Below are 71,247 nucleotides of genomic sequence, written 5' to 3' on the forward strand. Positions count from 1 at the left end.
TGATAGAGTAGAACTGGAACTGATATTCCTCGAAATTGATATCTACTAACGAGGCAAATCGACCAATGAAAGCTCACCACCTAGTGCGGACTGACCATTCAAAGCTTGCTATATGACTAATCCAAAAAACATGCAGAAAGTAGTCTGCATTTTACACTCTCCCCCAGCTGGCAATAATTTGATCGTGATCAATAACTGTTTTCTAACAAACACAACACTCGAGCAAATCCCCACGACCGAGAAGAGCGGGCGTGATTTACGGGCAAGCATATATTATTTGTTATCATATCAATCAATGTATAGCCTTGAGCTACTTGGCGGCAGGCTCCAACCCTGAGCTACTTGGCGGCGGGCTCCAGCCCTCGCCTATATGTTGTGTTCTCCAAAGCCCTTTAGGTAAGTTTGCTTTTGACTCTCTTACGCTGCCTCTCTGTTTCTCTCAGATCTTTTTCTGCTCCTTGAGAGTCATGTCTAACTTACGTATTGGAGGATCCCCATTGGCCATGCTCTGATGCATAGACTTTTTTGTTTTTATTATTTTAGGTCGGAGCTAGCATCTACTAGCTAAAGTCGCTCCTCCACCATCCAACACTAGCTCATAAGTGCTTGACATTGGGATCATTGCCAATTCAGCACAGTGGCCACCGGACCAGCGATAAGGAGGCGTGCAACAATTCCATCCAATCTCTTTGATCCAGATGATAGACGAGCCGAGATCCCAGCAAGCCTATTAACTTAGCCCTTGGGTCAAATCTATTCCTAGCGACAATAAGAACTCAACATAACTGAAGTAAAGAAATGAAGCTATCAATAAATCTTCTTTCATATGTATGCTCTATTTGAAGATTACTGATAATTTGCAGTCTTATTTGGAAATGCAGGGTAGATGCAAATGTAATTGGAGAATTGTAAATGGAACTATTAGTTATTCTTCATTTCACATGTTCTATATAGATACTGTAAAACAAGCTGCAGTCTATATGGAAATATTAGTGGAACTATTAACTCAAGAAATAACATTTAGTAATTCTTCGTTCCATATGTTACATATAATTTAGTATGCGCAACAAAATCATACTTATCATTTTTAATCGTGTCTCTAAATGAACTTTGTAAATAGAAGTTTAGTCGAAATCCTCTAGCAAGTACAACCAGCAATTTTGACTTTTCATACTTCCATCATTTGCAATCCATATGTAAAACAAAGAATATAGATCTAAATGTAATTAAAATACCAGTGAGAAAGTTGTTACTAATTGGATTACCATTATCTAACACCCCTCGTTTTCTTTCCTAGCTCACCAATCCCCTGTGACGGTCAAAAATTGATGTGACGCATGGGATTACTTCGTACACGTCATGGTTCCATATACACACACACACACACACACACGCGTATTTATATGTATATGTATGTATATATGTATGTATATATATGTACGTATACACCCACACACACATACATACATACATACATACATACATACATATACATCCTCAGAGCACAAATCCCTCGTTGGAGTACAAAATTATTCAGGTTTACCGATCTTGACGACGCCCGTCTCTCGTCTCTTCCAAGCTTCCTCCCCGATCTCCATCGCGGCCTCTCTCCTATCTATCCCATCTTATCGCGAACCCAAGACCTAGGTTTCCATCTCCTCTCTCCTATCTATCCCATCAGATCTGGAAGCCAAGACCTAGAGTTCCATCTCCTCCAAGCTTACGGGTTCTCCGATCGCTCTAAGGTCTCTTCTCTCTCTCCCAGCCTCGTTTCGATTTCTTTCATCTTTTCCCTTTAATTTTTGCCAATGGTTGTTGGGAAATTATGTTATTTTGGCGTGCAGAAAGTCTTCCATCTACTTGCATTTGTTGTGGATTACATTTTTTTTTTGTTATTTTCGGCATTCAAATTTTTGCGATAATTGGATATATTTTGTGGCGCTGATTGTTTTAATTCATCTATGTGTTCTGCTGCTGTCATTGTTCTAATGATCGCTAGAAATTTGTGGTTTACAATTAATCCTTGTTCCAAATTTTGACGGTGATTTTTTAGCAAAAAGAGATTGGATGGTGTTTGTTCTTTGTAAGTGGTTGATGGAATCATTATCCTCTCCACCAATTTGCGGAGTGGTTGGATTGTTTGCCTAGATTTTGGCAATGGCCTTTCTTGCTGCGCGGAAGAAGATTGATGTCAATAATTCTCCTTGAAGATTGAGTTCCTTCGAAGAACATAAATGACAAATTAATGTAGGTTGCCAATAAGCATTGTACTGAATGACTTAATAATAATAGTAATGGTGGTGTGTATCAAGATTTGAGAAAATGGAAGCAACTTCTATTAAGCAACAAACATCAGCGTTCCATGTGGAAAACTTTGTTGATATGCTTTAAATGTCTGTCTCCATCTCTTGAAAGGCTTATCATAGACAATGCCTATAAAAGCTGCGGTATCAATCATCACATTGGGTGACTGGAACCGAGAAAAACTGAGATCTTGGTTTATCTCAGCTTGAGATGGCAGGCAGGGAAATTTGAGCAGGATGGAGACTTTCAGATGTATTGGCTGATATATTGAACTAGAAAAAGGAAAAAATGTTGGTCTATTATGTTTCTACTATTTGTGCATGATCCTCATCATAGGAGTCTACATCATACCTGGTATTATAGCTCTTCTTATAAAATCATGAACATTGTATTGAGAGATCTTGCCATGAGGAGAAGTGCAAAACTTGAAGCTGTCATTGCAAATGCCAAGAGTGTCCAATTCAAGAAATCATGTTATGATTAGGATCCAGCCCCTTCATCTTTGGTTCCACAAAATTCCCAAAAAGTCAAGTTGGAATATAAGTGTTAGGTTACAAGCGGAATGGAGATAATTCATGTGTTGTGTTTTCCCACATACATAGTGGATAAGATGAACTAAATATGGATTGGGAGGCATTTAGTCACGAAGCACCAGTTCCTAATTTCTTTCTTTACTGGGTTGTCAAGGATCAGGTGTTCTGTGATATCATTTCCATGATAACCACACACCTGTTGTCAAGAAACTCATGGTTGTTTGGTTGAAGGTTGGAACATAGTGTTTAAGCTAACACATATACCATATGATATGAAGGCTGAAAGTATACTTTTTTGATGAACAAGCTAACTGATCATGAACGTGAACATGAAAATTTTGCTTTGGCTTAGCAATCATCTATGTATCACCAGAGAAAGAGATACATGGACCTTATCCAGGGTGGTTAGAGGGGCCACATGTAAATATGGTAATCTCAGGCTGAACTACATGCAACAGAAGTGATGACACAGTCATCTACAGTGAGAACTTTTGGCTTCATGTGCTTTCATAAATATCAGAGAAGGTCCATGGTCCATCAAATTAGGGATCCATTATAATCTTGGTAGATTATAGAAGAAATTTAGTTAATCAATCAATTTTATTATCTAAAGGACATTAAGAAATACACTCTGATCTTCTCTTTCAAATTTCTTCATTTTTTCCTTTTTATTGAGATTTAGAAGCGATTTAGAGATGCCATGTATTATTTCTTTGCTTCATAGGAGTCCTTTCTAACAAGTGGTTTGCTTCTTTGTGTTATGACGAGGATAGAGTGGCTATTATGTAAATAGATTGGCAGTTGAAGAGGATAGAGTTTTTTGTAAGGTTTTCTATGAGGTTTAAGTGGCTACCATTCTTCTTCTTCTTCTTCTTTTCTAGCCTTTCCTGAGATTGCCAGCTGTTCTTCACAAACCTGTCAAAAAACCAGGTAATAGTCCATAAATAAACCCTTGCCAATGCTCATAAATTGACCTATAAATGCTAGTTCCGTCCCTTATCGATCATGGCCCCCTAAGGAAACAACAAAACCTTTCCATGATCCTCAAACAAAAGTTGTGCATCTGTCTATATCTGTTGGTAGATTTCTGGAAAACAGATGTATAAAACTTCCAATAAATCTGGTAATCCAGATTAGCCTTAACATCACCTGTAAAAAAATTTTAATAGGGATGAAAAAGGGTCAGATATTACCCAACCGAATTCATTGCCGTATCTAGTTCGGATTAGATTTGGATAAAATCTTTGTATTCAATTAGATTTGGATACAGATCCTTATATATGCTTTTTTTTTTTCAGATATTGGGTATGGATTCGTACATTGGGTTTCTACGAATTTGGATATTAAGTTTTTTTTTTTTTTTGATATTGGATACAGATTGGATATCCGGTTAAAAAAGTCTACAAGCATCTATAATAGGAAAAATTTCTGTGAAAACTTATACAATGGATCGGACCCAAGACCTTTTGAATTTTTGCCTACCACTCAACCACCATGGCAGCATTCACTTCTAGTACATAGTTATGGTTTATCGTACTTAATCAAAATTTGTTCACATTATAAAATATGGTCATCTCAAATATGTTTATGGTATTTCATATTTTATTAATTAATTATTTCATGAAAATTCAATTATCTTCTTCTTGAGAAAAAATTTAAAATGATAACTTCATTTTATTCTATATAATATTTTAAAAATATTTTTGTTTAAAATATTTAAAAATATTACTTAGTTCAACATAGTCCTATGTATATATATTTTAAAAGTTCTTTAAAATAGATAGTTCATGATTCTTTTTATTCATGCTACAATTTAAAAGTAAAAATGGTATTTAATATAGAAAACTTTTAATACTTATATCATACATTATTTAAATAGTTTTAATTTTTAATATATTTTTAACACAAATCAGGTTGGATTAGTGATCCAAACCTTTGGTCAAATTGGTTTCTATGCAAGTTTAAAATTATGTCTTAGACCATCACCTGGTTATAGTGCATTGCTTGTAATCTTGATAGTGGATTTCGTACTTGTCCTTTATAATTATGTCATTTATTTATTTTTTCATAGAATTTCATTTGACAAAATTCGATTTATATTCAAATAATATCCGGCTTATATCTCTATTCGGATAGAGAAAATATAGATACATCTAATATCTGACTTGTGTCTATTTTCATCTAAAACAAATATAGATAAGCTTAATATCTGATTCGTATCTATATCCATTTTGAACAAATATGGATACCAATCTTGGTATCCGTTTAATATCCGAATCCGTATCGATCTGAAAAATATGGTTACAAATGTGGATAAACTAATATCCTATTCGTTTTCACCCTAGATTCTAATCAGTAAGAGGTCACATCACACTGTTAGTGTAGTTGTTTTTGGTGGCTGAGCTGGGCTTTTGGTGCAGTGCTGATGCTGAAGGTTGGTTTCAGGCATAACTGTCTTATTTTTTTGTTATATACTTCGTCAATGGTGAGATAGATGGATTGATGCTTTTAAAAATGGTCAACTTTAAAGGGAAGGATCGTCATTTTAGTGAGCAGTGGAAGGTGATGGGAGTGTACTAGTGTTACAGCTAAAAATGTCTTGAATGGCCTGCATTACTTGTTAAGTGTTTTCCAAAGGTAAATTTTGGCGAGAATATATATTTTGCAGCAGGCCACCAGCAGAGAATGCAAAAGGAATTGGGAATGGTCCAAAGAACAAACATCTGGTTATTAATTTCATTCCCCCTTTTCTCTACCTATATGTTTCTATTTAGGTTTTTGTGTGTACACATGAAAACTTGTAATCTTTTCTATGGAAGCAATTATTTGATTAGTTTGTCAAATTTTTGTCAAATTATATGATATTTTGTACAAAAAGAGATCATTTTTATGTCTCTCATTTTTGTAAAGAAATGATATGTTGGTGATCTATTGGGTTTGCAAAGAATTGTTCTTTTGACTTCCCTTCCCATGTCTAAAATTAAAAGATTTAAAAATAATTAGTTGTACATATTGCTATAGTTGATTCTCATGTCATCTTGCAACACTGGAAATAGTATATCATATTATGGATGTTTCTCATATGTTCTCTATAATCTATGATGCAGATTTTACGTTACAGCTTGTCTAGCAGTAGCCTGACCAGGACAATCAGCTTATCTGCTTAGCTGTTTGTATCAGAAGTTAAAATATATTTAATTTTCCTTGCAGCTGTCTTTTGAAAATGGTATCTACTGATCTTCACATACTCCTACTTTACTTTTATTTGCTGGCATGTGTAAATCGTGATGAATAACTGATGCAGCATATCCTCAACCATGTTCCATATCAGTGTGTTCCATGTCTACATTTAACAATAGATTTTCTTTCTCAGCACTTCTTTTTTATATATTAAGCCACATGTTACTTTCTATTAAATGTTCCAAAACTCAACTTTTTAGTGCTTATTTCATTCTAAAATGCATATGGCTCATCTCTCTTCGTCTTCTTTCTTTTCCGCAAGGCATAATTTGGTAGAAAGGAGGAACCTACTTGAACTAGGTAGGACGTTTTTCTTTTAAGCTTAAAGAATATGCTGGCTGTTAGTAAACCAGTTCTTAAGTGCTAGAACCAACATGTGGAGCTAGTTGTCCAAGTACAAAGGATATACATATATATCCATACATACATACATACATACATATATATATATATATGTATGTATGTATGTATGTATGTATTAATTATATTATATTGTAAATGTATGAAGCTAAAATAATGGATGTGATATTGGAGGAAGGTTTGGTAATTCTGTGAAGGATTGAGTTATACTGCTCTAGGAGGGGTTAAAATAAGTTCTTTACTATGTTTTTGAGGAAAAAGAAAAATGTTATGTTGAGCTTGCTCCCATGAGCAGAACTAGTTATCTGACTTTTAACAGGTTTGTTTCGTTGGGCTACTTATTTTATAACTCTGTTAATGTAGTTTACTGGCAACATTGGTCTTCTCTATCCAGTGTCTTCTCTTTAGCAGTTTCATTATAATGCTGCCCTTTATATGATTCAGGCTATGTATATTCGTGTAAAGCGCAACAAGACAACCTACTTTGTGCAGTGTGATCCAACTGAGACAACTTTAGACATTAAGCAGAAATTGCAAACTTTGATTGATCAACCAAGCAATAATCAGCGTTTAACCTTGGCATCAACTAATGATGTCTTAGATGATTCAAAGACATTAGCTGAACAGAAGGTAATTGTATTCAAAAAAGACAGTCTGACCTCACTCCAAATTTGATTGTTTTACAAGCATCCTTCTTTCCCTGATTGATGCTTTTCATAAATTGATTATTGTTTCGTAGAAAAACAACAGGACAAGCAAAGTTCGTTAATTTCTTTTTATTAATCTATTTGTAGGTCGAGAATGATGCTGTTGTGGCATTGACTCTCAGAAAAGGTTTTGTTCTTCTTCTGCTCTGTTTATATTTATTAAAATCTTGATTCTATTGATGACCAACATTTACATGCAAAGTATTGCAATGACTAACTTGTATGACCTAACTGATCTGTTTATCATGTGAATTTATTTGGATTTGCTATGCGTAATTGCATGTCATTTTAAAATGTTAGATAAAGCTTATTAGCTATCTTGCGGCTATTCTCTAGCTTTTTACCCTTTATATTAACTGCATTTCCAAGGCCTTTCTGCTCCCATATTTAGTTTCTTCTAGGTCTGCGATCCTCATCGGAATTTTCTACAACTCCTTTTGCTTCAATCTATTAGATATTCTTTATCATTTGCTGTGTTTTCTATCACTTGACTTTCCCCTGCTGGGTTCAGATCTGTTAGGTAATCATCTCTGAAAGAAAAATGTTTGGCATCTTTCTTTGCTGCACATGCATATCAACAGTGCTCCCACCTGTCTTACACTCAAGCACCTGCTATTTGCCAAATTTGATGACAACATCCCTGCTTTCATCAGTCCATGCTGAGTTTTATGTCAAGGCAGTATACAAAAGTGATATTCCCCTCTTTTGATGCAATAAAATTGTTAAAAGCGGGATCTCAACTGTTTATCTGGACTTTTTAGGCTTTTTGCTTGTAATAAATTTGCTTGGCTAAGGGTATGAACAAGGGCCTAGTATGGCTATTGTTTAGTCACAAAGATACAAGTGCGCACTAGCAATTTTGATCGGTTGATCTCTGCTATATTTTCACATGAGACTGCTCAACATTAGGTGATTTAATCGTAATCAAATCTATCTTGCATTTCTTGACTTATGGTTTTATTAGGTTCTCTAGGATGTTTTCTGAATTGCTTCAGATTGCTGGACAAGTCAACTTAGTGCAGATTTATCAGAGTTCTGAAAGATAGGGCTCTAGTAGTAGTCTCAGCCAAAAAAGGGGAAAGGAAAGAAACAAAAAGAAAAAGGAGGAGGTGATGTTGCTGAAGGAATTAGTACTTTAGGAAGGTTTTGCAACTTTAGTTGAGTGTACAGAAAATCAAAGTTAGATCGAAGCTTTACACCTATATCAGCAAAGCAAGAATTTGAGATGGTCGTAAGTCGTAACAATCTTCTGGATGGTTTCAGATTGCTGGACAGGTCAGATTTTTTTAAGAGTTCTAAGCAGGGAACTTGACTGCAGATGAAAGATGGGGCTATATTAGTAGCTTCTTACAAGATAGAGAGGCTATATTTTTGAAGAATGAATTCATTTTTTAGGAGGCTATGATAGAAACTATTTGGGCTAGGGTTTGCAACTAACTTGTATGGTTACCTTCATGCATTTGCCTGCATATGTTAAGTGCTTTGTTGTGAGACTCAACCATCAAGGTATTAACTTCATTCTTTTATATAAGTAGAATTGCATACTTAAGAGTTTGCTTAAGATATTTTGTGTTAAAACCTAATATCTTGTTAGACGTTTTATCTTTTTTTATTTTTTAATCCCTCCTGCAAGCTGTTCTTTGACTCAACAAGTCATTGCAAAGTGCTAGTCCCTATCATTAAGTCTTGATTGGGTCCACACATGTAGCATATTGGATGAAAGGCAAACACTTCAGCAAGAATGCTCAACATAGTATGCATTCTCAATTTAGCAAAACCAATTCAGATATCCATATTTTAAGACTTTATTTGCTTTACTCGACTGTTTTCATTGATAATGAATTTGTTCTTCAGAAAAAGGGGTTTATCAAATGTTTCCTCTTTAAGCAAAGTTCCTGAATATGAAAGATGCCGAGGAAATGGATTTAGTGCTCCATGGGCTGGAATACAGTCTGGAATACTATCCAGAGAAGCTAATTGTATGCAATAATAAGTTATATGAAAGGAACTGCTTGCTATACTTCCCTTCGTAAGATAGTTACAAATTGAATGTCCCACACTGCATGTAGTTAATGTTCCTTTTGTGATACTGTAGAATTGGGAGCCCATGTAAGGCCCATGACAGATGCTAATATAATAATTTTCTTAATCCTTAGGAGAGACAAGTTACATCTATCAATAATTTAGTCAAAGCTACATTATAAAGCATAGTGCGGTTTCAACCAGTGTAGTGTGTTGTTAGGCATGAGTTATAACTGGATTAAGAAGATCAACATTGCGCATTCATACACAAGTTACAACTGATGCTCTTTATGGATGCATTTTGCCGAGTCTGTTACCTTTATTTTTGTTTTGGTGCCTAAGAAGCGGAGAGGACAATTCTCTTACAAGTGTCTTTTTGTCTTTCCTTTAGACATGTTAGGAATAAGGACAAAAATAACTCTTAAGATGTTCTTATTTGATTCTGTTATTTTTGTGAGAGCTTGAGATACTCTAGTTTGCATTGAGGGAAAAGATGACATTAGATTGACAAATGGCTACCATGTACTCCTATATTCTTTAGAGTTTAGAGTTCTAAGAGTAACTGAAGATGATACGAGGACAGCAGGCTGCATCTCAAAAATTTGGTCAAAGCACAACGGTATGAGAGTTACCCTTCAGTCATCAATTCACAGATTTTTTTTTTTTAAATATTAACTCTGGTTTCATTCTTTTATTATTTATCTTAAATGGCAGTTCCAAAAAACATATTTCTATGTCAAAAAAACATATTCGTAGGGAAATGGAGGGAAAAAGGTGCAGCATTGTATTTAGAGAACTTTGTTATGCATTATAGTTTATGGTTGCTGTAGGCAGAAAAAGAGAATGACAGGTATAAGAAGACGTGGATGTCAGTACTAGTTAAATGAAACTGTTTATTGAAATGTTTAATAAATGAAGCTTTAGCATATTTGAGATCATCTCTTTTAGAACAAAAGAGTGGCCTTTTGTGATTCTTTGATAGCTAGGATACATTATAATGCTTTCCCACCTCGTTTCTAATGTCATTTAAATTTGCAAGTTCTTGTTTTGTACTATACTTTTTCCACGATTTTTTTGTCAACTAGATATGTAATGATCTGTTTTCTTTTCTCAGATGACAATGAGTTTGAGGAAGTGTACATTGCACAACCAGAAGTCTTGAAGTCATTCTCTTGATGCAGAGAATGGCAGGGAACCATTTGCTTGAAACTTCTCATATCTGTAATCTCTTAATGTGACAAATCCTGTGCACCAGAAACGGAGATCCGTTTTCACCTACATGTAGTTTTCAATTGTGCTCTTCTGTGGATCTACTATTATATACTTGAGTCCTGATAGTGTTTGCTACAAAGTGAAGCATAGCAAAGTTCACCTCAGGAGCTGTGTTCTTCCATGTTTTGCTGCCATAGTATATCAATCTATTATTAAGAAATCATATTGCCCTTTTGTGATAATCTTCATATTTGACTAGTGGTATGGACTGTAAGGATACCTAGTTTTCCATTATTCAGTTGGTCACGGATTTTGGTGGGGTGCACGGTTAGGAGATGATGGAAGGCGCTGCGAGGGTTCTGCTTTGTCGTTCTTGTGATTTGTCGATGATCTGAGACTCGTTGATCTCTGCAAATTTCCTGACATGTTTAATTATCATACATTACATGATGATCATGTCATATTGGTGCACCAAAGGAGTTCGCATCCCCTGCTATTTGTGGTACTGTGGTATTTGTGGTTTTTTGAGGCATTTAATATCAGTGGAAATTAGAATATCTTATATTGAGATGCTTTTATTGTTACAATCTTCAGAAATATCCAAGTCAATAGACCAAAACCCAGATAGGGAGATGGACAAATAAAAATCCTCAAGCCTCAGTTTCAAGCCTAAATCACCTTACCCAGGATTACATGCATATATATTCAAATTAGTTGCACAAGTCGTGCATCTTGGCCGTCAAACTTTTTTTTCCTGCCAAATTTCCCGCAACTTGGATTTTAAAATTTGTTTATGAATAAATTTTTTTAGAGGATTTGTTGATCTATGATTCATGAATGATCTAAAAGTGAAAGAGACCTGCCAAATATTGGTAATATTGCTTAAGAATGTGTGAAAGACTTGGAATCAACAAAGTTGAGATTCTCACATGGCATCCACCATGTCGTGTGGCCTGATATTATTCTTCCCCGATGGCTTCGATCACGACTGTCACTACAACAAGTACATGGCAGCTAGCTCAATTTAAAACCGCAGGTATCTGAAGCAAAGTAAGTTAACTTTCTTTCCTTTTCTTTTTATTTTTTTCTATCACTGCCTAACTAATATTCCACAGATAGAACCATGTTCTTGTGACAAGAGGTTAGCTAACTTGAATGAGCAGAGTTATGTACATGTTCAACTCCTATCTTAGTCACCTTAGTGTTCAATGACAATTTGGGCGTGATTGATAATGGATTTGTGGTACATCACTTTTCTGATATATCTTAGTGTTGCTTTTGCCAACAAAAAGACACTTACTTTTTCTTAAAACAAAACTGGTGTTTGATAAAATGTATGAAAAGTTTGTCAGAGAGTTCACAAACAATGCGAATAATTAAAACTCAAAAGTGAATAGAGAGATGTAATAATATGTGAAATATTGGTATCTTTATGTATTTATCTATATTGCTCTTAATATTAAATTTTCTCCCCTCTTTTCATCATAAATTATTTAGATTATCAAATTACCTCCTAAATGCAAAATAATATTTTTTATAAATAAAGCATGATAAAGAAAAAAATATTTACAATGACAAATTAATCCGTAACCTATACTAGTCTGTCCATGCAAAACCTAGTAAAGGACCACCTTATAACAGTTAGGTAATCAATGGGTAGTCAATGAGAAAATTTAATTCACGATCAAATTAATTTATTATGCCAAGAATAATTCAAAATGTCATTAGATTAACCCAAAAAAAGGAAAATTAGATAACTTGAGATTTTTTTTTTTTTGGGGTAGTAGGGTTTTTTTTTTTTCGGTAGAATTTTTTGCATGAATACCTTCTTCTCAAAATTAATATTTGCATGTGTACCCCGTAAAACACTTATTTTGCTATTCTACTTTTTTTCATTCTTATTTTATGTATATATCTACGGCAACAAACGCCATTAAAAAATTAATAGTTTTAAATTAAGATGACTAAAATATTCGTAATGGATAGATGTGCAAAAAAAATATTTTAAGACGATCATAATAGAAAACAAAAAGATAATTTCAAAAATTTATTTTATTTTTAATTAAAATAAATATAATTTTTATTGACGGTTTTAGTAAATTCGTTATCTTAAGAGCATTTATATAAAAACAGTATTTTATAAGCATATAGTAATAAATATAAATTTCAAAAAAATATTTATGCAAATTTACATTTTTACAAGGTACTCATATAAAAAAATAAAACCCTCTGGTGTACGTTGATAGTTTCTTTGGTCAGAGTGCCCCTAACAGGGCTCTAACTGATCCCTATTTGAGTATTGACCAAGTATTGGTGGAAACTTTGAGAATCGTGTTCTATCTATGGACGAACGAATCTCCGTCCACGTATAAATATCTTTTAAATGGCCGGCCTCGGCCATGGTCTTCTCCGACGTTCTCCCGCCGCTCCGCTTCCTCCTCTCTCCAAGGGTTAGGGTCAGGGTCAGGGTCAGGGTTTCCTCCACCGCTTCCACTCCCCATCCGCCGGTAGCGGAGACGAAGGAGGCAACACCACCACCGGGGGCGGCGATGGAGTGGTCGGGGAACAAGGTGAGGGAGACCTTCATCTCGTTCTTCGAGAGAAAGGAGCACGTGAACTGGCGTTCGAGTCCGGTGGTGCCTTTGGACGATCCCACCCTCCTCTTCGCCAACGCCGGGATGAACCAGTTCAAGCCCATCTTCCTCGGGACCGTGAATCCGGCGAACCCCCTCGGCAAGCTCACCCGGGCCTGCAACACCCAGAAGTGCATCCGCGCCGGCGGGAAGCACAACGACCTCGATGACGTCGGCAAGGACACCTACCACCACACCTTCTTCGAGATGCTCGGCAACTGGTCCTTCGGCGACTACTTCAAGCGGGAGGCCATCTCCTGGGCCTGGGAGCTTCTCACCCAGGTCGATCTCCATCCCCATCTCATGATGATTTTCTGACCAAGATCTCTCCTTTTGCTTTTACTCCTTTCTTTTCTTTTTCTTTTTTTTTTTCCGATACTGTTTGTTCAAGATTTTGTGCGTAAGTAAATTGGGCTTCTGTTTAGGCTAATTCGATATACCTTTTAAGAAGTTTCCACATCCGGATCTCAGTCAATATGAATTCTTTGTTTCCATATTTTTTACTGTGAAATTTCTTATACTGTTGGAAAAGAAAAATTCTGTATTTCTGCTTATCGATCTTTTTAAAACCTTGAGTGGAACTAGTTCTGCGAAATTGCGAGCTTCATTTTTGCATAATTCGAATTTACAGTTCGTTTGCGTCAAAGGAAATGAACAAAGGATTCCTTTTACATCATGCAGATACCGTGATATTGGAAAGAGTCTTTTTTTTTTGTGTGTGTGTGTAGATGTTTAGAATGTTCTAGCTTTCACCTTCACTAAATTTGAGAAAATTTTGCAAGCGGAGTCTGGTCTGTCTGAGTTTGTTCATAAAATCAGCTGATAGTTACTGTTATTGTTTGATTTGTCCTCAGGTCTATAAGTTGCCTGCAGACAGGATCTATGCCACCTATTTTGGTGGCGATGAGAAGGCTGGTCTTGCAGCTGATACTGAAGCAAAGGAGATATGGCTAAAATTTTTACCTCCTGGACGAGTATTGCCCTTTGGTAGTAAGGTAAGGTAGACATTTATCTGGCAATGCACATTCCATACTATGTTAGGTATAAGGGATGAAACTGACATTTTGTAGATATTTATATTTGCATTTTACCTTCCAATTTACCATTTCTCATGAACTAGCCAATGGAGAGAGATCACTTAATTACTTTGTGTATGGGACCCAAGTTGTATGCTTATAGTATTAGTGTCAGTATCACATTAACAACTGACCAAATATTGATGTTAACGTATGTTCCTAGGCTTTGATTAGTACTGAGTGCAAAAATTGCTGTAGGTTTCAAGATATTTATTTAGGAAACAACTCCTGTTGAAAATGCATGTCTCTGAAACTGGTGGATAATAGATGTAAAGAAAGTCTTGAGAAGGACGTGAAAGTTTCAGGTATGGTAGAATTTTTGGAGGATTATTAGATGAAGACATGAAGTATGACAAATGGCCGCAGGCGTGATGCAGCTCCAAATTCAAAATTGAGCTGCTGAAGTCTTTCCATGCAGAAACTTGTCCATGTCTGCAACTTTTACCATTTTCTGCTATGGAATGTGGAAAGTTAGAGCTAAAAGGATTCATTCAAGAGGATTAGAGTGGAAGAAAACAGAAGAGAGAGAAATTAAAGAAGAGACAAAGCTGAGATAGTAGATGAGAAGAAATAATTGTGAGGAAAAACCTCCATAAATGAATTGTTTAAAATAATCTGTAATACATACAAAACTCCTACTCTTCATGGATCTCTGTCTATGTACAACATTTTAAAACAACCCATAATCGGGTCTGGCTGAATGTTGGAAGCTGATTTGAGTCTCATGTCAGTTATGGTGGAAAATTTTCACTTCTTGTGTTCTAGATGAAACTTCGAACCATGATAATTTCTATCTTGACAGCTACTCAATTTTTGGTTGCATTTCTCTTTTTCATGTTTCTCATTTATTTCTTCTCATTATGATCGGAAAATTTTTGTGGCACTCTTTGGTAATCATTGGTGCTCATCATCTTCTCTGGTTACTTTCTTCTTTAATGATGATATTACTCTTTACTTTGTTCTCTTAGTGACTTCCAATTAAATTACATCATGATGCTCTTTAAATTTGTTTTAGTAATCTATTTTTCTTATTGTTGAATTTGCATGATGAGATGATAGAATGTTAAATCTTGAATGCACACCTTATTTGTATTCATCTTTATTTTCTTGTACTGTTTTGAACCTCGAACAGGACAATTTCTGGGAGATGGGCGATACTGGCCCTTGTGGGCCTTGTACTGAGATTCATTTTGATCGCGTTGGTAACAGAGATGCTGCTTCGTTGGTCAATAATGATGATCCTACTTGCATTGAAATCTGGAACCTCGTGTTTATTCAGGTTTACCATCTGACTCTGTCTTTCAGTTCATGATTGTGTATTGCGTGATACTGTTCTTTTTTGTCCTTCTTATGGAAGAATTGTTTTCCATTAATGTATTTAAAACCTCCAGTGATATTTCTGCAGTTCAATAGGGAAGCTGATGGCAGCCTAAGGTCTTTACCTGCGAGACATGTCGATACTGGAATGGGTTTTGAACGTTTGACTTCAATTCTTCAGAACAAAATGAGCAATTATGACACTGATGTATTCTTTCCCATATTTGACGCTATCCAGCAAGTATGTTTATAATCCAATCAGCCTTTTTGATTCAAAACTTGTACTTATTTGTTGTGATGAGAACTCAGTTCAAAAATAAGCACGAGGTCTCATTCGTAACTATTTCTTTTATTTATTGTTTTTTTCTTATGATTACAGTTGACAGGGGCTCAGCCATACTCTGGAAGAGTCGGGCTAGATGATGTTGACAAAGTTGATATGGCTTACAGAGTGGTTGCTGATCACATAAGGACTCTTTCTTTTGCTATTGCGGATGGTTCTCGTCCTGGTAAATGTTTAGCATGTTATGTATTTTTATATTTCTCATCATAATATCCTTCATTCTAGACTTCTAGTTTCAACTTTTACTATACAGGCATACTAGTTAAATTGAAAAAAACTATGCTTAGTTTAGACAGTACACAAGACTACAACTTCAGAAAATGATAATAGAATTATTTCAAGTTTGCAAAAAATCTCTAGTTAAACCATCCAAAGTGTTTCTTTGTTTTTGTTGTTTACCCTGAATCCTTTCGAAGCTTGTAGGCTGTTCTTAATTTTCTCTCATGTTTGTATAATTTTTCACTGTGCCAGCAAATTCAAGATGATAAAGACTAACATTCTTATGTTAGAAACATTTGTGGAAAGGCCTGTTCTGTAGTTTCCATCAATCTTGTTCAGCCATCCAGAGTGGCCTAGTCTCAAAGGCATCGGCTATGATGTTTTTGACATTTACTTGATGCTTGTTGTGTCTAACACCCTTCTTGGGTATGCAATGAAAAAGGATAGGAAGCACAATGAGAGCAAGAAAAAGAGAAAAAAGAAGAGAAAAGAAGGTGAATCTCACTCCCATTATTTGGATCTATAGGGATAAAAAAAGAAGAAACTTAACTTTTAGGGCAAAATAGGAAATTAAAAATTACATATAAGGTGTCGCTTTTATTCTTCTCCATTTTATCATTTTTTTTATCCTCTCATTTTACTGTCTAAAGACTCTAAACCAAGGTTTACAATCTCAATATTGGATGGTGTAACCAGTAGCAAACCGAATCATACACACCAAATATATATCTTGCAAGTTTGTTTTAAATGTTTAAATGTAATATGATTTAACTTTTTTTTTTGTTACATGCCTAAAGAATGTTGTGACTATATGATTCATTGTTAAATTAACTAAGTATAATATTGAAAACATAAAAAAATTAGGAATACAATATTCATGCATTTGTTCAAATTCCAAGTTGAGTGTCTATGTCCCTTATACACATTTTGTTCACATTCGTAGTTGGGTCCTAGGACTTGATTCTAGCATTGGTATTGTTCCCACCCATCTATGGGATGTAAAAGAAAATGAAAAGGAAGAGAAAAATACCTGGATCCCACCCTTCCACTCTCTCCCTCTCTCTCCCTCTCTTTCTCCTCTCTCCCTCTCTCCCTCTCTTTCTCCTCTTTTTCTTGAAGTAGAGGGAGAAAAGGGAGTCAGACCATTTCTCCCCCAATTCCCTTTCTCCCCCAATTATTGAGGCCTTGAACTAGTGTGGGGTCCTTACTTGGTTACAGGAAATTTAGTCTGGTAAGGATTGGTTCACACTAGTTGGGACCAAATACCATATCGAGACTATGAAATGTCCTAGTTCGTGATTGATATGTTACAATATCGACCAAACGAGGCAATTCAGTACAAAGTTGTATACCATTGGTCTAAACAAAAGATTCTGACTTTCTATATTTCTGTTCTTATCATGGTACGCCGTACTGAACTCGACAGTGCAGGGCGTACCATACTATACCGGTTTGGTACCGGTACCTTAGTACGGATGGCGCAGCAACACTCGATACGCCAAAAAAAATTCTGTACCGTACCGATGCTGTGCTGTGTGTTACCGGTACGGGGTCCGGTATCGAGACGGCGAACCTTGGTTCTTATTCTCTTCAATTTTCTCAATTTGAACAGATTGCAAGTACTTTGGTTTAGGTGTTTCAAGAGCCACATTTCGAGGACTTATGTTGTAAGAGCAGTGAGCAGAGTTGTATGAAATATGTAGGTAAATGGCAGGATATGAAACTACTTCAATTGTAACTGTAGAATTAAATCACAAATTTCATGGCAAAATTTTCAGTACCTCCATTTCCCAATAGTCACATTCTTATGTGAATTCATGGTAAAAATTGAAAAAATAAAGAAATGGGAAGAATAATATAATGCTTCATCATTTGTGATTATCATCATCTCTGCATTTGCTTGAAACAATGCCAGAGGTCCATTTAAAAAAATGCTTCATAAATGACTTATGAAGCTAATCAGAAACAATCGGGAGAAGGTTCATTTTTTATGGTTATCGTCATGCTTAATTGCTGTTATATTCTAATAAGTAGTGTCCTGATTTATCAAATGTGATTACCTTGAGATCAGGAAGCTGATATCAAATGCTGCTTAGAAGAGATGCTGATGCTACATGTTGACCAATCTGTCAAAAATTCATTTCCGAGCTTTTACATACATAGAAATAACTATCCTTTAGGTAACTGAAAATATTAACAGTGGCACTTGAAAATCATTGTTCCCGATTAATGCTTGTATAATTAATTTGTACGTTAATGTTTTTTTTTTGGATCAACAGTATTCCATTATCTCTGTCATTCCATTATAAGTGAATTCGAATTATTCTTGTTTGTTTTGTGAATACAAATCTGTCTCAAGGCTGATAGACAAGTACTATTTTGTGTTCAGGCAATGAGGGACGGGAGTATGTTCTTAGACGTATTCTTCGACGTGCTGTTCGTTACGGCAGGGAAGTTCTAAAAGCACAAGAAGGATTTTTTAGCTGGTAGGAATGATAATTTTCTGTCATATCCTTCGGTGCCTCAAGCAGTATTATTTATCATACATGCCGTGCATATTTGACAACGTACAACGTTCTAAATACTGCTAAGCTTAATGAGTATTGGAATTGTTGTAGGTTGCTGGGATGTTCTCCCGGTAAGGACATGTTTATGTACTCAATAACTGGGGAGCAACTGTTTGTTCCCCTCTAACTTAGTGAAAATTTCGGAACTTAAGTCCCCAGACATGCCCTAAGTGCATTCTAAGGATGTTTAGAAGCCTTGTTATAACCTTGTGGAAATTCCATATATAGAACAGAACACTTAAATTTATGTTTGGACAAGCATTTTTCTATCTGGGACATTTTTTCTCTGTCTGTGATAGATTTCATGAACCATTGCTGGATGTTAATTGGGTGTCTTTCAGGAGTAATTGAGGAACTTTTGTTGATTTAATTGTATATATTCATCATAAGATCAGGGGCAATGATGTCAGGTCAATATGATGGTCTGGCTTGGCATGTGGTATGCAATTTTATGAAATGCCTAAATGAAATTGAAGAGTCTGATAATGGTGTTAACTGTCTAATATGGTAACTGGAGAAGGTTCACAAGGTTGCCAGGGGAAGTGGGTGCTGCCACATGTTAACATGTAACAGTGATTGATTTGTTGAAACATGAAATGTTGGAGTTGGACTGAAGAACTGGGACAAAGGTGTAATTAACAGAGCATGCTATCTTGGAGATCTGGTGCATGAAGTCTGTCCTATAGATCTTGCTACAGAATGGTTTATTGCATTTTTGTGGTATGTGGGCTTAAAGAATAGCAGAAATGGTTGCTATCAGCAACATCATATCTTATTTTAATTTGATTGCAGTTCCTCCAGTAAATTGAGGTTTCGTGATTTCTGCAGTAATTCATGATCATTGCAATGAAAATATTATGAGTGCCATGAATTTCCAAGTGATGCTTAAGCATGTTATTTGCTTTGAAGACTTTTCGAGAGCAACCTTTCAAATAAGTCCACTGGAAGGTGGTGGTCTCTGGGTGTCTGACTAGCAGAATATCCTTGGCATTTTGTATGATGGATAAATGCTTAAATATGATAAACGATATTATAAAGGATGTGTTAATGGTTGGGGGTTGACTAGCTTGCAAATTGCTAGGAGAATGCTTATTAACATGAAGTCCTGAAATATGTGATATAGGTTCTTGATTTTCCATTGTCCTTGTTTCTAGCTTGTCTCTACTCCTAAATTAAGCCTTTTTTTCTTAGGTAAGGGAAATTCAACTTTATGTGTGTATGCTTGTATTGTTGATGGAGATTTTTCTTGTCACTGATCTCATGATATGATTGTTGATATCCAGTCTTGTAGGCATTGTTGTGAAAGTGATGGGTGCTGTATTTCCGGAGCTTAAGCAATATGAGGCCAATATTGAAGAAATTATTGCAGAGGAAGAAATAAGTTTTGGGAAGACACTAGTAAAGGTAATGTTCCTTAGCAGGTCTAAATAATCTTGACACAGGTTTAATATTCCAGGTTGTTTGCTCTGTTTGTAAAATATTTGTCTTTGCTACTTTGTTCCTTAAAAGATTTGTCTGTATGAACTTTGTAAGGCTGCAAAAAGCAAACTGCATATCATTTTTTAAATTCTGTGTGCTGCATGATCAGTCTGATAAAATGTGAGACTTATTTGTAGCTACATAGATGTTCGCATGTATCACTGGTTCTTTTTGCAGCATAGGTCATGCGTCCTTAGTCTTCTTAGTTTTAATGAATTAATGCCTGCAGTTTAATATGAGAGAGTACACAGTTTGCTCCCCCAAAAGGGAAAATTAAACATGGTTTGAAGTGCCAGCTGTGGCAAACCATGCCAATACTGATACCAGACACTGTTGGCAAAGCACTTACCAAGTTCATTTTTAATATTTTTAAGTAAAAGAGGGATTTAAGTACTTTTTTCTTCAGCATGAAATGACACGTGTCATGCCAGCAGGTGAGCATCATGGATACTGGCACTGCTACCTAAATGATTCTCCAGATTTTTTGTCTCAAATCCTTCTAAATCACTTGCATATTTTTATCGCATTCTTTTAGGTTTGGTTTATATGTGCTGTAATGTCATGCATGTTATTAATTAACAAAATGGAATGCATGCACAAGATGGGAGGAGACTGCTGCCTGTTAAATGCCTTTATCGTTTTTCATTTGAATCACTTTTTATCCTTGTCAGACCACTTCATCGTCAGCAAGGCGAAAATCTTTGGTTAAGGAAATAAATTATCCAGAAAATGAAGGAGAAAGGCAGCAGCCATAACATTATTGAGCACATTCATATTCAAATGCATGCAAACTAGCAAACATGGAGTCAATTTGTTTTAATTGTCTATACTGATGCTGTTATTCTTATATTTGCTTTGCTCTATTTGTAATCAAGCTTGATTGATTATCCTACATTCAGGGAATTGAGAAGTTTAAAAGGGCTGCTCAGGATGTCCAGGGGAACATATTGAGTGGTCAGGCAAGTCCTCTCTGGTCTAATTGTCACAACCTTGTATTCTTTTCCAAATCATTTATGTGATATACTTTGCTGAAGCATTTGCTACCGGCTTCTACTTAAACATTCAGTGATTTGTTATCATCTGGTGTGGGTTGGATGATTTCCGCCTTTCTTATTTCTTTAGTTTGTGTCCCACATTTTTTTTGCTTTTTTCCTTTCCTTTTTTTTTTTTTGCGGGGTAGTGGGGGATGGTGTATTGGGCGGACATGGGATGCTACTTGGGTTTTGTTTATCCATAGTTCCCCATATCTTTCAAAAGGCCTGTCTTCTTGTCTTAAAATAGCCCAAGGAGGTTTTTGGGAAGCCTTTATCATGGAAAGCAACTCAAGGAATGCTGCCATGGAAGCTTGCTCAAGTGCTTAGGAGTGCCAATGAGTTTGTTTATCTCCTTCTTGGAGAAAATATAGCTTTATTTAGAAAAGACACTTCATTAGCCTTGGTATCTTAGTTGTCAACTTCTTATGGATGTCCAATGATTATAAGTTAATTTCTCACTTCAATTTTTGGTCAATGCGATAGATTTTGGCTGACTTGATTTTCTTATATATGTTGCTTTAGTTGATACAATGAATGTGTTGCCATTCGCTCCATATTTTATGTCCACTGGTTGCTTCTTTTATTTTTAATTCTTTCTTATGGAAGATTTTGTTTCAAAAGAATGCCTTTTTCTTGGTATTTGGGTGTTGTGCATTGATATGCATTGTGAGTTGCTGTCCTCGGAGAATGATAAGCCAGAGGGTGTTTATTTTGTTATTTCTTGTGTACCTGTTGACGACGCCCCATTCTTCTTTACCGTTTGATTTTTGTGATTAGCATGATTTTCAACATGAGACCATACTGACTTGTACAGGTAGGGAATCAATACTCAGTATGCTCTGTGCTGAGTGTTGGTACCAAGTATTGTTTGGTACTGACACCATTCAAGTTAGATATTGGTAAGGGTATTGGTATACCGGTGCTGAAAACCTTGGTGATCAGACTAACAAGAAAAGTTGCATTTTCCTCTTTTTATGTTTTTAACATTTTTACACTATTAATCTTTAATGTGCAATTGCATTTGGCTATGAGGTTTTATCAGCTTCTCTTTTCAGCATTTTCCGAGTTTTTCTAAAGCATTTTTTAGAATATATTTAGCTTTAGGTCATGTCTTGTTTCTGAGTTTTTCTAAAGCATTTTTTAAAATATATTTAGCTTTTGGTCATGTCTTGTTATGTGGTGTGATTGCTGTGGTTGCAGGATGCCTTTATTTTGTGGGACACCTATGGTTTTCCGATGGATTTAACTCAGGTAATTATTCATTCATTATATGGCTTTTATTCCTGTAGACTTTCTTTTTAACTTGCAATGATTAGTCTTTTTCTTCTCCCTTCTCCAACTGCCTTCTTTCTCAGCTAATGGCAGAAGAAAGAGGACTAACAGTCGATGTCGAAGGTTTTAATGTTGCGATGGAAGAAGCCAGACAAAAGGCTAGGTGTGCTCGGAACAAGGCATGTTCTTTTCTTACATTTCTCTTCAAAACTTGATGTTTATGATTCTTAATTTTATATTAAAGTCATTATTCTTTCTGGGCCTTTTTTGTTCCTTCTGAATCTGTATCTAAGTAACCATATACTCTGAAACTGTGGCATTTTATGTGATGCATCCGTGGCCATAGGCAGTCTTACTCTTTTCCCTTAACAACACTTACCTGTCTGCTATATTATAACGTGCCAATTCAGAAAAGGTATTTGGACTGCTCTATTACCAAATTATTATGGGATGGGAATAGGAAAAGATGATCTAGGTTTAAGGATTGACATATGGATATACTGTTGGCTGCTAGGCAAATTGGAATGTTTCTAAGGTGAACTTAGGGGCTGTTTGGTTGGCCGGTTAAATAATCCTCAGATAACTTCCCATTCAACTGGGAGTCATGGAGGAGATAAGAACAGACAGAAAATTAAGGGATCACAGAGGGTATCAATAATCCCAAAAATTTGATAAGGCACTGCACAAAAAAGATAATTTCTGGTATCCTTGAAAATTAGAATAATGGGATTCACTCCACCTCTAATTCTTTAAAATTCTTAGACCACTTGCTTCTGCTTTCAAATCTTACTCGTGAATGCACAGGTTATCTTAGACACCTTAATCAAACATCCAAAGAGGCCCTTGGTTTCTGGTTTGCTGGAATTCCTTGTCAGGGATAGGAATTCCAAATGGCTGAAATTGAGCTTATCTTGAACCATGAACCCTCAAATTTCTGTGGATTGTATGGGATAGGAGCTATTGTTAGGGATAGAATATCTTTATCTTTTGCTTAATGTGAGACTTTTTAGGGCTTGTTTGGTTGCCACATCAGGTTACTGTTCATAACCTCCTTGCATGGGAGGTAGTTAACGGGCAATAAATATGTGGGACAAGAATTTGAAGGGACCTAGGAGGCTTTAGACACTAGCAATTGTAGAAAAAGAAAAATAGGACAATGAGTTTATATAAAAAGGGTGATAGGGATAATGGGAACTCCGACAGCCTCCATCAATACCTCGACCTGTTTGTTTTTTTGCTTTCTTTTCTTTGCCTCTTCCATGCGAGCATAAGATACTACCATTTCCACATCCAAAGAGGCTTTGAATATGTTGCCCAGATAGACAACCCAAGAGGGGGGGTGAATTGGGTTTTAAAATAATTATTACAATTAAATGTTTTATGAAATACTAATTAACACCTTTTGCAAGTTGATTAATTAGATGCTATGTGCTGTGAATGAAATGAAGATAAGGAACAACAGAGCAATCACAAACACAAGGAATTTATAGTGGTTCGGAGCTAACCCTTGCTCCTACGTCCACTCCCCAAGCCTCACTTGGAAATTCACTATAACCCCTCGGATTACAGCCGGTTGTTTTACAAGCTCACAACCCAACTTGTTGTTTTACGAGGTCACAACGAACTCGGTCGGTTTTTCCTGGCTCACCGACTAGAACCGCCCGATTGTTTTTCCGGGATCACAATCAAACCCTTACACGTTGGTTTCAACCTAGGCTCACCAACAAACCTTTACACCCTTGATTCAATTCCCTGATTGAATCAAGTAAAGGACAAATGGATAGAAGGAACAAAGAGAAAAATACAGCTTCTAAGAAAGCAGATATTCAGCAATATAAACAATAGAGAAGTTAAGAGCCCTCAAACTAGTTTATGACGATGTAGAGGAGGGCTTCTCGAACTCTGGGTCTCCTCTTGAATGTCTTGAAGACTTGAAGGCTGAAGGAGACTTCTTTAATGCTGGGAAGAGTTGGTTGAATGGAGTTAATGGCCCTCTTCCTTCTTTTCCGTTGAAATCAGTTTGCAGATGAAGATTTCTTGTTTTCTTAGAGTGGAATGTCACTTCTCTGCCGTGCTACAGTTCTCTGTGGCTATTTAAGCCATTCTCCACGGAAACTAGCCGTTAGACACAATCTACTAGCCGTTCTGCACATTCTGCACATCCTGACAATGTGTCCGTTGGGATCGGAGTCGACTCACGCGATTTGGAGTCGACTCGGCTGTAGCAGGAGTCGACTCATGCTTTTCTGGAGTTGGCTCGGCAACTGTTCCGGATTTGAATTAAAGTGGTCTTCTCTACTGGGAGTCGACTCGACTTAACCCGGAGTCGACTCCCCAAAATCTGGAGCTGACCTGGCACTTTTGGAGTCGACTCATTCCAAGGAATCCATAGAGGTATTCTTCAACTTCGCTCACTCGAGTCGACTCGGAAATTCTGGGAGTCGACTCGGCGCTCAGAGCCCGAACTCCCGATCTTCTGTCTTTTGGCTCGTGCAGTCTTGGAGTCGACTCGGACTGTTTCGGAGTCGACTCGGCTCTCAGTATCCGAAAAACAGTCTTCTGTCTTTTTGGGGTAGCGCTGCCTTGGAGTCGACTCGAACTGTCTTGGAGTCGACTCGCGTCTCAGAGACAAAAATACTATCTTCTGTCTTTTTAGGGTCGCGCTGTCTCGGAGTCGACTCGGGTTTTGCGGGAGTCGACTCGGCTCTCAGTGTCCGAAAGTTGCTCTCTGACTTTTGCCTTGTATAACACTGAGAGTCGACTCACGCTTCCTTTGGAGTCGACCTGCCAACCATCGGAGTCGACTCGCGTTCCTCAGGAGTCGGCTCGGCTCTCAGGGTCCAAAATGACTTCTCTGTCTTTTTGTCTGTAACTCCCTGGAGTCGACTCATACTACTCCGGAGTCGACTCGGCAAGCATCGGAGTCGACTCGCGCTCTTCAGGAGTCGACTCGTTGACAGGTTTTGAGTTGGGTCTTTCTGTTCGTCTGTCTGTTCTCAGTCGGAGTCGACTCATAATGTTCCGGAGTCGACTCGAGCCTGTGCCAGTGCTTCTGATACGCTTGGAGTCGACTCATAAAATTCCGGAGTCGACTCGAGTCTCAGACTTTGGTTCAAATTGACTTCTTAACTTATCCAAAATATCTTGAACCAAATCTAGAGACACTTAACCATAAATTTACCAGATTTTTACTGAAACACTAGATTGAATTCATTAGTAAACATAAGATATACTCAAATGCTTTGAGCTCATCAAAATCAAATAGGGTTATAATCAATCACTCCACAGAATATAAGAATGTAAAACCCCAAGACTTGCTAGAGATTGTCTGCAGAACTTCATTTTGACAAAGGTTTGAAGTAGAACACTAATAAAATTGAAGAAAACCTATTTGATTTGGAAGATGAAATGTTTGTGATTTAGATTTGTTTATAGTTATCAAAGGGTTTTAGTATATGGAGTTTCAGGGGAAAAAAATACTATGTAGAAGAAAAAAGAACGTTGGAAGATGATTACTGTGGAGTTAGCGCCAATTGATTGAGGGAGTTGCTGCCTTTGACCAAACTGCAGATAATTTAATATCTCCCTTTCTAAATGTTGTGCTCTCTCATGGTTGGTGACCACTATGATCCAAAATATTTGATCCTGCCCCAGTTTTGGTGGGGTGTCCATTTCTTTGGAACAATTGGATCTATGATCTAGTGTTATGAGCCTTTTAATCCACAAATGTGTCCATTTTCTAGCACACGTTCTTCATGCTGTAATTTTTTTTTTTCTGTCACTGTTTTATGAATGGTTCACTTCAATTGATGCGGCGATGGATATAACAGAAGCAGTTCATGCTATTATGAGCACTATCAACTATACTCTGCTGCATCCTGTACAACAGGCTTTCCACTATATTTTAATGCCCTTGGTGGTCAGATGTATTTCAATGGCTGGAAATTTTTTCCTAACTTTATCCTTTCATAAAATGAGGGGAATTTACTGGTTTTCAGTAACCATTTATGATATTAATTATTGCTTTATTGCCACATGCTTGTGTGAATACTTGACAGGCAGTTGGTGACACTATTGTAATGGATGCCGATGCTACATCAGAGTTGCATAGGAAGGGTATCGCTACAACAGATGACAATTACAAGTTTATCTGGCACCAGGTTAGGACCACTTAATTTCATTGCGAGCACTTTGGCTTTAATTGGTATGGACCTCTCAATGATTTCATGCTATAAAACATCCCACTAAATTATTTCTAAAACAAATATCTTATCTAGCATAAATTGGTTGTTCTCTGGTCTTATTTCTCAGTCAAAGTTTGAATGCTCTATCTGGTTGCTAATAAAGTGAAAGAAATAAAGCAAGTTAGAGAGGTTCTGTTGTTTGATATTGAAGAGGAAAGCCACAGAGAGAGAGAGAGAGGCAAAGAAATAAGGGGCCAAAATTTTAAATAATCCTAGAATTATTATTCTTCAATAAAAGGCAGTGATTTTGAAGGAAAATAACGGATAGGCAAATGGTTCAAGATAAACATATTCTAAACTACTTCCACAACTTTTTCTTTGATTTCCAGTGCTCGACTAAACATGAGAAATTTTTTGCGCTTTTCTTTTTTTTACTTTCATTTTCTCAACAACCAAACAAAGCCCTACCTTTCTTACGGAATAATATGAGAGATCATTGTTTTATTGTTTAGATAACTTTTTTGAGGATGCTTCCATGGTTTTGAAAATATGTTTATTTACACTGCCTGCTCATCATGTCCTATTGCCTGATACCAAATGCCTTCTTTTTATGTTTACATGGTTTTATCTGTCAACAAAATATTTGTCTTCTACTAGGACCATGAAAGTGCGATCAAAGCTATATACACTGGTGCTGAGTTCCTTGAAACTGCCTTTGCTGGAGCTGATGTTGGTCTTGTTTTGGAAAGTACAAGTTTCTATGCTGAACAAGGCGGTCAGGTACTGCTCCTGCTTTCTGGCCAACTCCAATTTGATTAGCTTATTCATGTTACTTTTACATGAGGTCTGAATATTTTTCAAATATGAGTTACTTGTAACTACATCGGGGATTTATAACCAGACTCCCAACATGTAACATTGATGGTTCTCTGAATATGTGTTGTTTTGATGGAAGTTTCCAGAATTTCTTATTGTACTATTATGGCATTTGTTCTTACCCCTCCCCTTCCACCCTAGAAACCATGTTAATGAAACAACTTGATCCAGACATTTACAATCGGCATACATGATGTGAGAACATTAATTCGATTGATATTATTTGAACATGCAACCATGTGATTCTCCATTTCAAATGTGTCAAAATAACGATTGGAAAAGAAGGCAGTATATGTGATTCAGGAAATCTAGAAGTGTGGAAGTAACCTGAGTTACTTCCCTTCACATTTTAGTGCTGCTTCTGATTAAAAGCGATTAGCCTGCATCCATTCCTGACCTTTTGACAAGCTACCTTCTCCCCATGGCCCTGCTGTTTAATTTCCGTTCGTCAGAGTCCTGCCTCTTTGGTGATGACAACTTTGCTTCATGTAACCCAACTTGTATGTGAATATGTACAAATGAAGGGCCAGGTTGGGGTTATCTTTTATTGAGCTAAACGTAGAAACTAGTGTGCTAAAAAACTATGTAATTCAAATTTAAAATTTTAGTTGGATGCAAATTCTTATTCTGAATTTTGTTCATAATATTGATGCCATATGTTATGGCTTTGAAGGGATTTTTTTGTAGTGGAGTCAACCAAGTGGATTCCTTAGATTTATTTTATACATTCTATTCTAAATTGTTACAGATGGCACACAAAATAATCTATTATTATTTCGTATTTGGCCTTTTGCAATATGTCTGTCTATCTAAATAGAGAGAGAGAGAGAGAGAGAGAGAGAGAGAGAGAGAGAGAGAGAGCATATAGGCTAAACATGGCTGATTGAGAAAACATTTCCATACACTAGAAAGTATGGTCTCTTTGATCTAGAATTTCATTTGCATCATTTAACTACATCCTATTCATGTATCTTTCATACTGTTGGTCTCATTGATGCCACAACGAACAAGATTGTTCTATTTCATGTTTCACTTGACCTTTTGGCTTCAGATATACGACACCGGGTCAATTGAAGGATTGTTTGGATCATTTCAAGTTAGTAATGTTCAAGTTTATGGAGGTTTTGTACTTCACATAGGATCAATTGCTGGAGGGGCCAAGGCTTTTTCAGTTGGCGATCAAGTGATATGTAAGGTGAAGTAAATAAAAAAGAAACATCAGTTTGTTATGTGCTTTTTTCTTTAGAGTTTTCTGTGAATACTGATAATTGTGTCCCTAACTTCCTACTTGGCTGCATTAATAGGTTGACTATGAGAGGCGTACCTTAATTGCTCCTAACCACACATGTACTCACATGCTCAATTTTGCTCTCAGGGTATGAAATGTTTATGCTTTATAAAGTTGGTGTTACTTTTTTTAACCCTTGTCTTGATCTTATTGCCATGAGAATGCAGGAAGTTCTTGGTGATCATGTTGATCAGAAGGGCTCCATTGTTCTCCCTGAAAAGTTGCGTTTTGATTTCTCCCATGGTAATATTTACAGTAAGATTCCTTTCATTTAAGTGTATTTAGTTCTTTTCGTAAAATTTACACCTAATTTTAACAGGAAAACCTGTTCATCCCGAAGATTTGAGAAAAATTGAGTTAATTGTGAATCAGCAGATTAAAGATGAATTAGATGTATATGCAAGTGAAGCAAGCCTTGCTGCTGCAAAGCAGATAACTGGACTAAGAGCAGTCTTTGGAGAAGTACGTTCTTAGTGAATTTTTCATAAGATGTTTTAGTTCAAGCTTAATTCTTGAAACATCATTTTGGTTCATTATCATAATAACTGTGTGCAATCATTGCTATGCCTGCCTTCATCTGTGTAGATCTATCCTGACCCAGTTAGGGTTGTGTCAATTGGTCGTAAGGTGGAAGATCTCCTTGCAAATCCTGATAATAAACAGTGGTTATCCTATTCTACAGAACTATGTGGAGGTCTCTTTTTTAAACTCCAGTTTTGTTTTCCTTGGGGATTTTTTGCTATTTGATTTAATTGATGATTTTTTCTGCCAGGGACCCATATATCAAATACTCGAGAAGCTAAGGCATTTGCCCTTCTGTCTGAGGAGGGAATTGCTAAGGGAATTCGGAGAATAACAGCTGTCACAACTGAATGTGCGTTCAAGGCAATCGAGTTGGCATCATCTCTTGCTTCTGAAATTAGTGATGCATCCAAATATGAAGGAAGCCTGCTTGAGAAGGTAACACAGCTGTCTATATAGCTTGTCACACAATTTACATGTTATGAGCTTAGTCGGCATTCACATTACTTGGGCATAATATAAGTGCTCATAGTTGATGCCTATCATAGAGTTCTGGTATACAAAAATGTTAGCAAATTCTGGAATATCGCTGTCACATTTGCCAGAAAATGTGAAACTTATAACCCCTAATCTTCAAGACCTGTTCTTCTTGATTAATTTGAGATTAGTCACCAGTTTTGAAATTTTGCTTAGCAAAAGAAGTCTCTACCACCACTTACGGTATAAATGGAATTTATTTAAGAAGGATGGACAATGACAGCAATATTCATTTCTCTGGATAAGCCTTCTCTTCCCTAGCCATCTGCAGTGATGCAGAAAGCAATCTGCATTCGAAAATAATCAAGATTTCATGAAAATGCAAACCTACAATCAAGTGAGCATTCAAGGAGCAAATTGTTGCCATCTGTGCTCGGAGCTGTCTCGGTCTGATGATTTAAGAACGTTTTCTTGCTTATTAAAATGTATGAGCAGCATCTAGAAAGTTTTTCAGGCAAAGAACTGGTTGATTAGAGATCTTTTAGTATTTTCTATGCTGTCAGTATGTTACCAATATTTTGTTAATTGATATCATATCACAAGAGGGAGTTGACATGTTGGATCACGATTCACGAATGATAAGATTTTCAGTAGTGAAACAACATAAAATAAGAAGCACCCGATTAAATTGTAATTTGATGAATAATGAGTAAGAAATCATCATATGATGACACAAAATAATTATCACGTCCAATAACCAGGATGGTTCTATGGCATCAGGTAGGTCTCTATAGAACATCTTAATTTAAGTTATTTGACCTGAACAAACATAGACAGGTTTATTGAACAAAATTCTCTTGTGAGTTAAGAGATTAGAGAAGGAATCGGATCTTGAAGATGGTAGGAGAGACATGGGGGAAAAATCAATTCTAGGTCTTATCTCTAGAGATACTAAATCTCTTTTATCTTTACGATTAAAAGTTGGAAATTTCAAGACATTGCTAATTTGATGTTTTGGAAGTTCATCAATGATATTTTTGTCAGTGTAAAATTCAAAGGAATAATTTTATCATAAATATGGATTTTCTAATAGCTTTTAGGGCTTGTTTGGATGCCGGAAGAACTTATCAGCTTGGCGAAACTTCCCAGCAGGGTTTCAGGTGAGAATACATGGAGGAAATCAGGGTAATTTAAAGAGATTAGGAAGACAAGGCTCAGTGATAGCTAATCCCCTTGTCAAGGTGATTTATCTTATCCCTAACTATTAGGGATTACCTGTCAACCTGCTCCCTCAATCTTTAAACTCTTTAATTCTGCCATAATTTTTCAACTGGATTCCTGCTGTAGAAGATCTTATCACACTGATGAGATCTTGTGGCATCCCAATAGGCCCTTAGGATGTAAAATTGCAACCTAGACCTGGTTTGTACAATCCAAAGGATCATAATATCTCTACATCTGGATCCTATGATCCGTAACTATACTAGTTAAGTGATCTAATGTGGATCACTTAAACCATTTCGATTCAGATCGTATGATCTGGATCATGGATCATAAGATTGTGCAAATAATGATATTTACTTCTCATGTTATTATTGTGCTACAGCACTGCTACAACACCTTGGTCTAACAAGGGATTTTAGATGCCCTATCTAGGAACTCATTTATTGACTCAAATTGGGAAGTGTTAGCAAGTTTGTTGAGTCTATACTCTATAAGAAGCCTAGTTGGGCTGGTTGAAGATCTTTGTGCAGGGTTTATTTTGAGGAAAAAGAACAGACTTCTGTTCTTCCCACCCCTCACCTCCTTTCAGTATCTCTTATTCCCTATTTTCACTCTTCTAAACTTTACATTTCTTTTCTTTTTTTTATAAAAAATCTGTGCAAGTGATTAAGTGTAATTGCTGCAAGCTAATCTTTCTTTAAGACTCTAAAGAGACCAGCACCAACTAATAAATTGCCTTTTGATTTTTTTGGGACATCCAAAGATCTAACACAGAATTTCTTTAACCTTTATGAATTTTATTAATTGCCCAAAAAAGCCTTATTGCCTTGTTTGGTTACAAGCGGACTTTTTCACCCAAACTCTCATTTTGCCAACAATGGAAGGGACACCACCAATACAGACTTGTAGAGCAATAATGAATAAGCTCCATACATCAACTTGAGTGGGGGCACGAATTTCATGATAAAACTTTTGTCTGAGTTGCAGCAGAACACCCATTCCTATGTTCAACAGTTCAAGCCCTTTTGAGTTGTGACTGCTCAAGTAACTTTCTGATATTATTCTATGATATCTTAATGAATCAAAATACTGGATTTATTTTCTTGTAAGCATGTAGAAATACAGAAAATCCAATAAAAAGACAGGCTTTGTGCTGTTGAGAATTCATTAGTACTGGTAGATTATTTGTATCTTCTCTTCTATTCTTTAAGATGATTTTCTTTTCCCCTAGTAAAGTTTCAAATTCCCTTGCCAATCAGGAAGCCATGACCCTAATCTGAACTGCCATGTTTCTAGTTGCTTTATATTTGATTTATATTGAAAGATCTACTGTTTGTGTTAGTTGTTGACACCATTTTTGTGTTGAAATCCACATTACAGAACTTAAACAGCATAAATTTCTTATTTGGAACATAATGACAGGTTCTTAATATTATCTTTCTTTTTGTCAGAAAGTTGCTTCTCTGAAAAGTAAGATAGATGCAGCGGCTATTCCAGCAGCCATAAAAGCAGATCTCAGAGCCAAGACCTCCCAGCTGGAGGTATGTTACACATACTGAAATAAGTTATTTGCCATGAAAAAATTCGGGGGAGAGAGAGAGAGCTGTATTCCTTCGTATTTTTCTTTCTTTAGACAACTATTTTCAATAGATTTGAGACTTCATGTATTGGCCTGTGACAGGATCAAATTAGAAAGGCAAAAAAGAAGATTGGTGAGGAAAATATCCAGAAAGCAATTAAAGCTGCAACCAAGATTGCAGAAGCTGCTGCTTCTGAAGGAAAAGCTTTCTGTATAAGCCGAGTGGATGTAGGTCTTGACACCACTGCTGTTAGGGAAGCTGTTCTGAAAGTCATGGATCAAAAGGTCATTATCTTCCACCTTTCCCCGAGTTATATTCTCTAACTAATGCTGCGGATAGAAAATTATGGCAATATTTTAAACTCAGTTAGTTGTAGACCTTGCAAGTCTAGGGCAGTTCTCTTGAGAAATGCATTTATAGAGCCAAAGAAGCTTAGATGTGACCTAGACTGTTGATTCGTAATTTGTGTATACATTTTTCTTATTCCTGAGAGCAGAAACACTTCACATTATCCTTATTCTTTCAACTGCCAGTTATAATCAATGGTCATGCCTTCCCTGAAGCTTGCAATAGCAACAGTTAGATCATACATGGGTATACATGCATATGTACATACCTACATAAGGTGCATTAAGGGTTATGATAAATTACAGAAATACCCTCATGCAAGTAAAGCTAACTAGTGCAATATGTGAGGAGGTAAAATTGTCATTTCTTGGTAGGACCAAATTATAAACTTTACCTTGTATGTATCTATGCACCTTCTTTCTATTACCTCTTAAGTAACTGCAGGCATTAGCTATAATGGTGTTCAGCACGGATGAAACATTGAACAAGGCAGTGGTGTATGCTGGAGTGCCTAAATCAAAGGATGGCCTGGTAGTGTTGGAGTGGCTGACTGCTGCTATGGGGCCTCTGAAGGGAAAAGGTGGTGGTGGGAAGAATGGTATTGCTCAGGGCCAGGTGAGCTATTTTTTCTGACTGTCATGCAAATAAATACACACAAAGAAAAAGCTCTGATTACAATGAATGTATACTAAATATATATCATGATCTAACTACGCAGGGAAGTGATGCTTCTCGTGTGGATGAGGCTATGGACGTGGCCTCAAAGTTTGCTTCAATGAAGTTGGGGTCGTAAATAACATTGGAGTGTATGCCAGCCGATAAAGGCTACTAATTAATCTTTGCTTGCTACAATGAATTACCAGATAGCAAAAATTTACAGTTCATTACAGAAGCAAATGGAAAACTGATTTATAGGTTGGATTTATGCACAATGCCTCAACAAGTTGGGCTCAGCGACATATCTACATATTGATGGTATGGGACATGAGCAAATTCACCGTCATCTAATTCATTTTTTAAATTCTTTAGACGTTTGCCTGGTAATACGCCTGGTAATCAAATGATTCGAAACATTTTTTGACCTCATGTTTTCTTTTCTTGTTATTATGTTCCATAGTCATGCAAAAATGGTGTCTTTTTACTTCGGAAATATGTTTCTTTTACCAAGTTCCGCCAGTGTTAGGTGGTATTTCCGTGTTATAGCTTCGGTCTCTTGGACTAGGCATGATAACACACTTGCTTCTCCGGATACATGCCCACTCCAAATCAGCTAAATTTTGCAATGAAATAACTATGTTGCCTAAGCTGGCCAAGGGCATGGTCACAACGTTTGGCTTCGGCAACAGGTCGGCGAGCTTTTTTCGTCTGGATACCTGAGAAATGAGGGAATTCATGAAAGTTCAGAGAGTTTCAACTATAAAAATGAGGATGATAATAATACAAGTAAATTCGCTGATGCATTCAAGTTCTTTTCATGTTAAAACTTTATGGGAAGGGAAAATCGCTAGACCACATGGGACTGGCAGCGTTGTTAATTTGTTATTCTGGAGTAACAGGACATTCATAACCATTAAATATAATTATCAGGTCTTTGATCCAATTACTCATGTAAATCGTCGTGTGCCAAGCCTTCCTGTATAGGCTGTTCTATTGCAAGTTTTGTCGGATTCTTTTTTCATAACTTTTGTTCATGTTGCATCGTGGGAGTCTGCCCTCAAAATTTTTCTTTTTCCCCCTCTTCTCAAATGTGTCAAAGTAATGCTTCTATAAGAGCATACAAAGGTTTTTATTACTTATATTCTATCTTAATTGATTATTTACTAGTTTGCTTTTATCTGTTGTACTCTATAACGCCAACTTCTAATATATCCGTGTATGAGGCAAATCATTTGCATTTTCCTACCCATTTTTTCCATCTGCACTTTTTCTCATCCCGCCTTTTCTATCCCATTTTTTATCTGTGCATTCTTCTTGTGGTTGCTAACCACAACATAAAAAAAATCGAGTCCTTCTAACTTTTGTTATTTACTTAACATAATTTTTATTAAAAGGTTCAGACGCCAGATTCTAGTATTCAACTATTGCAACTCCAATATACTGATTTTTCATTCTAATCTTCTTAATTTTGCCACATCCATAACAAAATTCTTATTTTTTGGGCTGCAGTTCATGCCTAAAATCAAGGTCCAAATGGACCTATTTTTATGGCTTTTGGGCAGCCCTGAGCTTGTCTTGGCAAGTAAAATACATAAGTGCTTATACAAGCATGGAATTATATATTTGGCTAAGCTTAAAAAAAAATCCTGAACTTTATGATCCATTTTAACTTAAGTCCTGAATTTCAATTTCTCACAATTCGACTCCCAGACTTATAATCCATCAACAATAGGATCTCTTCGTTGCTCAGGTGTTACATACTTAATGGAAAAGGGCATGCGCCTCGCACGTGCCCTTTCAGGTTCCTTATGTGTCACTTCCAAAAGCAAGCCTATATTGTTCTGATGACACTTGGCCTTCATTTGCCACCAAAATCAATTCATTTCCCATCAAAATGGTGTCTTTTGGTCTTGCTAGAGAATATGTTTCACAAAGCCAAAAACAGAGGAGGAGGAGAAGGAGAAAGAAAGAGACTGGGTGGAGATTTTGGCAATGAGTGCATATTCATCTACTTCACACTACCAGCATTCTCCGAGCATTAATGAACGCCACTACAGGCTGCCAGTGGTCGAGCACACCTCATGGACTCCCTAGAACCCTAGGAGGAGATTATATGGATGTGGTTTGGATGATCCAGCTGATCTTCTAAGTGGATATAACAGATTTACGTGGAAGGACCCTGTAATGTGCGCAAGATCAAAGCAGATTATACTTGGTTTGCTATGAGCAAAAGACTCACAGGAGACTCAAGTGAGGAGGCTAAGGAGACTGGAATATGGGTAGAGAAGTCAAGCTGAGAAGCAGGGTGAAGAGGTGCAAAGGTTAACTGCTTTGCTGGCCGAGAAGAAAGAGGCACTAAATAGGAAAGGTGGTGAAATTTCAAGAATGTGTGAGGCCATCCAGAGCTTGAAGGGCACTGCAATGAGTCATAGGGCACAAGAAAGATGGTTGTTCTTGGTGTTGGCATTAATACTTGGGTTGTTTTTGGTTACCTATCATGTGGTGCAAGGGACGTGCCCCAAACACTCTAAAAGGGCAACTATCTCACCTCCCTTAAAATGTTGTGAAGTGCCATATTTTTATAATATGTTAGGAGTTGTGTAGTTTCGGTAAGCTTTTGTGGGTTGGGTGAATGCTTGTAAGAGCAGATGTTGCCTTTTGTATCTATGTTATGGAGTGAATGGAATTTACTGCCTTTTGTACTTATTTATGTTATCATGCTGATGCTTCGCTAATTTTCTGAATTGGTTCAATCCTGATATGGTTTAATTCTGTTTGATTAAATCCAATACATGTAATAAAGTGAACAAAATTGATGCATTGCAACATGTAATGAACTAAACTTAGGGAACCATCTTGCTGCTGAACATAAGCAGAATATGTCATTAAGTTAAAATGAAATTTACATTGTTCTAATTGAGTACATATCATCAGCAGGCCAGACTTAGTCCGACGAATCCCATTGAGTTTTCCTATGGTTTCCATTGAGTGTTATGCACGAGCTGCCATCGATTACCTTGCCAGAGCAAGATAATCAACCTCAACCCCCTTTCTATGCTTATCTCCTAGTCCCTTGGCCATCGCCAATGGCTAGATTGCCACCGGTGAGTCGCCAAATTTTGTTGGAAACCAGATGCCCTATTCTATACTTCCTCTCCCTAGTTTCTTGTTTTGCCGACCACCACCGACCGTGGCTCGTTGTACAGATCATCGCCGTTGCCTTGCCGCCGGACGCCACCATAGGTTGCTGCCCAACGGCCCATTGTAACAACTTGGACAGCTCCTCACCTTCCTCTACTCTCTCTTCCTCTCTCTCTACATGATTAATGGACCTTTGAAGGTCCATATGTCTAGGTAAGCTCAGGATAACTGTTGACCCTAAGAGGGATCCCGGGTCGCCGATATGGAGCCCCAGGAGGGGTTTTCGGACTGATTTTGTTATGACCATCTACCATAATTTATGGATGGTTATAATTTTTTGATGATGAGATCTGGCCCTATAGGTGAGCAATCGTCGAGACTAGAGGGTGTTGAGCAGAATACTTTGCCCTCGAGTTCATAGATCAAAAAGTGGATTTGTGTTCGCTGTACTTAAGTCTATCACCAGTAAAGGTAAGAATCCATGGACATAATCACTTGTATTTATACATATATTTATTTTGTGGTTTTGGTTTTGCATAGCTGATTGTTGCTAATATATGATTGCTGGCACGAATATTTATGTTTTCTATATTATATGTATGTAGCAAATATTGATGACTTTTCAGATATTTGGAATATGATATTAGTTACTTGAAATTTAATGTTATATTATATTATTTGGTATGAATGAGATTTAATAAATTGATGATTATAAAATAGATATTTAGACTAGCCATGTTAAACTATGGATAGCCCCATCATAGGTAGAAATGTGGCAATATAGATAGCCTTGTTAAGGGCATGAATGTGGCATTATGGATAGCCCGTCATGGGCAAGAACATTGCATTGTGGATAGCCCTGCTATAGGCAGGAACATGGTACTTGAGCTTGTTGGTCACGAGCTGGAGCTTGGCCGTGGTTAATCCATAACCTAATATAGTTGTTGATTGATTTGAATTTAGTTAATGAGAAATAGATAATAAGTCATGAAACCACTAAGAGTATTTTGTGATAGATTCATGATGATACATAATGTATATTATATGTATATATAATGGTTTGAGTTATACTGGATACTTAATATGAGATTTCATGATTTATATTTTCACTTTGATACTGTTTATTTGCTATTTTTGAATTATAATATTGTATTGGTGTGGTGTGTGGGGATTCTTACTAGGTTATAAAGCTCACACCATCTTTTTTCTTTTTTATTTCAGAGTTGCTGGACGCATAGTCTCTATTGGGTTGGACATGGAGCTCAAGTGATGGAGTCATTAGTTAGTTTAATTTCTAATACCACATGGATATTTGAATATTTTGTAATTGAATATGTTTGATTATTGATTACAATGGATTATTTGGCTATTAGCTATTGATTTAAATTTTTTGAGTTATTGATAATTTGTTCATCTTAGGTCTTGTATGATCATTAGAGCACTGCTCTAGGATTCATGCAGCCGTATCAGGTGACCGACTTAAGGATAGGTTCGGGGTATGATAATAATACAGTGCACGCAAAAATATAGTAATCCTATACCTAAGAACACGTCACACAGTTTACACAGACTGCATAGGGTTCTATAAAAAAATTGAAATATCACAACAGTGCACATACTTAAACTATAGTAAAGTATACCAATTACAGGCTGCATAGAGTTAAATAATTAGAGCAATGACCCGCCACATAGAGTTAAATAATCAGATCTATAACTTTGATCCAAGCGATTTATGTACCTACAGACGATTTGACCGATCCTGCTCCTGCCACGACATTTGCACATTTAGATGCTACTACGGTATTATGCCCCATTCCTTTAACCAATTTAGCTCTTAATACAAGATCATTCAAGTCAGGTTTCTTTGTTATTGGGATAGGTGAATTCTTATAGATCCATCCCCTGAAGGAACCGGATATGATAATTTTTCATTATCCGGCTCGAGCAAGAACGCTGAGGTATATGAAGAATTGCTTTTTGGTCCCTTTCGTCCAGTGGTTAGGACATCATTTTTTCATGTCGAAGACACGGGTTCGATTCCCGTAAGGGATAGGTACTTATTCCCGGCAAAGAAGATCTGGTTGATAGTCACCAGCGTAAGCTTTTGAGCAAGCGATAAACAACATTGCTTTAGATAAAGCGCTATAAATAACAATCCAGACTTTCTAGTCAACCTGTAGACCTGCTTTGCAAATAGGTATGCAGCGATGCACCTCTCCTTAGTGAAACCATCGAACACGACCAGGGTAGCTCTGTTAAGCATACCAATGATCGTGTCAGGACCTTCAAAGATCCTGCACCGGCTCATGCCATTGAGGTGGCCCAGCCCAGCATTCATTCGCAAATCTAGTAGTAAAATTGAGATTGCTCGACCCCCTAGTCCGGTTGAAGTCTTCAAGATTCCAGAGACACCCCATTCCGGTGCTTCGGAGGCCGCACCGGGGCCAGCGGAACTGGGGCAACCCTCAAATTTGAAACCCCGTCGAGCCCGGTTTTTTCTTTAGGAGAGTTTACTAGCCCTAAACCAACGGCTTTCAACACCCTTACTAGTTCTTGTCTTATAAGGTTTTCTTGCTTCCTGGCTCCTCTGCTGATTAGGTTCACTTCCGTCTGATTGGAGTTTCATTTCCCCTTTTTGGGCCCCGGGGAGCACTCCGTTGATTACAGGCCACTCAGAGTTAAATAAGAAAAAGGAAACATCACAACAGACTATAACAGAGTAATTATATTGACATCTCAAAGATAAAACAACACCTAGCCAGCAAATAGTAATGGAAGAAATTTCAGATGACATTCTTGATGAATCGAAGCACATACCATAATATGATTTCAAATGCTTGCCCCCTTGCTTTCTATATTCCGATGCCATCTTTCAATGTTGGCCTTTTTTTATCAGATTTCCTCTCTCTTGCTGCAAAGTGTCTAACAAAAATCCTAGCCTTTCCCCTAGATTTCAAAAAAAAAAAAAAAAAGGCTTGCTTCCGGAAATGCCACGTAAGTAAACCAAAAGGGCACATGCAAGACACGTGCCTTTTTTCCATTAACTATTTAACGCCTGAGCGATGAAAGGGTCACATTGTTAACGGGTCATAAGCTTGGGAGCCAAATTATGAGAAATTGAAGTTCATGGTTTAAGTTAAATTGAGTCATAATATTCAGGGTTTTTTATGAAGTTGAGCCTATATATTTGTAAGAATGAAATTCTAGTAAGCCCAAAAATGAATTGAAACTAGTATGTTTATGTTCATGTCCATTTTTATATGGTGAATACAAGGTTAGTCAGAAAAGATTAGTCAAATGTTTGAATTTGTATCCATATATATTTTTAATCGACACAAATATAAATTAGATATTATATATGGACATAATTGAATAGTTAAACTCTGTGGGTAGGAAGTTATATTATAAATTTTTCCTTTTGTTGTACAATTTGTTTCACTTTTTATACTCTTAAGAATTTTGACCATAAATCCAATATAGAATTTAATCTTCCTTTTTAATCAGTCAACTCATGCGATAAATTTCTGAATAAGTTATTAATTAGTTTTGTTATAGAAAATGATTATATGAGATAATTTGGAAGCCTTAGCTCATGAGAGATTGTGAATAACATGTAAGTGGCAAGGAGTGGTATCATCTAAACTAAAATTCATCGGTAGTTTTTCAATAAATTAAAATAGAAAATCTTTTCTTTTTTGGTGAAAAAAAAAAGCTAGAAACCGTCTCTACTTTCATGCACATACTCATGAAGTCTAAGAAGGAAGGCATACCAAGATTTAGCTTATATACAAGGAAAGTAATTCCTCGGCGGACTCGCTGTCTCACTGTAGGATGGGAAAAATGTGCCTAAGGTTTGCATGTTCCCCAGCTTGGACTTGTTACCTTTTAATCCTAGAATTATTCATTCTGATAGTATATGCATAAGCTTTCCTCGATGAAGTAAATGGCTGGTGCAATTTCTGGTGCCAACTTGACTGGGGCTATAATCCCACCCTACGCCCAAAAGCCTTCAATTGGTACATTTACCATAAAGCTGCATCTTAATGGAAGCCAACATTTTCTGCTACAATTTTTTCATGGATTTTGTTGCTAGAAATTGGACCCGGGGGCCGTCGTGAAGCCGGGGAAGGAGGAGCTCCGCTGCTGCAGGAGGCGGACGGCGGTGCGCCGGCTTGCTGTGTCCTCCGCCGCGGAGGGTGTGCGAGTCCTGCAAGGAAAACCGGTGGCCGGGCTCCCCGGCGCTGGCCCTCCGATGCCTAAGTCAGAGGGGGCAAGTATGTGGAGAGAGCGGGGGGGGGGGGGGGGGAGAAAGTGTATGGAGAAGACACAGTATTTTATCAGATCAAGAAGACAAAGAGAATAATGTCATCTATTGTGTCTGTGCTTTCCGGAGGGTTCAGTCTCGGGGATCTGTTTCCGTTTTTTGTTGTCGTCCCTCTCCCTTGGTTCTCCCAGGTTCCCTTTTATAGGAGGGGATTACGTTACCTGGGAGGTAACCGGGGGATTTGTCCCTGTCTGTAATAATTGGGCACGATTTGGCCCATTTATGGCGTAGTGGAGAACGGGGCCGAATCAGACCGGAACCAGGAAGTTGTCACGGTCGATCAGACCTGTTGGAGTGGTTGAACCGCCGGCCGTAGCGGGCCTGGGGTCTGTGGATGATGAGTGCATTTATTACCGAATGAATCGGCGGTCAGGTAGAGCCATGCGCTCTGATGGTTCAGCGATCCGGAGATCGTCTTGGGCCGTGTTCATTAAATGCCTGAGTGCACCGGAGACTTGAGGGAGTCTCATACATTAATGGCAGGTCGTGCCGAACGCCTGCGGAGATCTTGTGCCTTAATGGCTTGGAGATAGTGGCAGGTCGCAAGCTGTAGGAGTTGTCAAGTCCCTTGGACTTTAGGCGGAGGTTGAACATTTGGTTAAGGCATCGGCTCGGCAAGGGTGCCGAGCCGAGCTGGTCGCCCAATGGGGCGCCCTGTGGCGGGGCTGTTTTGAGTACTCCTGGTCGGCGCCCTTTAGGCGAGCACCTTCTAGCAGAGCGCCTCGGCGCTGTCTTTGGTCGGCACTTTCTGACTGAGCAGCTTATTTTGGTTGGGCACCTCTTGGCGCGCACTCTGGTCGGCGCCCTCTAGTCGAGCGCCTTCCTGGTCAGCATCCTTTGGCCGAGCAGCTTTCTGGTCGGCGCTCTTCGGCCGAGCAGCTCTCTGGTCAGCACTCCTTGGCCGAGCAGCTTTCCGGTCGGCGCTCTTCGGCCGAGCGCCTCCGTGGATGTATGACTTGGGGTTTTTCCCCCAACACTACCCCCCGACTTCCGAGTTCCAGTTGGCTACCAGCTGGGGCGCGGGAAGTAGTTTTAATTGGGTCATTACGAATTCCGAAAATTTCGATTTGCTGCGCGTTTTGAGTTATCGAACGCTTCGAGGTGCCTTTAATAGGCGGCGTCTCTTCTTTCCCGAAAAGCCTCATTATTGGGACACCTTTTGCGAAGCGTCCTCGCGTCGTGGGCTCATGATGGGGCCGCACGATCTTCGATTGCGGACGCCTTTCCGCACGATCCGATGGGGCGCTTCGACGTTCGAAGCGCTAGCCCTAATTAAATGCGTCGTTCTGTCTTTTAGACCGACACGTGTTATCATCTAACCAGGATGCAGCGCCTTCTTCGCTGATCCGGGCCGTTGGGGAGGTCTATATAAACTCTCCCCCGGCCCCCTGTTCTCTTTCTATTGCTTTCTGCTTCCAGCTTCCTATTCTCCCAGTCTTCCTCAGACCGAAGTCCCTTCTCTCCGGCATCTTTCCCAGGTCCCCCTTCTTTTTGATTTCCCTCTCTTGCAATGGGTTCTTTGCCTAGTGAAGTAGTGTCCACCATGAGTGTCCTGGAGGTCGAGATGGCCGAAGAGTGGTTTTTCCTCTTCGCGGGTTCCGTTTGGAACCCGCTAGGCGAAGGGATCGGGTAACCGATCCTCCGGTAGGCCGGATCGGAGTGCACTCGGAGTCACTCTGGGCCGGCCTCCGATTTCCTCTCCACAGCTTTGTGAATGAGTTGCTGGCGGTGTGCCAGTTGGTTCCGGCGCAACTCACTCCAAACGCTTGGAGGACAGTGATGGGTTTCCTGTCACTATGTTTACTGCAGGGGATTCCTACCTCTGTCAACGTCTTCCGGCGACTTTTTATTTTTAAGTCGAACCCGGGAGACGGGGAGTGGCTCTACATCGCCCTCCGGGCGGGTCGGCCACTTTTTCATGGTGCCCCCTCATCCATTCATGGTTGGAAGGAGAAATTCTTCTTCCTGGGCTCTGAACGGTCCTGGGGGTTTGACCCCAGGTGGAGGCCGGCCCGGCTTAAATCCATCAATAGGCTCCCCCAGCTTTCTCCACGTGAGCAGGAGATCTTCGATACCATCCGCAGCCTTGGGGACAGGATTTTGCTGAACGGCCTCATCAGCGAGGACGCCCTGGTGAACGTGGGCCTGAGCTCGGCACGTCCTCAGGGTAAGGATAGTTACAGCAACTTTTATTTCCTTATTGTTCTAATGTTCTAATTTTGTTTATCTTTGCAGACATCGCAAAAATGGTGACCAAGAGCGAAGTCCTTTACGCCCGCTTCTAGAAGAGGGCAGCCGAGCTCTCGGGGGAGCCTGCGGAGCCGAGAAAGAAGCAGAAGGTCTCGGCAACCTCGACTCCCTCGGCGGCAGTGGTGACCGAGGCGGGTCCTTCCCGCCCTGCGCATCCCGAGGCGGGGCCTTCTCGCCCCGCCAACTCCGAGGCGGGGCCTTCTCAGCCCGCGCGCCCTGAGGCTGATCGGAGAGAGGGCGCGGGCTCCGGGGGCTCGGGCTCCAGAGCCCCGATGGCGCCCCCATGCCCGGCGCCCTTGACGCAGGTCCCTGGTCGGCAGGACGCTCCAGTTGCCGACCAGGGGAGAAGTTCAGCGGGTTCCGTGCTTGCACGCCCCGCTATAGTTGTGCGGCGGTTAGATCGGCCGCTCGCCCGATCCCAGCCCCTTAGCTCCCAGCCGGGGAGCAGTCAAGGAGCCTCGGGGTCGGCTCCACCTAGGCCAGATGGCGCTGGCCTCCCGGGCCCTTTGAGCTCGGAAGAACGGGTGCCCTTCGCACCCACCTGGTCGGTGTTCGAGGGCGATTCGGCCCTTGAAAACCCGCAAGTGGCGCGCGAGGTTTTTCGGCTCGCGCTGCTCCCGGCCGACCGGGCCATGATGCAGTCCATGAGCTACAACGCTTTCATGGACGCTACACGCTGCAACTCCGTCCGGGTAAGTAAAATTTTTCGCCTATGTAATCTGTATAGTTTTTCTACTAGCGGCGCCTTATGTTCTCCTTTTCGTCTCTTTTACAGTATTTGCATGAGACGGAGATGCTGATGCACCTGGTTCAAGAGTACCGGGAGAAAGCCCGGAGGTGCCAGCGCAGCTATGAGGAGGCCCAGAAAAGGTACATGGCCGCCGAGGCGAAGTACCAAGCCTCCGAGGAGAAGTACCAGGCCTCTGAGGCCGAACATCGGGTGCTCCAAGAGAAGGTCGGAGCATCCGATGGAAGGATTCGAGCTCTAGCCGCCGAGCTCGATGAAGAGAAGGGCGCGCACGCATTGGCGAGGTCCGAGCTGCGCGCCGCGGAGGCTCGATTGGCCAAGGCCGAGCAGGCGTTGGCCTCCCGCGAGCAGGAGGTGGGGAATGCCCGCCTCCGACACTCGGAGCTCGAGCAGGAGCTAAGGGGCCTCGAGCGGAGAGCCGCTTACCACGAGGCCCGGGAGATAGAGGCCCAGGAGAACGCCCAAAACGCAGTGAAGCTCTTCCGCGAGTCGGAGGAGTTTCACGAACTCATGGCTGAGGAGGGCGTGAACGGGCTGATCCAAGGCTTCCGGGATTTTCCGCAACCAGTTGCGGCGGCTTCTCCCGGATTTTGACGTTAACCTGCTCCAGCCGGGAGCAGGGAGGGCGGAGGCAGAGGCAGAAACTCCGGAGGCGGAGGCAGAAACTCCGGGAGCCGAGGCGGCCGTAGCTGTCCCCGAAGTGACCGAGGTCGCCCCCGAGGTCGTCCCCGAGGCTACTCCTATTGCTGCCGAGGCTATCGAAGAGGTCCCGGCAGCCGAGCCAACCACTCCTGGTACTGCCGAGGCCGAGGTGGTCGAGCTCGAGCCTTTGATGTAATTTTTGTTATTTCTTGTAAAGTCGGGATGGCCTCCCATACTTGTAAGGGCCAAACCCGGATTTTGTACTTAGCCTACGGGCCCTTTTGAAATGAATATACATTTCTTTTTTGGAAACTCGTCTGTCGTAGCCTAAGTTTTTCTGCTCGGATCCGTTTTAGGTTCCGAGGATATGGGCTCTAGGGCCTCAGTTTTTCCCGCCACAGGGTTTGAGTTTAAGTTTGCCTTGCCGAGCTCCATTACTCGGTTCTTCGACTAGTGGTATAGCAACGCTTGTGCTTATACCAAGGGTTTGGGCTCGAAAAGTTTTTCCGAGCCTAGTCCAGAATTCGTCCAAGCCCTAGGGCGGTCGCTAGAACTTAATTCTTAATGCGGCGAATTTCGAATCCGAGCCTCGGGTTGTCGGGGCGAACCGGATTCTTTTCTTACAGATGGATTGCATACTCGTCAGCTCGTGACGGGAATTCACCGGATTTAGTACAATGTGTCGGTGTCCTGAGCACTTCTTCGCCGAGGCGATCGAAGACGCTCCTCTGTTCGGTGTCCGTTCTTTGAGGACATCGGCAGAGAAATAGATAAAATAATGTAGAAACATTAAATACATGAGTACCTTGTACCGTGTTCGTCTTGGCGCCGAGGCGACTGAAGACGCTTCTCTGTTCGGTGTCCGTTCTTGAGGACATCGACAGAGAAATCCAATAATAGGTAATGTAAAGACATTAAATAGATAGGTACCTTGTACCGTGTGCGTCCTGGCGCCGAGGCGACTGAAGACGCTTCTCTGCTCGGACTCCGTTCTTGGAGGGCGTCGACAGAGAAATTCAATAATAGGTAATGTAATGTAAAGACATTAAATAGATAGGTACCTTGTACCGTGTGCGTCCTGGCGCCGAGGCGACTGAAGACGCTTCTCTGCTCGGACTCCGTTCTTGGAGGGCGTCGACAGAGAAATCCAATAATAGGTAATGTAATGTAAAGACATTAAATAGATAGGTACCTTGTACCGTGTGCGTCCTGGCGCCGAGGCGACTGAAGACGCTTCTCTGCTCGGACTCGGTTCTTGGAGGGCGTCGACAGAGAAATCCAATAATAGGTCAGGCCGGACTCGTTGGCTGAAGCCGATGGAGCACGAGCCGAGCTCGTCCGGTCAGAGAGGACCGCTAACTCATCTCGATGTCTCGAGCATCCCTATAGTTGGGGCATCCCGACGTCTCGGGGCATCCTGACCGTGGTCAGGGTAGGAGCACGAGCCGAGCTCGTCCGGTCAGAGAGGACCGCTAACTCATAGCCGATGGAGCACGAGCCGAGCTCGTCCGGTCAGAGAGGACCGCTAACTCATAGCCGATGGAGCACGAGCCGAGCTCGTCCGGTCAGAGAGGACGCTAACTCATAGCCGATGGAGCACGAGCCGAGCTCGTCCGGTTAGAGAGGACCGCTAACTCATAGCCGATGGAGCACGAGCCGAGCTCGTCCGGTCAGAGAGGACCGCTAACTCATATCCCGACGTCTCGGGCGTCCCTATAGCCGGGGCATCCCGACGTCTCGGGGCATCCCGACGGATCGAGGCATCCCGACGTCTCGGGCATCCTGACCGTGGTCAGGGTAGGAGCACGAGCCGAGCTCGTCCGGTCAGAAAGGACCGCTAACTCATAGCCGATGGAGCACGAGCCGAGCTCGTCCGGTCAGAGAGGACCGCTAACTCATTGCCGATGGAGCACGAGCCGAGCTCGTCCGGTCAGAGAGGACCGCTAACTCATTGCCCAACGTCTCGGGCCATCCCGACAAATCGGGGCATCCCGTTGCGGCAGGGCATCCCAATTTATTGGGGCATCCTGACGTCTCAGGGTAGGAGCACGAGCCGAGCTCGTCCGGTCAGAGAGGACCGCTAACTCATAGCCGATGGAGCACGAGCCGAGCTCGTCCGGTCAGAGAGGACCGCTAACTCATTGCCGATGGAGCACGAGCCGAGCTCGTCCTGTCAGAGAGGACCGCTAACTCATTGCCGATGTCTCGGGCCATCCCGACGAATCGGGGCATCCCGTTGTGGCAGGGCATCCTGACCGTGGTCAGGGTAAGAGAAATAAACCTGACATCCAATGAGATAATCAGGAAAAATTGGTGAGCTCAAAATGAGTATGCGGACCGTAAGTTATATAAAATGAGTATAATAAACTTATACTCATTTATTATAAAACTCGGTACGGTCCTTCCCAATTGGGAGCCAGCTTTCCTTGCTCAGCAGGTCGGGAGGCTTCAGCTCTTCTGAGGACAAGGGTCCCCTGGTCTGAAAGATTTGACTTTGACCCTGGCGTTGTAGTACTGAGCTGTCTTTTGCTGGTACCTCGCCATACGAACTCGGGCGGCCTCCCTTGTTTCCTCGATCAAGTCAAGGTTACTTCTGAGCTGCGAAGAGTTGGAACTGGCATCATGACGCTCGACTCTTGGAGAGGGAAGCCCAACCTCCAGTGGGATGACGGCCTCCGTTCCATATGTTAGGTTGAAGGGAGTCTCGCCGGTGGGGACACGGAACGTGGTCCGGTAAGCCCACAGGACATTATATAGGTCTTCGACCCATTGTCCTTTGGATTTGTCGAGCCTGGCTTTAAGACCCTGCAAAATAGTACGATTTGTTACCTCGGTTTCTCCGTTCGTCTGAGGGTGCGCGACCGAGGTGAAGCGGTGGTCAATGCCAAGCTCGGAGCAGAACTCTCTGAAGTGGATGTTGTCGAACTGGCGACCGTTGTCAGAAATAAGGATGCGGGAAAGTCCGAATCTGCATATAATGGACTTCCAGACAAAATCCCGCATCTTCTGCTCGGTGATCCGGGCAAGGGGCTCGGCTTCTACCCACTTGGTGAAGTAGTCGATGGAGACGACCAGAAATTTTCTTTGCCCGGCGGCCAGTGGAAATGGCCCTAGGATGTCAATTCCCCACTGGGCAAAAGGCCAAGGGGAACTGATAGAAGTCAAAGGAGCCGAGGGCCGGCGCTGAACATTGGCATTCCTTTGGCACCGGTCGCATCTTTGGACAAAGTCCATGGCATTCTTCTGGAGTGTCGGCCAATAATATCCTTGGCGCAAAATTTTGTGGGCCAGCGCTCGCCCTCCTAGATGGTTTCCACAGATCCCTTCGTGGACTTCACGCAGGGCATAATCCGCCTCTGTTGGGCGGAGGCATCTGAGGAGTGGAGAGGTGAAGGATCTTCGATAGAGCTTTCCCTCGTATAGTATGTACCGGGTGGCGAGGCGCTTGATTCGGCGAGCCTCTCGTTCATCAGTGGGGAGGACTTCATCTTGTAGATAGCTGATGAGTTCGTCCATCCAGCTTGGCTCGAACTCAGCGCAGAAGGTCTGCTCGGGCTCGTCTGTACTGGGCTTTTGAAGATACTCCAGTACTGCCCCCTTGGGAAGCTCGCTCATACGGGAGGACGCCAGCTTTGACAGCTGGTCGGCCCTGAGATTCTCCGACCTGGGAACATGTTGGATGTGAAAAGAGTCCAAGGTCGAGGCGAGATTCCGTACCTTCTGAAGAACTTCTGCATGGTCGGGTCTCTGGCTTCGAAGTCGCCCATAATTTGGTTGACGACGAGCTGAGAATCACTGAAGGCCCTCAAGTCCTTCACTCCTAGCTCCTTGGCTAGTTTGAGCCCGGCAACGAGCGCTTCGTACTCCGCCATATTATTAGAGGCAGGAAACTCCAGGCGCAAGGCTTGCTCGGCGACCACCCCTTCTGGGAATGGTGAGAATGAGCCCTGCTCCGCTACCCCCCGAGTTTGAAGAGCCGTCGACATGCAGAGTCCATGTCAAACTCGGGGTCTGCTCCATGGGTGGCTCTGGCTCGGGTTCGACCTCGTCCGGTATGGTGCACTCGGCTATAAAGTCTGCGAGTGCTTGTGCTTTGATTGCCGGTCTGGGTCGGTACTCGATGTCAAATTTCCCCGAGCTCAATGGCCCATTTTGTGATCCGGCCCGCACGGTCTGATTTCTGCAGGATCTGCTTGACCGGCTGGTCGGTCAACACAGCTACTGTGTGGGCTTGGAAGTAGGGTCGGAGCCTCCGAGCCGAGATGACCAGAGCATAGGCGGTCTTTTCCAGCTTGGAGTATCGGGTCTCGGCGTCCCTCAAGATCCGGCTGGTGTAATACACTGGCTTTTGAAGTTTGCCCTCCTCTCGGACCAAGACCGAGCTTACCGCAACAGGGGAGACAGCTAGATATAAGTAGAGAATCTCACCCTGTTGCGGCTTTGTGAGCAGGGGAGGGGAAGCCAGGAGATGTTTGAGCTTTTCAAAAGATTGCTGGCACTCGTCCGACCACAAAAAGTTCTTCGGCTTCTTGAGGGCCGCGAAAAATGGAAGGCAGCGCTCAGCCGAGCGGGAGATGAACCTCCCGAGAGCTGCAACTCGGCCTGTAAGCCGTTGTACCTCCTTGACCGTCCTTAGGAGACGTCATCTTTTGAAGGGCTCGGATCTTCTCTGGATTGGCCTCAATTCCTCGCTGTGTAATGATGAAGCCGAGGAATTTGCCGGAGGTGACTCCGAATGCACATTTAGCTGGATTGAGCTTCATCTGGTACTTTCGGAGCGTGGAGAATGCTTCATTGAGGTCGGCTATATGGTTTTGTGCCACCTTGCTTTTCACTAGCATGTCATCCACGTAGACCTCCATGTTCCGGCCTATTTGACTTTGAAGATCCGGCTGACCAGCCTCTGATAAGTTGCCCCGGCATTTTTTAAGCCGAATGGCATCACCTTGTAGCAGTAGGTTCCCCCATCGGTGATGAAGGCTGTCTTCTCCTCATCTTCTGGCGCCATGCGGATCTGGTTGTATCCGGAGAAGGCGTCCATGAATGCTAGTAGCTCGTGACCCGAAGTGGAGTCCACGAGCTGGTCGATGCTGGGAAAGTGGAAAACTGTCCTTCGGACAGGCTTTATTCAGATCGGTGTAGTCCACGCACATACGCCACTTCCCGTTGGCCTTCTTGACGAGGACCACATTGGCGAGCCACTCCGGGTAAGCTATCTCCCGGATGAATCCAGCTTCAAGGAGTTTGCTGACCTCCTCGGCTGCTGCTTGCTGTCGTTCAGGGGCGGCGCCTCGTTTCTTCTGCCGCACGGGCTTGCTGGTTGGCTTTACTTGGAGCCGGTGGGCCATGATCTCTGGATCTATCCCCGGAATGTCTGCAGGCGACCATGCGAAAACATCCATGTTGTCTCGCAGGAAGTTGACGAGGCAACCCCTCTCGTGCTCGTCAAGGCCGGAGCCGACCTGCACGGTTAGCTCGGGAGAGTTCTCACGTAGAGGAACCCGAATTAATAACTCACCGGGCTCTACCCGCTCTTTCTGAGGGTTGACCCGTGCCTCCATAACCTCGGTTGAGGGCTGGTTAGTCGCTGGGGCAGGCACCTCGGCGGGTCGCTTTGCCTCGTGGGTCGCCAGGTAGCATCGCCTTGCCACCATTTGGTCTCCTTGGACTTCGCCGACTCCCCGGCTGGTGGGGAATCGCATGAGCAGATGGTGAGTGGAGACTACCGCTCGGAGGGCGTTGAGGCATGGCCTCCCGAGGATGGCATTGTAGACCGAGGGAAGGCGTATCACGAGGAAGCTCATCCCCACGGTACTTTCACGAGGGCGAGCCCGGCCGTGACCAGAAGGTCGATCTCGCCCTCTACTGGACTGAATCCTCAGTAAATCAACCAACGGAGCATTCATCCTCCGTAGCTGTTCTTTGGTCATCCCCATTTTACAATATGCACCAAAGTACAAAACATTCGCCGAGCTTCCATTATCAACTAAGATGCGCTTTTACATCAAATCTATTTATGATCATGGAGATGACCACGGTATCATCATGGGGAGTTTCAACTCCCTCTAAGTCATCGTCTGAAAAGGAGATGACTTCAGAAGCGCGCGGGCGCTTTGATGAGGTTTCTCCCTCCGAAGCTTCTCCAGCCGAGGCCCCTCAGATAGTGTTGATGACGCCGGCAATGGGCCTGTTGGCATTCGAACCTTCAGGCTGTGCTGCTCCTTCGGCGGGCTGCTTTTCTTCACGCCGGCCTTGCACAAACCGATCGAGCACCCCTCGGCGGATGAGTGCTTCGATCTCATTTCGGAGCTGATAACACTCCTCGGTATCATGACCTTTGTCCCGGTGAAAACGACAATACTTCGGTTATCGCGCCGGGTTCGGGTATCAGGCTTCGGAGGTGGGAGCCGGATACGATCTCGACTCTCGATCTCCATGAGGATTTCGGCCCGAGGGGTGTTGAGGGGAGTGTATTTTTCATACCTCCCTTCGGGTGCACGGGCCTGCAGTGGGAACCTCGGGCGGAGTGGTGACCTCTGCTGTGGCGGCCCCCTCAGTCGGGGTGGACTCCTCGGGCGGGGCGGATTCTTGGCTTGTCGCGGAGACGGGCTTCTGGGCTGGCCGCGCTCCTCGCGGCGCCTCTTCTTGGGGTTCTGCTCGGTCCCGCCCCGCCTGACGGCCACGGCTTCCTCAGCCTTGGCATATTTCCGGGCCCGAGCGAACATTTCGGTAAGGTCCGCTGGGAAATTCTTCTCGATCGAGAAGAGGAATCTGTAGAACCGGGCTCCAGTCTTCAGCGCCGACATGGCGATTGACTGGTCAAGCTCCCGGACTTCCCATGTTGCGGCGGTAAACCGGTCCAGGTACTCCTTGAAGGACTCTCCCTCCTTTTGTTTGATGTCGAGGAGGGAGTCGGATGTCCGCCGCTGGGGCTGGCTAGCGGCGAAATTGCCAGCAAACTGTCTGCCGAGCTGCTCAAAGGAGGAGACAGTACTCGGCTTCAGCCCGGTGAACCAAAGCCGGGCTGGTCCTCGGAGCGTCGCCGGGAAAGCCTTGCACATCATGGCTTCCGAGGCTCCTTGTAGGGCCATTAAGACCCGGTAACTCTCCAGGTGGTCAAGGGGATCAGCCTTGCCGTTGTAAGGCTCCACCTGGGGCATCTTGAACCGGAGGGGAACCGGTTCATCTTCAATCTCCTGGGAGAAGGGCGACTTCGTATTGAACTCGAAGTCGCCGTCACGTCCCGATTTTCTCCCGTGGAGTGCCTGGACTTGGCGCTCCAGCTTCTCGACCTTCCTGTCGAGTTCATCATTCTGGAGGATCGCTACAGCGGTTCCTCCGGGTGCAGGTTGCCCTGGAACCGACTCAGCTTCTGGAAGGTTGTGGCCAGCCTCCGTGGCCTCTGACTAGGTGCTCTCTCCAGAGGAGGCCTGGATTTGAGAGTCCTGACCTCGAAGAGGAAGCCCGCTTGTAGGGGGCTCCGGTTGAACTGGAGCCGGGGGAGGCGGTGCTGCTGGAATGCCCCTGGGTTTGCAAGCTTTGGACGGCGGTAGCCAACGCCTGCACTTGCTGCACCAGGGCATCAAATTGTTCCGGTTGAACTTGAGGTGCTGGCTCAACCGGGGGTGGTGAGTTCCGAACGGAACATTCTGGGCTTGGTGGAGGACGTCGAGAGCGTTGGAAGCCCCTTTGCTTCTTAGCTTCATGGCGGCGAACTCGGCCCTTCCTCTAGCGCCAACTGTTGCTGGAATTGGACCCGGGGGCCGTCGTGAAGCCGGGGAAGGAGGAGCTCCGCTGCTGCAGGAGGCGGACGGCGGTGGCGCCGGCTTGCTGCGTCCTCCGCCGCGGGGGTGTGCGAGTCCTGCAAGGAAAACCGGTGGCCGGGCTCCCCGGCGCCGGCCCTCCGATGCCTAAGTCAGAGGGGGCAAGTATGTGGAGAGAGCGGGGGGGGGGAGAGTGTATGGAGAAGACACAGTATTTTATCAGATCAAGAAGACAAAGAGAATGAATGTCATCTATTGTGTCTGTGCTTCCCGGAGGGTTCAGTCTCGGGGATCTGTTTCCGTTTTTTTGTTGTCGTCCTCCTCCCTTGGTTCTCCCAGGTTCCCTTTTATAGGAGGGGATTACGTTACCTGGGAGGTAACCGGGGGATTTGTCCCTGTCTGTAATAATTGGGCACGATTTGGCCCATTTATGGCGTAGTGGAGAACGGGGCCGAATCAGACCGGACCAGGGAGTTGTCACGGTCGATCGGACCTGTTGGAGTGGTTGAACCGCCGGCCGTAGCGGGCCTGGGGTCTGTGGATGGTGAGTGCATTTATTACCGAATGAACCGGCGGTCAGGTAGAGCCATGCGCTCTGATGGTTCAGCGATCCGGAGATCGTCTTGGGCCGTGTTCATTAAATGCCTGAGTGCACCGGAGACTTGAGGGAGTCTCATACATTAATGGCAGGTCGTGCCGAACGCCTGCGGAGATCTTGTGCCTTAATGGCTTGGAGATAGTGACAGGTCGCAAGCTGTAGGAGTTGTCAAGTCCCTTGGACTTTAGGCGGAGGTTGAACATTTGGTTAAGGCATCGGCTCGGCAAGGGTGCCGAGCCGAGCTGGTCGCCCAATGGGGGCCCTGTGGCGGGGCTGTTTTGAGTACTCCTGGTCGGCGCCCTTTAGGCGAGCACCTTCTAGCAGAGCGCCTCGGCGCTGTCTTTGGTCGGCACTTTCTGACTGAGCAGCTTATTTTGGTTGGGCACCTCTTGGCGCGCACTCTGGTCGGCGCCCTCTAGTCGAGCGCCTTCCTGGTCGGCATCCTTTGGCCGAGCAGCTTTCTGGTCGGCGCTCTCGGCCAAGCAGCTCTCTGGTCAGCACTCCTTGGCCGAGCAGCTTTCCGGTCGGCGCTCTTCGGCCGAGCGCCTCCGTGGATGTATGACTTGGGATTTTTTCCCCAACACCGTGCATAGGCAAAACCAATAATAATAATAATAATAATAATAATAAATGACAAATCATGGGGCACCTTATCAGTGTCAGCCTAAATGAAGTCTCCAGTGTGGTGGGCTGTGAATGGAACCACCTTATCAGCTACACTGTTCGCTTTTATATAGACGTATGTAGCTTCCGAGAGTCTATACGTAGCTAAGAGACCTTTCCTCTTTTTTTTCTTTTAAACTTTGGTCATGCGGGTGCATTCTGGACCAGCACCACCCAGTTCTACTGCTCCGAGTGCTCCTCCAGCAGCTTGCCCCATTATTAGAAACTTCAATACGAGCTTTTTAATCTGTGTTGTGCCTTGCAAGCTGCATATATGCTTCATGAGATAACCATTTTCAATTCCAAAATACCCCTGAAGTTCAAAAAACATTAACAAAATATTGCAGCTGCTCCGGCTGAGGTGATTTGTCTAACTTCCATTCTTTGCGTCGCTCTGTCTAAAACCTAAACCCTGACCCTAGCTCCGATCTCATCCTCCCCCCTCCCCTTCTTCTCCTTCTTCTCCTTTGCCACTACCGGGGCCTTTGATGCCAAGCTTGGATCGACAGTTAGCTTATAAAGTCCGTTTATTTAGAAAAAGTTTGAATATTTGAACTTTAGCTTTAGAATGGCTCGAGCTCAAATACCCCTTTTATTTAACAGGCCAAGCCTCATCCAAATCACAATTATTTTAGTTTTTTTGCAGTCATGCAAGGAGCTATACTTAGATGGGTGCACTAAGGTGCATAGCACGAAAAAAAGCCTCCACAACATAGAGATTGTTGAATATTTGCATGGGCAGAAGTCTAGTTGGTACCAGAATACCGTATCTTATATATGGACCTTTTGAATTAAGAATTTTTGGATGATTCTTTTTTGTAATTTCATCTCAGTTTGGGGTGATAAAAAATCAAGCCAATTACAAATGGGTCAAGTATCGATTTGATTCTTGAGCCTCACAAGCCACCATTCACCATTGGTTGGACAAACTTACTTTTAGATCCACTACAGGCCTCTAGAATTGTTGGGGCAATGCCAAGGGCCATTAATTGGTAAAGTTTGGTGGGGGTAGACGAGAAGAGTGTGTGATAAATGGTTAAGGAAAAGAACAAAAGATGCCAAATAGAAATATAAACTGTTGCTGGAATTGGACCCGGGGGCAATCTTCGGTCGAGGGAGAGGGAGCCGCGGGTCACCACGGCGGGGCGGCGAACCAGTCGGCGGGCGGCGTCCTCCGTCTGGGGTGGCTGGAGAGAGGGAGCAGGAGGTCCTCACAGCGGGGCAGCGATCCGTCAGCGGGCGGCGTCCTCCGTCTGGGTGCCTGCAGACAAACCGGTGGCCGGGTTTTCCGGCGCCGGCCCTCCGACGCTCAAGTCAGGGAGGGGGCAGATAGTGTAAGGAGGAGATGAACAGTGCTTGTAAGGCGCGGAATTTTCCAACCCCCTCCTGAGAAGCCAAGGCTCCCTTTTATAGGTGGGGTCGGTTTACCTGTGATGTAACAGGGCGAGGCCATAGTACGGCTCGGCATGTGGCTCAGGTCGGCGCACGGTCAGGCGAATCATTGTGCTGATGTCGGCGGTGAGGGCGTCGTACGACCCGAACCAGCACGTTACTAGGCGAATCATTGCATTGGTGTCGGAGGTATGGCCGAGATCAGAGACTTATCATGGTTGACCAGACTTTGCTGGGCTAACTTGCCGTGGAGAGCTGAGAGTTCGTAGATGACAGGAGCCATACGCATTAAATGTGGAGTAAGCCGGAGATCCGCATTAATTGCAGAGTAGGCCGGAGATCCGCATTAATTGTTGAGTGAGCTGGAGGTTTACAGTAGCCATGCGCAATAAATGCTGAAGCAGCGGTAGGATATGGTCCTCAGTTGGACCTCAGAGGAGTACGGCCGTAGTAGGTGGCTGACAAGGGTAGACCTTGAGCATCAGGATTTTCCTAGGTCGGAGGTCTCGAGGTCGGATGTCTTGAGGTCGGGCGTTCTGAGGTCGGACGCCGACTTTGGCCGTTCAGGTCGGCGATTGTGCGGCTTCTTGGGGGCATTTGTGTCACTTGGGGGGAAAAAATCTTATTCCCCCAACATTACCTCCCGACTTCCGAGTTCGAGTGGCTTGCGGGCTCGGACGTGGGAAGTAAAGTCTATCATTAAAGTTGGGGGCGAATCTCGTCCGCGCCCTCGTGTTTCTCGGAGTGTTTATGGCGAGACCCGCGCCCTTGGCGTTTTGAGGTTGCTTTATTCAGCGAACTTATGGTGGAGCCCGTATCCTTACGTTTCTCGGAGCAGATGTAACGGGGGTGGCGTCTCTTGGATCGCCAAGACCGCTTCGTGCGGCGGACCCATGATGAGGGTCCTCGGGCTCAACGAGGCGACGCCTCGATCCTGTAATCGGAATTCTCCCTCATCAATGAGCGTGCCGTTACGGAGTTCAAAACGGACACGCGGCATGACCTAGGATCGGACGCTTCCGATCTTGTATTACTGGATCATGGATCCGGCGAGGTGAAGGCTACGTCGGGCTCCACGTGCCCCAGGGCCTTATTAAATGAGGGGAGCGGAGGTGCCGTCCGTTCGTTCTTCAAGGCGATTCAATTCTGCGGACCCATAATGAGGCCCCGAGATCCGATGGGATGAAGATCCCGAGGTCATCATAGTGCCAGACGATCCCCCGGATGTAGCTGCGCCGCTTAAGGCTTGGCGCATTTTTTCATGTCAGCGGACGAGATTGTGGAGGCACAGGTGGAGAAGATGGATCCTTCCCTGATAGAGATGCTAAAGAAGCGTGGGCAAGACAAGTCAGGGAGAAAGAAAGGTGCTGACTTGAAACGGGAAGGGGGATGGCATGATCTGGGAAGTGCTAAGCCAGTTGGAGAAGACCCCGAGCCTGTGCCGGCTGAAGGTCCCGAGGCCATCACCGTGGACGACCCCGCGGATGTTGCTGCCGCCGCTTAAGACTTGGCGTATTTTTTCTTTTTCATTGTATCCGAGGTCGGCTCTTGAATGGCCGACCTCCAATTTTGTAATTGGCCTTCCGGCCCTTTGTCAATGAAAAATACTTTTGTCATTTTGTGCTCGTCTTTCCCTTTCTTGTCGTGAATGAGGCTAGAGTTTTAGCTAACCGCCTCGACGACCTCTAACTCTGTATTTTAGTTCTCGGGCTACTTAACGAAGTTGCCCTTTTCCTGAGTTATATCTTAGCCTTCTCGGATCTTAGTCATTCCGAGCAAAGGGAGCTCCGAGCTTAGGTTTCCAGAAAATTTTCTAAGTCCTATAACTCGGATCTTAGAATCGCGAAAGTCGTCACGTTCGGCCTTTAGGAAAATCCCAAGGCATTGAGGTCGGGCCTTAGCCCTTCGAGTAGGACCGGGCTAGGTCTGTTCGTGCCGCTATTCGGGGGAGTCTAGTCGGGTTTCCGAACTTGACTTCCGGGTCCTTTGTAGGGAGCGCGGGCTAATAGTCGAATTATCGCCGAAGGTTTTCATAGTTATTGTTCTCGGACTCTGCCGAGATTTCAGTGAGTAAGGCTGGAATCTCTGAAGATCGCCTTAGTATCTGTGTTCGGCTGGTGCACTCGCGGCCGGGACCGCTTTCTCAGCTAGACATCGGAGTCTATGTATGGGGGCCGAGTTGGGCCCTAACTTACGAAGACTTTGTTCAAGTTGAGACTTGACGAGTGGAGACTTGTCGAACGGAGCATGCATAATGTAGTTAGGAGATCGGTCTTAAGCCGACCCATTGGAGTAGCCCGACTTTGGGGCGAGATAGGACTCCAACGTTAGATGATTAGCGGTATGTAGATAAAATTTGACAAGGAGGGCATCGAATTAGATGTACCTCTTGCATTCTCGGAGTTGTGTTTCACATGGCGGAGTAGGTTGCTTCCCTTCCTCGTCGTCCTCCGGAGTCATTTTTGACTTGTAAGGGGGCTCGGGCTTCTCACGGACCCGACGACACCCACCGAAGTTGAGAGGATCTGGGGAGGCTTTATTGATCTACAGTTCTTTTCGAGGTCGAGGGAGCTTGAGACCCTCTGGTCGGACCCCGGGGCGCCCCAACCTTAGTCGAGGAGTCTTGTGTCAGGTCGGCGGGCCTGTGGGCGCTCTACCGAAGTAGGGTGCGCGCTAGTTCAATGGCAGAGCTCTGCTTCAGAAAGTATTGTCCGCTTCGGGGATCGGGGATCGTCGACCGCTCCCGGGGGTCCACTTTGTGGCGCCCCGGGTGGAACCACCCTTTCCACCCCTCACGGCTTCGTCCCGAGGTCGAGGGAGTTTGGAACTCAGCGGTCGACCCTCGGGGCATCCCGACCTTAGTCGAGGGATCGTTCGTCAGGTCGGTGGGTCTGGGCACGCTCTACCGACCTGCGACGCTTCCCGAGGTCGAGGGAGTCTGGTTCTCTACGGTCGACACTCGGGGCATCCCGACCTTAGTCGAGGAATCGTTTGTCAGGGGATCGGGGATCGTCGACCGCTCCCGGGGGTCCACTTTGTGGCGCCCCGGGTGGAACCACCCTTTCCACCCCTCACGGCTTCGTCCCGAGGTCGAGGGAGTTTGAGACTCTACGGTCGACCCTCGGGGCATCCCGACCTTAGTCGAGGGATCGTTCGTCAGGTCGGTGGGTCTGGGCACGCTCTACCGACCTGCGACGCTTCCCGAGGTCGAGGGAGTCTGGTTCTCTACGGTCGACACTCGGGGCATCCCGACCTTAGTCGAGGAATCGTTTGTCAGGGGATCGGGGATCGTCGACCGCTCCCGGGGGTCCACTTTGTGGCGCCCCGGGTGGAACCACCCTTTCCACCCCTCACGGCTTCGTCCCGAGGTCGAGGGAGTTTGAGACTCTACGGTCGACCCTCGGGGCATCCCGACCTTAGTCGAGGGATCGTTCGTCAGGTCGGTGGGTCTGGGCACGCTCTACCAACCTGCGACGCTTCCGAGGTCGAGGGAGTCTGGTTCTCTACGGTCGACACTCGGGGCATCCCGACCTTAGTCGAGGAATCGTTTGTCAGGGGATCGGGGATCGTCGACCGCTCCCGGGGGTCCACTTTGTGGCGCCCCGGGTGGAACCACCCTTTCCACCCCTCACGGCTTCGTCCCGAGGTCGAGGGAGTTTGGGACTCTACGGTCGACCCTCGGGGCATCCCGACCTTAGTCGAGGGAATCTTGCGCCGGTCGACGTTTCGTCGTCCTGCGATACTTCTCGAGGTCGAGGGAGTTTGGGACTCTACGGTCGAGCCTCGGGGCATCCCGATTTTGGCCGGGAATCTGAGGATCACAGACGACCCAACATTAGAAGAGAATTACAGTCATCAAAATGAGAGAATTATTTGCAAAAAGGAAGCTGAATCCATTGTCCTAATTGTCTTGAACCCCTAGGGGTTTCATTGGTGGTACATTCGTAGATTCTCGGAGTTCCAGCTTCGCGGGATCAGAGTCCCCTCCAGGGACTTCAATTTGTACGCCCCTGGTCGTTGTACCCGGGCGATTCTATACGGCCCTTCCCAATTCGGGGCGAGCTTTCCTTGCTCGGTCGGTTGAGAAGCCTCGGCTCTCCTGAGGACGAGGTCCCCTACTTTGAAGAGCTTGGGCTTGACTCTGGAGTTGTAGTATTGGGCCGTTCGCTGTTGGTATCTTGCCATGCGGACCCGGGCGACCTCTCGTGTCTCTTCGACGAGGTCCAAGTTGCTCCTGAGCTGGGAGGAATTGGTGTCGGGGTCATAATGCTCCACCCTTGGAGAAGGCAGGCCGATCTCCAACGGGATGACGGCCTCAGTGCCGTATGCTAGGTTGAAGGGGGTCTCTCCCGTGGGCAGTCGGAACGTGGTCCGGTACGCCCAAAGGACATTGTACAAGTCCTCGACCCACTGTCCTTTGGACCGATCAAGCCTAGCCTTGAGTCCCTGCAAAATAGTGCGGTTAGTTACCTCAGTTTCCCGTTTGTCTGGGGGTGAGCAACCGAGGTGAAGCGGTGATCAATGCCGAGCTCGGAGCAAAATTCCTGAAATGAACATTGTCAAATTGTCGACCATTGTCGGATATAAGGATACGGGGTAGTCCGAATCTGCAGATTATGGACTTCCACACGAAGTCCCGCATCTTTTGCTCGGTGATCCGGGCGACGGGTTCGGCCTCGACCCATTTGGTGAAGTAGTCGATGGAGACGACCAGGAACTTTCTTTGTCCGGAGGCTTGGGGAAAGGGCCCCAGGATGTCGATCCCCCATTGGGCAAATGGCCAGGGGGCGATGATAGAAGTCAGCAGGGCCGAAGGTCGGCGCTGGATATTGGCGTTTCGCTGGCACCGATCGCATTTCCGGACGAAATCCGTCGCATCCTTCTGGAGTGTGGGCCAGTAATATCCTTGCCGCAGGATCTTGTGGGCCAGTGCCCGACTCCCCATGTGATTTCCGCAGATCCCTTCATGGACCTCTCGGAGGGCATAGTCCGCCTCGGAGGGGCGGAGGCATCTGAGAAGGGGAGAAGTGAATGATCGACGATAAAGTCTATTCTCGTACAGGACATACCGGGGGGCTTGGCGCTTGATTCGGCGAGCCTCCGTCTCGTCATGAGGTAGGGTCCCGTCTTGGAGGTAGCAGACGAGCCCATCGATCCAGCTTGGCTCGGAGTCGATGCACATGGTGGGCTCGGGTTCCTCCGTGCTGGGGATCTGAAGATACTCGAGCGTTGTTCCCTTGGGAAGCTCGCTCATGCGGGAGGTTGCCAATTTGGACAGCTGGTCTGCCCTGAAGTTTTCCGCCCTGGGAATGTACTGAATATTGAAAGAATTCAGGGCAGACGTAAGTTCCCGCACCTTTTGGAGATACTTTTGCATGGATGGCTCTTTAGCTTCAAAGTCTCCTTGGATCTGGTTCACTACCAGCTGGGAGTCGCTGAAGGCCGTCAGGTCTTCCACTTTCAGTTCTTTCGCCAGCTTGAGCCCGGCGATGAGAGCCTCATACTCGGCCTCATTGTTCGAGGCCGGGAATTCGAGGCGCAAGGCTTGCTCGGCCACTACTCCGTCTGGACTGGTGAGGATGAGTCCGGCTCCGCTACCCCCGAGGTTGAAGACCCGTCCGAGTGCAGGACCCATGGCTGCCTCGGGGCTTCCTCCGCGGATACGGGTGGCAACTCGGGGTCGTCCGGCAGAGTACACTCCACGATGAAGTCGGCGAGTATTTGGGCCTTGATAGCCGGCCTGGGCCGATACTCGAGGTCAAATTCCCGAGCTCAACCGCCCATTTGGCGATCCTCCCCGCACGATCCGACCTTTGCAATATTTGCTTCATAGGCTGGTCGGTCAATATAGCTATTGTGTGGGCTTGGAAGTAAGGCCTGAGTCTCCGAGCCGAGATGATGAGAGCGAAGATGGTCTTCTCAAGTTTAGAATATCGGGTCTCAGCATCCCTGAGAACCCGGCTGGTGTAATAGACCGGCTTTTGGAGCTTGTCCTCTTCCCGGACGAGGACTGAGCTCACTGCAGCTGGGGAGACGGACAAGTATAAATAAAGGACCTCGCCCTTCTGGGGCTTGGTGAGCAGCGGGGGAGAGGCCAGAAGGCTCCGGAGCTCTTCAAAGGCTCGCTGGCATTCTTCTGACCACCGGAAGTCTTTCGGCCGTTTGAGGCTCTTGAAGAAAGGAAGGCAGCGCTCGGCTGATCGAGAGACGAACCTTCCCAAGGCGGCAACTCGCCCTGCGAGCCGCTGCACCTCCTTAACTGTCTTCGGAGGCGACATCTCTTGCAGTGCCCGGATTTTCTCCGGGTTGGCTTCAATTCCGCGCTGGGTCACTATGAAACCCAGGAACTTGCCCGAGGTGACCCCGAACGCACATTTCGCCGGGTTGAGCTTCATTTTGTATCTTCTGAGCTTGGCGAATGTCTCGTCGAGATCGGCTATGTGGTGTTCCGCCGCTCGGCTTTTCACCAGCATGTCGTCCACGTAGACTTCCATATTTCGGCCGATCTGGTCTTTGAAAATTTGGCTGACCAGTCTCTGATAGGTGGCCCCAGCGTTTTTCAGGCCAAAGGGCATCACCTTGTAGCAGTAGGTGCCCTTGTCGGTGATGAAGGCCGTCTTCTCCTCGTCTTCTGGCGCCATTCGGATTTGATTGTACCCTGAAAAGGCGTCCATAAAAGTTAGCAGTTGGTGCCCTGAAGTAGAGTCGACGAGCTGGTCGATGCTTGGAAGGGGAAAGCTGTCTTTCGGGCAGGCCTTGTTCAGGTCGGTGTAGTCCACGCACATACGCCATTTCCGTTGGCCTTCTTTACGAGGACTACGTTGGCGAGCCAGTCCGGGTAGGAGACCTCCCGGATGAAGCCGGCTCCGAGGAGTTTGTCCACCTCCTCGGCCGCAGCACGTTGCCGTTCCGGGGCGGAGCCCCTTTTCTTCTGCTTTACAGGCCTGCTGGTTGGCCTCACCTGGAGTCGGTGAACCATGACCTCAGGGTCAATTCCCGGCACGTCCGCAGGCGACCAGGCGAAGACGTCAGCATTGTCCCGCAGGAAGCTGACGAGGCGATCCCTCTCGCGGGCGCCGAGGCCGGAGCCGACCTGCACGGTTAGCTCGGAAAAATTTTCTTTTAGTGGAACTTGAACAAGAAGCTCACCGGGCTCTACTTGCTTCTTCCAGAGGGTGTCCCTCGCATCGAGGGTTTCTATGGGCAATGAAGGGCCCGTTGGCTGAATTGTCGCCTCGGTCGGTTGCTTTACTCCGTGGGCCGCCGTGTAGCATTGCTTGGCGACCAGCTGGTCTCCTCGGACCTCGCCTACTCCTTGGCCGGTGGGGAACCGCATGAGCAGATGGTGGGTTGAAACTACGGCTCGAAGGGCATTCAGCCCTGGCCGCCCAAGGATGGCGTTGTAGACCGAGGGCAGTCGGACCACCAGGAAGTCCGTCCTCACAGTGCTCTCCCGGGGGGCGAGGCCAACTGTGACAAGGAAGCTGGTCTCACCTTCGACCGGGACCGAATCTCCGGTGAACCCGACCAGTGGGGCGTTGATCCTCCGGAGATGTCCTTCTGTCAACCCCATTTTTTGGTAGGCATGATAATACAAAATGTTGGCTGAGCTTCCATTGTCAACTAGGACACGCTTTACATCAAACTTATTTACAATCATTGAGATGACCACAGCGTCATCGTGAGGGGTCTCGACCCCTTCTAAGTCCTCGTCCGAGAACGAGATGACTTCATCAGTGCGTGGGCGTTTCGGGGGTGCTCCCGGGGCGGCTGCTCCTGCTGAGGCCCTTCCAATCATGTTGATGGTGCCGGCAATGGGCCTGTTGTCGTCCGGATTTTCGGTTGGTACGACATCCTCCGCCGGCCTCCTTTCCTCGCGCCGGTTTCTCACGAACCGGTTGAGTACTCCTCGACGGATGAGTGCTTCTATCTCGTCCCGGAGCTGGAAGCAGTCCTCCGTGTCGTGCCCACGGTCTCGGTGGAAGCGACAGTACTTCCTGGGATTACGGGGAAATCCCGTGTCTCGCATAGGCGGCGGGGGTCGGAAGAAGTCCCGACCCTCGATTTCCATCAGGATCTCGGCCCGGGGGCGTTGACGGGTGTATAGTTCTCGTACCTCCCGGGTACGTCCGAGGCCGTGGTGGGGACCTCGGTCGAGGAGGGGTCCTCTGCTGAGGTCGCCCCTGCTGACGGGGCGGGCTCCTCAGTCTGGGGAGATTCTTCTTTCGACGGGGGATCGGCTCCTTTGTCGGTCGCGCTCCTCGCGGCGCTTCTTCTGCTTCTTAGAGGCGGGCTCAATTGCTCCCCGCCTAGAGGCAACTGCCTCCTCGGCCTTGGCATACTTCCGGGCCCGGGCCAACATTTCGGTGAAGTCGGCCGGGAAGCTCTTCTCGATGGAGAAGAGGAATCGGTAGGAGCGAACCCCAGTCTTCAGAGCCGACATGGCTATCGACTGGTCTAGCTCGCGAACCTCCCATGTGGCGGCGGTGAAGCGGTCCAGGTATTCCTTGAGGGACTCCCCCTCTTTCTGTTTGATGTCGAGGAGGGAGTCTGACGTCCGTCGCTGGCGCCGGCTGGCAGCAAAGTTGGTGGCGAACTGCCTGCCGAGTTGCTCAAAAGAGGACACCGTGTTCGGCTTCAGTCCAGAAAACCAAAGCCGAGCGGTCCCTCGGAGGGTTGCTGGGAAGGCCTTGCAAAGTATGGCCTCCGAGGACCCTTGTAGGGCCATGAGGGCCCGATAGCTCTCCAAGTGGTCGAGAGGGTCGGTGATTCCGCTGTAGGGCTCCATCTGAGGCATTTTGAACCTGCGGGAACCGGCTCATCCTCGATCCGGCTGGAGAAGGGGGACTTGGTAGTGAACTCAAAGTCTCCCTCTTGCCTCGCCTTCTTGCTGTGGAGTGCCGCGATCTGGCGCTCCACAGATGCTCAACTTTTCGGTCGAGCTCCCCTGCCTGCGGAATTGTTGCCGTGGTTTGCACCGGCTCACGGCGGTCCGGAGCTGACTCAGCCTCAGAAGGCTGGAGTCTTCTGTCGAGATCTTCCCCCGGCAGCTCTCTCTGGGGGGAAGTCCGCTCCTCGTTATTGGCTCTGGAGGAGCCATGTAAATTCTGGCCGGGGAGAACCGGGCCGTTGGGAGGAAATTCCGGCGGGAACTGGGCCCGCGGGGGAAGCGTTGGTAAAGCTTCCTCGCGTCGCAGGCCCTGAACGGCGGCGGCCAGGGCCTGGACTTGCTGTACTAAGGCGTTGAACTGTTCCGGCTGGACCTGAGGAATTGGGTCAGCCGGAGTTGGAGAATTCTGGACGGAGCGTCCAGGACTTTGCGGGGGACGCCGGGAGACGTTGGAGGCTCCCTTACTTCTCAACTTCATGACTGCTACTCGGGCCCTTCCTCTAGCGCCAACTGTTGCTGGAAATTGGACCCGGGGGCAATCTTCGGTCGAGGGAGAGGGAGCTGCGGGTCACCACGGCGGGGCGGCGACCAGTCGGCGGGCGGCGTCCTCCGTCTGGGGTGGCGGAGAGAGGGAGCAGGGGTCCTCACGGCGGGGCAGCGATCCGTCAGCGGGCGGCGTCCTCCGTCTGGGTGCCTGCAGACAAACCGGTGGCCGGGTTTTCCGGCGCCGGCCCTCCGACGCTCAAGTCAGGGAGGGGGCAGATAGTGTAAGGAGGAGATGAACAGTGCTTGTAAGGCGCGGAATTTCCCAACCCCCTCCTGAGAAGCCAAGGCTCCCTTTTATAGGTGGGGGTCGGTTTACCTGTGATGTAACAGGGCGAGGCCATAGTACGGCTCGGCATGTGGCTCAGGTCGGCGCACGGTCAGGCGAATCATTGTGCTGATGTCGGCGGTGAGGGCGTCGTACGACCCGAACCAGTACGCTACCAGGCGAATCATTGCATTGGTGTCGGAGGTATGGCCGAGATCAGAGACTTATCATGGTTGACCAGACTTTGCTGGGCTAACTTGCCGTGGAGAGCTGAGAGTCCGTAGATGACAGGAGCCATACGCATTAAATGTGGAGTAAGCCGGAGATCCGCATTAATTGCAGAGTAGCCGGAGATCCGCATTTGTTGAGTGAGCTGGAGGTTTACAGTAGCCATGCGCAATAAATGCTGAAGCAGCGGTAGGATATGGTCCTCAGTTGGACCTCAGAGGAGTACGGCCGTAGTAGGTGGCTGACAAGGGTAGACCTTGAGCATCAGGATTTTCCTAGGTCGGAGGTCTCGAGGTCGGATGTCTTGAGGTCGGGCGTTCCGAGGTCGGACGCCGACTTTGGCCGTTCAGGGTCGGCGATTGTGCGGCTTCTTGGGGCATTTGTGTCACTTGGGGGAAAAAAATCTTATTCCTCCAACATAAACTATCATGGGTTTGTGAAAGTTAATTTTTTCCGATCTTTCATATTTGCTGCCTAATCATAAATTATCTCCTCTTGGTCCCACCAAAATCCCTTTCTTCTTCTTCTTCTTGCTGCTTAACACCTACTTTGATTTCTTCTTTTGTTTTTTCAGGAATGGAGACAGAATACCACTTCTACTTCATCAAGGCTTTGTAATAATTAAAGGAGATTGGCCAAAACAAAGCGACCCACCCCACATACTTGCGGGTCGTAAAATATGAAAACAACACCAGGGGAGTGGGAGACAAAGTCCCTAGCACAAGCGATACAAATCCATCAGGAAATAAGTTGAAGGGCATAAAGTATTATAAAAAAACTGAGAAAAGATAAATGACGCTTCAGTATAAAGCGGAGGTCTCAAAGCAGTGTGGAAGGACGTCTCCTACACAAGACGTGTGCTGGGTGCGGACTGAATCATCCTAGAGAAAGACTTTACCACAGTGATCGAATGAATCCTTTATTTGGATAGTAATGTCGGCGGGCTGCACGCATCTTCTATCGGACCACTCATGCCTATAGAGAGGCTAACAGTGCGGCTGATGGATGACATCCTTCGCAATCCAGCATTCGAGAGATTTTACATGGAAAAAATCTCTCCTTGGTTTTATCATCATTATATTCATTTATTCTTCTTGATTTTATGGGCTTTATCCATATTCGTTGGGTATGAGTTGCTGTTTTAAATAATGATGATGATGATGATGATGATGATGATGATGATGATAGAGAGGCTTGCTTCGTTATCAGTAACTGTGTATTTGAAATTTCGGACCAAGGAGCCCATTTCACACATTTTGACTTTCCTTGACCTAATTATGTAATGGGTACAATAGACCTGTTCACCCCACTAGCCCTACTCCTAATATATCGAGAGAGAGAGAGAGAGAGAGAGAGCGCGAGGGAGTGGCGAGGTCCAGAGCCCAGAGCTGGCCAATGGCCGCCTTCGAGACCTCCGCGTCGTCCTCCGGATCCCAAGAACCAAAGAAGAAGTCGCCAGGACGGCCGGAAGTCCCGGGCGGCGGCGGCGAGGATCCCGACGCCCGGAACGGCCGTGACAGGCCAAGATCTGGCGGCACTGATTCTAGGCTTCCTGCCAGGGACGGAGGGACACACCGCGATGACCGTCGCAGCAGCTCCGGCGACGAGGGTTCGGATTCGGACGGCCGAGGGAAGGGACGGAGGTCGATGGACGATCTCCGGCACCCCGGGCACGCCGACGAGGGACAGAAGACGAGGAATCATCGGTCGGATACTCGGACGGAAGGGGGCGCGGTAGAGAAGAAGACGACGAGGATGGTAGAGACGATAGGGGTAGGCAGAGGGACAGGAAGCGAAGACCGACTAGGAGGAAAGCCCCTGGAGGCGAGAGAGGATAAGAGATGAAGGGCGCCACAGGTATCGTGACGATGATAGCCCTCGCCGGCGGGACAACAACGGAGACAGAGATCGGGATCGCAGGAAGCACCAGTCGGATGATGATAGAAGCCTTCGAAGGCGAGAGAGGACCATTGACATATGGCATGGTGATTGCGATGATGATGACGCCAAGCATGGCATCGAAGACATAGAGATAGAGATGTTGAAGAAGACCATCCACGAGAGGAAGAGACCAAGAAAGTTGAAAACAAGCTGCCACCACCACCTCCGATACCCGGTTCCATTGCGGGAACGACTGGTGGCATATATATCCCACCGTTCAGGATGGCACAGATGATGCGTGAGGTGCAGGACAAGAGCAGCGAGGCCTACCAGAGGCTCAGCTGGGATGCGCTTTGGAAGAGCATTAATGGGCTGGTGAACAAAGTCAACGCCACCAACATCAAGAATATAATCCCCGAGCTCTTCTCGGAAAACCTAATTCGCGGGCGGGGTCTGTTCTGCAGGTCATGTATGAAATTGCAGATGGCGTCGCCGGGATTCACAGATGTTTTTGCTGCGTTAGTTGCCGTTGTGAATACCAAGTTCCCAGGAGTGGGTTTACTTCTATTGAAAAGGGTTGTCTTACAGCTCAAGAGAGCTTATAAACGGAACGACAAGGTCTGCATTTGTGTTCCTAACCTTTCAGTTTCTGTTGTCTTTTGATTGGGAAAGAATGATGTATTAATGTACGTGATAAATATTTTTGATGTCAACCTCAACTACTTGCTGCAACAAAATTTATAGCTCATCTTGTGAATCAACAAGTAGCACTTGAGATTATTGCATTAGAGCTTTTAACAGTGCTGTTGGAAAACCCTACCGATGATAGTGTGGAGGTAAAGTTTTCTTTCAAAAGTGTTTTCATCATATGAAGTTTGGTTGAACTGTCCTAATGTCTACATCTTCCATTCTTGTGCAGGTGGCTGTAAATTTTTTTAAAGAATGTGGAGCGCTGCTTCAGGACTTCTCCCCTCAAGGTCTCCATGGTGAGTGGGATTTAGTTTTTAGTGTAGATTGGTAACTTTATTTAGCTGATGCATGCTTGGTGTATTTTAGCTCGATAATTTGGTTATGCTCTTCTGTTTGTTTAATTGGTGGAAATCAATAATTTAGCTGTTGTTCATTACATTCAAATAAATGATTATATATATGTTTTGTTATGTTCAGGGAGAAGGTAGAGAGGTATCATCTGGAAGTAAGTACATACCCTTGTGAAAGTGGTCTAAGTTTAAAAGTTATCTGACAAAAAGCCAATTTTACTAATAAAAAGTTAGATGGATCTTTTATTTCGTTCTTGCTCCTATTTCTAGCTTCCTAAAGCTTGATGTGGAGATACTTCTTTTATAATGCGAAAGAACAAATTCTAATTTGTTAACAGTTACTTAGAGAGTGAAATTTGAAGGTACCTAAATAATTCTTATTATACTGGGAATTTTGGATTACCAACTTTTTTGACATATGTTTTTTCTTTTGATTTTCAAATCAGAAATCTTAAGTAGACTGTCTTTAGAAAGTTTTCAAATAATGCAGACAGATACAAAACTCTCTTCGAGGGGAATGAGTCTCATGTCATTGTTAAAATCTTATTAGGAGTGATATTTATTACAAAGATGCAAAGTGGCTTGCAAATAAAGCTAAGTATGTAGCAAATGATAATCTATATCATAGGCTTAGTTCAAAGGATGGTGATAATAAAATTTATAAAATAGCTAGAGCCAAAGAGGGGAATCCAAAGATATTGATCTAGTTAGATGCATTAAGAGTGATGATATGATATTTGTGAAAGATGAGGAAACTAAAGAAAGATGGAGACATTATTTTGAAAAGATGTTAAATGGAGATTCTACTAAAGAAAGTCTTTGTTGAGGAAGCACAGTTAGGGAGGAGTTGAGGTTCTACACATACATTCTATAGGAGTGAACTTGTAGATAGCTTTAAAAAGAATGCATAATGATGTGGCATTAAGACTAGATGAAATTACTTATCGAGTTTTGGAAAATCATGGGAGATATTGGGCTAACTTGGCTTGCTAACTATGTTACTTAGGGAAAAAGTTTACCTACAGTCTTTATTAGCTTAGAGAAAACTTATGATAAGGTATCGAGAAAAGTAATTTCATGGGCTTTAAGAAGGGTGTACATAAACTGTATATTGAAATGATCGAGGATATATATGGTGGTGCATTATCAACTGGGAGTGGTTGTAGTACAACAACTATATTTCCAATTACAATAGGATGAACTTTCTACTGGTAGACAAGAAGATGTACCGTGTGTTATGTGTATCTTATTTGTAGACAATATAATGTTGATTGATGAAAAAAGAACTAGACTAAATGCTAAATTGGGCTTACGGAAGATGATGAAGGCTTACTAATCACTAGCACAAAGACAATACATGGGTTGTAGATTTGGTGAGAATGGAAATGAAGATGAGATTTCGATTAAGATTGATAGACAAGAGATGATATGGAGTGATTGGTTCTATTATTTTGCATCTATTATACAAAATAATAAGGAGATAGATGAAGATATAGGTAATAAAATCAGAGCCAGTTGGATGAGGTAGAGAGGTGCATTTGAAGTATTATGCGATTGATGCATATCTTGGAGACTAAAGGGAATGTTATATGGCTTGGAGTGCTAGGCAATAAAGAGAGTTCAAAAAAATAATTTAGTGCAATAGAAATGAGAATGCTAAGATAGATGTATTATAAAACTATAGAGGATAGATTAAGAAATGAATATCTTAGAGAAGCTGTAGGAGCTGCACAAATTGAGGATAAAGTGATGGAAAGTTAATTGAAATGCTTTGGACATGTACAACGAAGATCTGAAGAGGCTCCAGTAAGAGGAGGTACTTTAGTTTGTGTGGAAGTTGAAGGTTATAAGAAAAACTTAGAAATCTATGATAATATTGATGGAGGTTGTGAGGAAGGACATGGATAAGCTATGAGTAGCATCATGGATGGCTCTAAATAACAATACTTGGCAAATGAGGATTCATAAGACTAATCCCAAGTAGTTGCGAAAAGGTTGGATGGTTATGGTTGTGGTATTTGATCTTCAATTTCATATCCATAAGCAATCATGGATAAAGTTTTTAAGCTAAGCATTTGATCTCCATTGTCGGACCATTGCCTGAATAAGTTTTTCTTGACATTTGATACCACTAGAATCTGTTTATAACTCGCAATGCCATAACTCGGGGATCTGAAACATGTTACTGCTTGAGGGAAAAAGTACATAGTACGTGTGCTTAAGAAGCAGCCCAAAGCAATGTAAAATGATTATGCTACATCAATAGAAGTTATTTTCATGTCTGCTCAAATGGAGGTGACAATCCTCTTTTCAAGTTTCAGCTGTTTTACTTGGAAACTCTCATATGTGTTGGATGCATAGTTGAATGGGCTATGCATCAGACATGGATATTTATTAATTTTCTTTTAAATGTAACTTCTAGAAATTGGCAGGGAGTTGGACTCTTCTAACAATGAGTTCAACCGACTATAGTAGTGTCAAAAATAATTTTTTTTTTTTTTTTTTTCCCCAAAGTATTTAAAAGGAGGTTTAAGCACCCCTAACTTTCCCTTATATAAATACAACCAAGTGCATCTGCCTGTTAAGATGCTATGCTGGAGCCAGCAGACTGAAACCTAAATGATTAATCTTCATTTGATCCTGCATGTGGAAGCCACTCTGCTGCTGAGTTTGCCTTCTTGAAATTATATGATAACTTGAAGGGATATAGATGTTGGGGTAAGATGAAAAATATTGTTCTGAAGAGGTAGATGTTCATATGTAGCTTGACCTCAAAGGATCCAAGAAATAACAGCAGCAGAGTCACCCTAAAATCATATATGGGTAGCATTAAGCTCCTTTACTGCATAATGAAGTCCATCCATGCTGCTGGTAGTTCTGCAAAGGGAACAGATGTACTATGCTGTTGGAATCCCACTGCAACCATTTACCCTTTGTCACTTTGAATGATGACACCTTCTCTAGCAAGGCCAGAAACCCCTACATGGATTTCTCAAAGATAACCTTGAAGAAACTTGGGGAAGAAAGTAGCTATAGGGATGTAGTAAATTGACCCTGAAGTGTAAGTAGTGTGCTTCAGTGATCTGACTATACTTAGTCAGCAGTTAATCAAAAGCATGCCATGCAATAGAATATACGCATTAAACTATCTTTGTAAAGTATCATATTCTAAAATTCTTAAGCTAATCTGAAAGTTAGGATGTATATTTTTAAATATTTTCTTTATACAATATTTTAAAATATATTAGTTATAATTATTTTCTTTCTATGTATCCCTGTATCTCCTTTTCTTTTCTTCTTTTGCCAAGTTAGACTTTGGACACATGTCCAGATCCAAATATCATGTTCAGTCCCTGCAACACTGAGTTTCAGATCTGAAAACTCTTTTCCGCGAATTCCCAC

General features: G+C 43.8%; 2 protein-coding genes and 1 pseudogene across 4 annotated transcripts; all 3 read left to right on the forward strand.

Annotated features, from left to right (window-relative positions):
• The first annotated feature begins 1,508 nt into the window (after positions 1-1,508).
• Positions 1,509-10,620, forward strand: LOC103722012. Of its 3 annotated transcripts, XR_001880440.3 has the most exons (6): positions 1,509-1,745; positions 5,945-6,063; positions 6,882-7,067; positions 7,232-7,271; positions 9,715-9,785; positions 10,281-10,620. XR_001880440.3 is itself a non-coding variant. In XM_008812430.3 (5 exons), the coding sequence occupies exons 2-5, from the start codon at positions 6,061-6,063 to the stop codon at positions 10,340-10,342; spliced, it is 291 nt and encodes a 96-aa protein (XP_008810652.1). In that variant the 5' UTR covers positions 1,514-1,745; positions 5,945-6,060; the 3' UTR covers positions 10,343-10,620. The 3 variants fall into 3 exon arrangements, 2 of the variants coding, with proteins under 2 accessions (XP_038978672.1, XP_008810652.1); XM_008812430.3 differs by lacking the exon at positions 9,715-9,785 and having other exon boundaries at positions 1,514-1,745; XM_039122744.1 differs by lacking the exons at positions 5,945-6,063; positions 9,715-9,785 and having other exon boundaries at positions 1,511-1,745.
• Positions 10,621-12,693: 2,073 nt separating this feature from the next.
• Positions 12,694-33,903, forward strand: LOC103722028 (alanine--tRNA ligase-like). The gene is made up of 22 exons (XM_008812446.4): positions 12,694-13,293; positions 13,866-14,006; positions 15,220-15,366; positions 15,493-15,645; positions 15,784-15,913; positions 18,356-18,452; positions 19,817-19,937; positions 20,912-20,971; positions 22,247-22,297; positions 22,402-22,497; positions 26,377-26,478; positions 27,160-27,282; positions 28,430-28,573; positions 28,683-28,754; positions 28,834-28,909; positions 28,986-29,128; positions 29,252-29,360; positions 29,439-29,626; positions 32,341-32,430; positions 32,571-32,753; positions 33,262-33,432; positions 33,536-33,903. Exons 1-22 carry the CDS (start codon positions 12,778-12,780, stop codon positions 33,608-33,610), a joined length of 2,988 nt encoding a protein of 995 aa, XP_008810668.2. The 5' UTR covers positions 12,694-12,777; the 3' UTR covers positions 33,611-33,903.
• Positions 33,904-67,087: 33,184 nt separating this feature from the next.
• Positions 67,088-71,247, forward strand: part of LOC103705108 — a 5,213-nt pseudogene continuing 1,053 nt past the window's right edge.

Source organism: Phoenix dactylifera, unplaced genomic scaffold, assembly GCF_009389715.1.
Source record: "Phoenix dactylifera cultivar Barhee BC4 unplaced genomic scaffold, palm_55x_up_171113_PBpolish2nd_filt_p 001716F, whole genome shotgun sequence".
In the NCBI taxonomy this organism is placed as follows: Eukaryota; Viridiplantae; Streptophyta; class Magnoliopsida; order Arecales; family Arecaceae; genus Phoenix; species Phoenix dactylifera.

What these genes read in the sequence shown, in the direction of transcription:
- LOC103722012 (XM_008812430.3), top strand. An exon ending in AGACATTAGCTGAACAGAAG is followed by an intron (nt 7,068 to 7,231) that starts GTAATTGTATTC and finishes ATCTATTTGTAG; the next exon opens with GTCGAGAATGATGCTGTTGT. An exon ending in GGCATTGACTCTCAGAAAAG is followed by an intron (nt 7,272 to 10,280) that starts GTTTTGTTCTTC and finishes TTCTTTTCTCAG; the next exon opens with ATGACAATGAGTTTGAGGAA.
- LOC103722028 (XM_008812446.4), top strand. Translation starts at nt 12,778, where the DNA reads ATGGTCTTCTCCGACGTTCTCCCGCCGCTCCGCTTCCTCCTCTCTCCA. An exon ending in AAGGAAGCCTGCTTGAGAAG is followed by an intron (nt 29,627 to 32,340) that starts GTAACACAGCTG and finishes TCTTTTTGTCAG; the next exon opens with AAAGTTGCTTCTCTGAAAAG. An exon ending in TGAAAGTCATGGATCAAAAG is followed by an intron (nt 32,754 to 33,261) that starts GTCATTATCTTC and finishes AAGTAACTGCAG; the next exon opens with GCATTAGCTATAATGGTGTT.